Here is a 71,772-nt window from a genome sequence, read left to right as displayed (position 1 = left end):
TTGCCCTTCCTTTCCAAATACACTGCCGGCTGCATCCTGGACTTGCTGTTCCAGGGAAAGTGAAGTGGAACCTTGCCTCTGACTCAGGATTCCAAGTGTTTCCCACCTCCACAGCAGTGGGGGTGGGAGTGATGGAGTCTGCTCATGTAACAGTGCAGAGGAGCCTCTGAGAAAGGCCACTGGGAGCCTGCCCAGCTGGAGAGACTGCTGCTTTCAGGTCTCACTGGTTGAAATTGCTGGGCTCACCATCCTTTCCTGCAAGAAGCACCTTCCTGGGTCTTAAGGAGACCTCCTGAGGGCTGTTCAATTTATACATCTTTGTATCTCTTAGGGAAATCTCAAGGCATGTGGAGGGTGGTAATGTCCTCTCTAGGTTTCCTCCCACCTCGGGAGTCTGGATGGGAGCCAGAGCCCCAAGACACAGGGACCCGTGTTACCCAGGCCATCCGTCCAGGCCCTAGAAAGACGCTGGTGGCAAGTCTGAACTAAACCCAGTGAATGCTCCTGGCTGGGTTTTCACCTGTGTGGCAAAATGCAGGGAAGTGCAGGTGTGGGCAGATATTTGTGGTCTCAAGCTATGTGAGCAGGAGTCCCGGAAGGTGTGGAGAAGCCTTGGTGGCAGCAAGACAGTGTTGAGCACATGAGTTCTGGAGTCACACATCCAAATTCTAATCCCTCACTCTGCCACTTACATTACTTAGTGATCACAGGCAAGTTCCCTACTTCTCTGAGCCTCAGTTTTCACCTGGAGAAAATGGGCATAATGGTTCCCTCTCACTGGTTTTTGGTGAGGATTAGATGAGACAATATCTGCTGAGTGCTTGGCCCACTCCCATTGGGAGCTATTGTCATTGAGGAGCCCCATAAACCTTTCAATTTCTTTTTCTCTAAAACAGGGATAACAGTAGGATCTATTAAATGAGATAATAAATGAAGCGTGGTTGACCCGCTATTAACTATTAAATATTAACTATTAATACTCTTAACTCACTCCCTGTTTTGCTTGAGGTGACACTCTGATAGTTCCCTCCTCCTACTGCTTCCTCCCTCACCCTGCTCCAGTTGCCAGGACATGACTATTCTGGTCTTTTTGGACAAAAGAACAGAAGTCCCATGGAAAGAAGAATGACACCCAGAAAAGAGCAAGAGAGGAGATCAGGGGCCTCTCCCCCTCTTCAGACTGCCTCTTCTTCCCTCCTGCTGCACTCAAACCTCGGGCTTTCCTACTAGCCTCTCCCTAGCAAACCTTTTGCCCAAGGGTTCATTTTAGAGACTTCTATAATCTCCAGAGGATCAGTATTAATCTTCCCCACCTACAAGATGAGTGGCAGCTCGAAGCCAAGTGCTTCCCAGCCAAAGAAAGAAATGGAAGTTTCCTTTTTTGCTCCGTGTCTCTCTGCCCCTCCCTTCTGCGGGGGAGCTGTATGTGCTCACTCTGGAGGGACCAAAGCCGGGGCTGGCGCTAATGCGATTTTGTCTAGATGAGGCTGGCAGCTGGGAACCACTTTCCCTCGGCTTGCCCTCTGCTGGGGAAACTCCATGACGGAGACAAGGCAGCTGGCAGGGGGAAGACTCAGGTTTGAGGATGAGGACACTGCTGCTGCTGCTGCTGTGCCACGCAGGGCCACGCAGGACCCCGTGGCCACAGAGACTGATGCTGACGCCCATTTCGTTCCTGAGGACCTCCTAGAAAGGCAATGCCTTGGGTCCTGGGGGCAAGGATTTCTTTACCAGTAGCACAGTCACAAATACAAAGGAACACAGGACTTTTGTGTGGGATTGGGAGTCTGAAGACCTAGGTTCCAGTCTCAGGGCCACCACTCCACGGCCACGTAGTTTTGGTTACGTTGCTTAAGATCTCTGCCCAAATTTTAGTTTCCCTGTTTGTAAAATGTGTTCTAATACCTCCCTCAAAGGACTGTGGGAAGAATTAGTTTAAATAATATATGGGGAAACTGGAACATGGGAGATGGTTAATAAATATTGATTTATTCCCCAGAGGGACCGAGGAGGGAGGAAATCACTAGATTCTGGAGGCTTTTTAGTTTATCAGCTTATTCTACAGGTTTAAGCACCGGCCATCATACCATTTGTTGGGTGCCTGATTTTAGTGAAGATGTGTGTTTATCATTCACCATGAGTTCCTGAGTGGCTCCCTAAATATTCTGGGCCTCAGAGCTGGTTTCTCTGGGTGGCCAAGGATCAACATGTAGGACAGAAGCAATCTGTTCCTCAGAGATCCAATCAGCATCTCCCTTAAGCCCTTTGCTGCCCTCCATTTACAGTCCTTCTTTTGTGCCACCAGCACCACGTCCCCATTCTGGAAGAGGCCAGAATGACACAGCTACATGTCACCCTGTGATCTACACGGGGTGGGGGGAAGGAGCTATGTCCCTGCTAGAACTGAAAAACATCCTTGAGGGCTGCAACTTTTACAGGGAAGGTTACCATGCCAACGACAGGATGAAAGGAAACAAGGCCGTGGGTGACACATTTATTGTGTGTGTCCACAAACTTGCCTGGAACCTCTTAGGGGCTGCTAACTACAGGATGGGGCTGCCACTGAGAGGCAAGAAGGTTCAGGTTAGATTTAAGTGGAACTCCAGTACAGGCAGAACAGATGAGCGCAGGGCAGGGCCAAAGGGAGGATTGGGGAATGTTTTTCTGAGATTGATACCCATCTCTTGTTGAAATGTGTGGGTGTGGTACTGACAGCAGGTGTGGGAGGAGATGATGTCCTAGATACCAGTTTCTGGCTGTGATGGGAACTTCAACTTCCTCCAGGTTATTTTTGCCCTTGCCAGCCTGTCCAGGAGGTCAGCTAGGCTCTGGGGTACGTAGAGAAGAACAGCAGGCAAGGAGAGCAGGTCATTGGGGTAGTGGCTGAACTGAGAAAGGGGAGCATTAGGGCCACAGATAATGCCTCTGGAAGAAGCACCAAATATTGGCAACAAGTTCCCATAGATGCCAAAGAAGGGACAGTCTCCTCCAAGAGGGCAGGACTTCCAGGAAGAATGGCCAAGCTTACCTAGCCCTTCTTATCTCCTTCTCCCCAGCCTTCAGTTGGGAAAGTGCACAGAGAACTGAGGAACTGACATTAATTAAGCACCTACTCCGAGTCAAGCACTTCTCTTTCTCTCCCTCTCTCTCTCACACCACACACACATACACGCATAGACGCCCCATTTCGTTTCATTTTGATTACCACAACAACCCTGCAAATCAAGAATTATCCCCATTTTACCGATGAGGAAATTGAGATTTAGAGAAGGTAAAGTAGCTTTCCCAGCATCAGTCAGCTGGAAGGGGAGAAGCTGGGATTGGAACCCCGTCAGTCTGAATCCCACAGCTTGGAAGGGAAAACTCTAGACCTTAAGGTAGCCCTATTTTCTTCTGGAAAGATATCTTCTGGAGGCGTCAGCTCCATATAGCCCCCAGGCACCGAGGTGGCTAGGGAAAGGCTATAAGGACACAGCAGGGGACTGGGAATCCCCGCCCCCATTTCGGCCACACAAAATTTTTAGGGTGAATGCGCTGCCCCTGCGGGCCGTGCCGCTCCCGGACGTGCTTAACAGGCATCCTTCTCATTTTTATCCCCACCTCTAGGAGGAAGAGGAATCTGAGGCTCAGAGACTAAAGCTTTTTGCCCAAGGTCACAGAGCAAGTGCCTGGAGCCGGGAATCAGTCTCGGCTCGGTCAGGCGTCAAAGGCGGCCTGGACCCCGCCTCCCGTCCCCACTTCCCGTAGCTCTGGCACCGAGGGAGCCGTGCCGGGCGCTGTGCGTACCTCCAGGGACAGGAGGGGTTGGGTGCGGGGTCGTGGGCCTGGCGCGGGGTGGGGGTGGGGCGGCGCGGCGCGGCTCCGCCTTGCGGCGGCGGAAGCGGCCTCCATCTCGTGCGCGCTCCTCGGCCCGGGCGCGCTCCTCGCCCCCCGGCCCGCCCCTCGCCATATATGGCGCTTCCTCCCGGGACCCTGCCAGACGCTTCCTCCCTGCCTGAGGCCCATACAAGGCTCTTCCTTCCCGGCGTGTCTGGCAGGCGGCCCGCGGGCGGCTGTGGGCGGGAGCTCGGCCCTCCGGGTCTGCCCGCGCCCGGGAGCCGGCGGCCAGGGGACCCGCTGCCAAGGAGGGGGCGGCGGCGGGGCCGGGAACGCGCGGCCCGGCCTGGCTGAGGTAAACGCGGGACAGGCGGACTTGGGCGTCCCAAGAGGGTCTGAGGTTCCCACTGTCCCCACCGGTTTTATATTTTGTCCCACTCTTCCGCCTAATTCTCTAAGCGCAGCTGACTTTGCTGGAGTTCCTCCCTCGGCTCCCGGCCTGGGGCCTAAAGCCCCAAGCCTAAGCGTGCTGTGAGGGCCTGTCCTCGTTCGCCGCGCGCCTCCGCTAGCATTTTGCTAGTCGGTCTTCGGTATTTCCCTCGCCCTGCCTTCCTCCCTGCTTGCTGTTTCTCGCTCCTCCCTGCCTTTACTCAAGCTGTCCCTTCGGCCTGGAATGCCCTTCCCACACCATTGTGGTAGAACTGCTACTCACCCCTTACTTGTTTGAGGCCTCTGGCCATCTGGAAGTCCTTCCCACCCCACGGGTCTGGGATGCACCTAACACATCGGTTATTTATTGAGACTGCGATTCCATCTTACTCCTCTTCGCATTCCTGGTGCCTGGCTCAGTATGTGAGAGTTGTTATTATATCTGAGCGAGGGGAAAGAGGGAAAGGACCCTTTTGTCAGGATAGCCACAGTGCCTTTTCACCTTGGACAGGGGTCCCCGACTTCAGGTCCAGCCAACATTTTTACCTGCTACTCTCCCTGTGGTCTGGAGCTTCATGAGCCCCAGAACCCAACATGAATAGTTTGTGTGGAAAGTTGGAAGGTTGGGGTGGGGGAGACAGAGACGGGGCAGGTGTACACCTGCAGTGGCACTGTGGTCTGGAGTGGTGCCCACTGGGTGCCTCCACCACCCAGAATGGCTTCACTTGCTCAGCCTGACAGCTCCGGTTTATCCACTGCAGGAACCAGCAGGCCCCCACAGGCCCTCGTACAGTGCCTCCAGGGACTTAAACCTGCCGCAGCCATGTGATTACCCTGATCTTTCTGCTGGGAGATGAGCAAAGCTCGGAGAGGGACCAGATCTCAGCAGAGACCAAACCAGCAGCAGTTCCTGAACACCCACCCCCCAGTGCTTCCAGAAGTGCAACATGGACCAACCTGTGAGCATTTGCTCTTCCTCAGGTGAGGCAGGGAGATAGAAGCTCAGAGCTTGGGAGTAACAAGTAATATGCCAGGGAGGGGGCTTTTAGCACAAGAAGCCTCTGGACTTGATCCAGAATAAAATCACTCACAGACTTCCAGTCTCTGGTGGTAAGCACACACACACACTGCGAATAAGGCCAAAATAGAAGTTTTGTCAGTCTCCCTGGTCTCAGGGAGTGCCTGTGAATTGGGTGCATGGAGAAGAGATGATCTCTAAGGCCCATGACTGAAGGTTCAGGGGTTACATTTTGGAAAGAAAACTGGGTCTGGGCCTGGGCTGCACACCCAGGGACTAGGACACCTCTGGACTTGTTCCTACCTAAGGCTGCAGGCCCCCAGCGGCCTCCTCTTTCCAGTTACGATCTGGGATTGTGGGTAATGTAGTCCAGTGGCCAGCTTCTCTGGGGTGGTGGTTCTTGCCCTTCCCTCATCTAGTCTCCTTCCCCCTGCCAGCTACCACCCCCTTCTGCTCCAGGTTGAGGGCAGCACAGGGTGAGAAGGCGGTGCTTACTCGTTGCAGGGCTGGGAGATTCCCAGCTGGAAGTCAGCAAGCTATTTATAGCTGAACCTAGCAGAGGAGGAAGGCCTGAGAGAAGCTGGGGAGCTCCGGCAGCCTCCTCTCCAGCTACAGAATTTGCAGGAACCCCAGACCTCTGCTGGGCAGGCCTTGTGTTCACTTCTGGGTGAGAGGGCTTTGAGCCTGGGAAAATCCTATGGAGCAGTAGCGGTCCTGCGCTGCTCCCTGTCTTGAGAGACACAGATACTCCAGTGGCCCTGGGGCCCAGCTTTTAGGCCTCTGTATGGTGGGGATATTTGGAACCTGAGTATAGATAAGCTGAGACTTTTTGCAAAAAAAGCCAGTGTGACACCCACTATGACAGTTGCCTAGAATTTCTTTGCATTTTTCTTCTCGTTGTTTTCCTGTGCTTGCCTCTTCAACCAAATTAAATTCTCTTTAAGGACAGGAACCAAACCTTCTCTTGCCAATGGCACCAACCCTGTCTTTATGCTATAATGAGTGATCTTGCCCAAAGAAAAATCAACCCTCCCTATCAAGACTAGGGGTGTGACTTTTGTTCCCCCACCCACCTAATCCTCTGCCAGTACCCTGTGCTTTTCCCATCGGAGCACTGAATCTTTGCTTGACTGGGTCCCTCACTAGATTAGGCATTCCGTGTTGACATGGATGATGTCTGTCCTGTTGACTATCATATCCCTATTACTTGCACAATAAACAATTGTTGAATGAATGACTATGAACCTATGATAGCTAATTCCTTAGATGGAGTATTTGAAACATGCTTCATTGTCACAGCGTTTTACAAATTGGAAAACAGTTTCAGACATTTAAATGTCTTTCACCAGGACTTTCCTGGTAGCACAGTGGTTAAGAATCCACCTGCCAATGCAGGGGACACGGGTTCGATCCCTGGTCTCAGAAGATCCTACATGCCGAGGAGCAACTAAGCTCATGCGCCACAACTACTGAGCCTGTGCTCTAGAGCCCACGTGCCACAACTACTGAGCCCGCACGCCCTAGAGCCCACGCACCAGAACTACTGAGCTCATGTGCTGCAACTACTGAAGCCCATGCGCTCTAGGGCCCGAGTGCCGCAACTGCCGAGCCCACATGCTGCAACTACTGAAACCTGCGCAGTAGTTGTGGCACACAGGCTTAGTTGCTCCACAAGAAGAGAGCCCGTGCTCCGCAACAAGAGAAGCCACCGCAATGAGAAGCCTGTGCACCTCAATGAAGAGTAGCCCCCGCTCACCGCAACTAAAGAAAGCCCGCACAGCAATGAAGACCCAATGCAGCCAAAAATTAAAAAAAAAAAAATTCAAAAAAATTCAAAAAAAAATTTTTTTTAATTGAAAAGAAATATTTCACCAAGATCTTGATTAGTGGTAGAGCTGTTAGGAACTGGTGTCTGACTTCAGAGTAGCATTTAGCCGTGGTATGAGGCTGCCTGCATGCTGGCACCCAGTAGGTACCTCTGGTTCCCGAGTAGCGAAATGGGTGAGGTGGGTTAGATGAGATAGGCAGACGTGGTCAAACTGGCCTGGCCCCATGATGTATCTGGTGCAGCCAGCCAGGAGAGCTGCCAAGGAATCCTCCTAAGAAGCTTAATGAGAAAGCCCTGCTCTGATCTGCCAGAGGGGAAGTCCTGACGCAGTGGCTGTGGGCTATAGAGAGGGCAGACAGACTCTGAGCTCTGAGCAGCAGTGTTTGGGGGCTCCTTAGCTGTTATCAAGGACCTCCTGACTCTGAGTTCAGTAGATTTTTTTCAGTCTTCATCTTCCTTGAGTAATTCTCAGCAGCATTTGACTTGTAGGTGATCATCTCTTCTTGAAGGCCTCTCTTTCATTGCTTACACATTTTGATGTACAAGGCTCTATTTGGATATTAAGTGTTCCAGTACTTCAGGACTCAGCCTCATGCTCTCTTCTCAAACTGTACTGTGTCCAGAAGGATCTTTTTGAAAAACAAATCTGAATTTGTCACCCTTCTGCTTAAAACACCTCAGCGGCTTCTCCTATTCTTCAGAATAAAATTTCAAGTTCTCAGCGAGGCCTTTGAGTCTCAATCCAGTCTGCCCATGCTGGCCTCTTCTAGCTTCATCTTCCACCACATTCCCCTTTCATTCTCTGAGCTTCATCCACACTGCTCTCCACCTGCCTCAGCTGTACTCTGCCACCCCCTACATGTTCTCACTGCCTGGGATGCTCTTCCTCCTCTTTGCTTAGCTAACATCTCCTGTGCTCAGTTAAAGCACCAGTGTCTTCAGAAAAGGTGACAGCCAGGTCAAAATGCCCTGTGACAGACACTTACCTGTGGCCCTCCCTCAGGTGTTAATTGCAATTGGGGTTTCATATTCACTGGAATAATGCATTGGAAGCTCAATGGCTGTGTCTCTTTTGCTCATGATTGCATTGTAGGGTTTAGCACAATGCTTGGCTGTAGTAGGCTGTAGGTATTTTATGTAACAAATGAAATAAAAGCTTAGTTTATTTAACAAAACACCCTATTTAAACCTTGAAGAAACTGAAAAAGAAGTTAAGTATGGTCATGCAGCTAGTATATGGCAGAGTGGGACCTAGATATGCCTTCAGTGTCTGTGGTGTTAACCCCCTGCACTATGCTATCCCTCCACCTGTTAAGTACTTTCTGAAAGTAAAGAGAAATGGAAGAAGGGAGAAAGTATGTGAGAGAAAGAAAGGGACTTCCCCTCTCTCCACTCTAGAAATACAGAGTGGGAAATTAAGAATGAAATTACATTTCACCAAAAAGGACATATGAATGGCTGATGAGCACATGAAAAGATTATGAAAAGATGTTCAACAACATTAGTCATCAGGAAAATGAAAATCAAAACCAGAATGACACCAATGAACAATCTAAAAAGGAAATTAAGAAAATTCCATTTACAGTAGCATCCAAAATAATAGAATACCTAGGAATAAATTTAACCAAGGAAGTAAAAGATTTATACACAGAATACTACAAAACAAAAGAAATTAGAGACTTAAATAAATGGAAAGACATCTTGTGTTTATGGATTAGAAGACTTAATATCTTTAAGATGGCAATACTACCGAAAGCAATTTGCAGATTCAGTGTGATCTCTATCAAAGTTCCAATGGCTTTTCTTTTTTGCAGAAATGGAAAAGTTGATCCTCATATTCATATAGAATTGCAAGGATCCCTCCCAGTACCTTAGTGTGTTCACCAAACTGGAAGCTCTCTGAACTCCATAATTTAGGGATTTTTATGGAAGCACCATCATGTAGGCATTATTGATTAAATCATTGGCCATTGGTGATTTGATCTCAAGCCCCTCTCCCCTCTCGGGGTGGGGCTGAACCTTCCAACCCTGTAATCCTGGGGTTTTTTTGGCAAGCAGCCCCCCTCTTGAAACTATATGGGCATCTTGCTAGCATACAAAAGACACTCATCACTCCAGAGATTCCAGGGGTTTTAGAGAAGCTGTGTACCAAGAACAGGAGATAAAGACCATATATATATTTCTTACTGTATCACACTACTCAACAATAAAAAGCAACAAACATGCAACAACATGGATGTATGTAAAAAATCCATCTAAGTGAAGGAAGCTAAGTGAAATAAACCTGATGTAAAAGACTACATATTGCACTATTCTAGTAACATGAAGTTTCTAGGAAAGTCAAAACCATAGAGACAGAAAGCAGATCATTGTTTGCCTAGGGTTGGGAGTGAGCAAGGATTGACTAAAGGGGCACAAAAGACCTTTCTGAGAGATGGACACTGGATTGTGTAATGTTTGCACAACTGTACGAATTTATTTCAAAAAAATCACCAAGCTATACTTACAGTGGGTTAATTTTATAGTTTGTAAATTATACCTCAATAAAGCTGGTTAATAAACAATCAAGAACAAAAGTGATAGCAGGGTGAAAAAAGTGTCCTAAAATCTGAATGGTTTCCTGGCCTTTGGGTCAAGTCAGGACCAGCACATCTGCCTTTCCAAACTCACCTTTCACCTCTCCAGGCTGACCCTGGCTCACCAGGCAGCTTGGCCATCCCCAGATGAAGTAGGGGTGCCCTCCCCTCATCCTCTAATACTCCTCACTTTTATTGTCATTCTTGCTGTCTCCCCTGCTGGAGTGTAAGTGCTGAAGGGCAGGGACAGTGACTGTTTTTCACCACTGTATCCCAGCATCTTGCACAGGGCCCAGTACACAGGAAATGTCTCTAAATGCTTGCTGAATGAAAGAATGAGACCAGAGTTAACCCAAGCACAATGTAAGGAATAGAGGTGGCAATGAGCTATGTCTGTGGAAACGAGTCTGGAGGAGACTGAGTTTCTGAGGGCCTTTGCTCAGCTCCCCAGGGAGGAGCAGAACCCCTTCCTTGCCATCTCTCTCTAGAATCCAAGTTTGACAGGGGTGTGAGGGAGGGCCTCTAGCCCTGAGCACAGGAACGCAACTCCTCTTCCTCAGGTGACATCCTGTCCTATTACAAATAGAGTCCCCCTTTGCAGGCCCTCCAGTAGGAATTGTGATGTGAGGTGACTGGTCCATCTCACTCCTCAGCCTAGCCTGGGAATATATTGGGTTGGCCAAAAAGTTCATTTGGTTTTAGGCAAAAATAAAAGACACATTTTTCATTTTCACCAAGAACTGTATTGAACAATGTATTCCTTAACCAAACGAACTTTTGGGCCAACCCAATACTTGGGTCCGGACAGCCATATAACTTGGGGCAGGCATTCCAGCATCAGGCCCTGATTTCTCCTCGTTCTCAAGCCTGGCTCCCACCTCCCTTCCCCCATGTAGCAGAATATTCCTGCATCTTGCCTTTACCTCAGAAGATCCTTGCCATTCCTGTTTGCAGGGCCTCTCTCGTAAGTTTCCACCCTCTTTTCCTGATCTCCAGACCTCCTTGAAAATGGGTTTGCCCCCTAGGTTTCCTTTGGGTTAGGATGAAGAACCAAGCAGAAGAGGCTGAGCCCAGGCAGGGTATCTCACCCAAGTGGAAGAGCCGGAAGTCTGACTGTAAGGGAAACCTAGATGGGGCTAATATGGAACCTTGGGGGCTAGAGAAGCAAGTTAATCTACACACTCAAGCCAACCCTGACTCACAGGGAAGTGACTTCAAAACAACTTTCATAACTCCACCTGGATGTTGGCCACCTTTCCCCTCCCAGCTCTGTCTTTGGCTTCAGGCCACTCCCTTACTCTGTCTGATCCTCCCTTTTCTCATCTCTAACAAGGGAGAGAAGGGGCTTAGATGAAGAATAACAAGATCCTCCATGTGTTAAGAGTACTGAATTTGGAGTTGTAATATCAGCTGCTCATGTTGGCTCTTGTCATCTGCTGCATGAACATGACAGGTCATTGTGCTGCTCTGTGGGCTTCAGCTTTCCTATTCCTAATTAGGGGATTGGAATAGTAAGGTCCAGGGCCCTTGTAAGTGCTAAAATTATGATTCCTTAAGAAGTGAAAGTATGGGGCAACAGAAGGGTGTGGCTGTAGATAAACGAGTAGAGTCTGAATGCACTTGTCCTTTCTGTGAATGGGTTTTAGGCTTTGAGATACAGCTTTCCCTTCTTCCCATCACCCCCTTGGTTGCTCAGTGAGCCAGGGGTCAAGGGTCCCCCAAGAAGCCCTGTTCTTCATCCTGTCTCATCTCACCTAGCACTGGTCCAGCCCCAAAGCTGATTTCATCTCTGAGGTGTGTGACCAACAGCACTCCTCTCCTGGTACTGCCTCTGCTCACTTCCTTCCAGTCTGGGCCCAATTCCCAGGCTCAGCCCCCTCGCCCCTCTGGCTGACTCAGTAGGGATTTCTCCTCAGCTGCACACCCTGCAGCAGGATAAACTCTTCTAGATGCTGATCTCTGAGTCAAACCCAAATTCTGAGTAAAAACCAAACTTGAATGAAGAGTCAAACTAAAGTTGTGTTTTAGATACCTTGTGAATCAGTTAGAACCTAAACACTCATTATATCACGTTGTTCTATAATGGGCATTCATGATGACCCTAAAATGTTAAATGATGCTTTTACGTTTTTCTTCCGTATTTCTGAAATTTCAAAAATTCCCTTAGTGAATGTCTCATTTTAAACTCCCAATACTTCAGTGTATATTTCCTAAGAAAAAGGGTATTCTCTTACGTAACCACATATAGTTATCAAGTTCAGGAGATTTAACATTGATACAATACTTTTATCCATAGTCCACATTCCAATTTCATTAATTGCCCTACTGACAACGTGTTTTTAAGAGTAGGGGCAGATGCCGTAGTCGCTGAGAAATTCAGTTATGTGTGTACATTCTTCTTTGAAGATGCTGGATAAATTATAGGGATCCTCTAGAGTCCAAGGGAGCTCCTTTTATGCATTCTCAACGGTGGCTGTGGGCTAAGCTGGGCTGATCAGTCAAAAGGTGTGTGTCCTGGGGGAAGGACATAACTTCTAGTTGGATGCTTTCCAGTTGCACTCCAAGTTGTTGGTTGTCTCTGAAGGCACAAAGGTTGGTGAGGTGAGTCGACTTGTCTTCTTAGCAGTACCAGCACCTGTTCTCTTCTTGAGCGAGGAACGACCTGTATTTGCATTGACTTTGGAACCACATGGGCAGATATACAGCAGTATGTAGCACATTGCTTTTCTAAGGATTAAATGAGATGATGCATGTGACATGGCACCTTGCCTGGTGGATTGTAACCGTCCAACAAATGTTAGTGATTGTCGTTATTTTTCAGATGGGTAGGTTGAAGCCCAGATTGAGACTCCTGTTTCTCCTCTCTGTTCACTCATCCCTACTTCCTTTGGTAGTTTCCCTTCTCCATATAGCCAAATTTTAAAGGTCAGCAAGCTGTCCCAGTCACCTCTTAATGCTTGTCAGAAATCTCCCCACCAGAAGCAACTTTCTTCCACAACCAGTATCCTTAACTCTAGCACCACCTCGTGGTTACCAGTGCAAACTCACCCAGGTCACTTCCTGAGGACCAAGGTTAGAATCATCTCCCATCTGAGTGAGCCCTTGCTAAGTGCCAGGCATTGCACTATGTATTTTACGTGACTTACTATTGCATTTAATCCTTACCACAGTCCTTATGGAGTAGGCATTGTTACAGGTAGGGAAATTGCTACTCAGAGACATGGGCAAAGTCTTACTGGCAGGATCTCTTTTCCAGTCAGATGTCAGATCTCCTGCTCACCATTATATCCTGATAGCTTTACAGCTGGAAAGACTCTTTAGATTCAAAGTCATCCTTACACTGATAGGGAGACCGAGGGGTAGGAAGGGACTTACCTGAAATCAGAAGTCCAGCTAATGGCAGAGACAGAACCAGAGATGTTTGTCCCAAGAGCTGGCTCTTTGTCCTGGGCTCTTAACCCCAGGATGAGCTTGCCAAGCAATTTCAGACTCTACCTGAAGCAGAGTTCCCAGACACGTTTGAAGCTCACTGTCAGAGAACCCTGGAGATAAATGATTTTCACATATACTTCTAGTGCCAGTTATTCAGCCATACCCTTAATAACTTTGGCACCCATTGCTTCCACACTCCTTGGCTGGTCAGTTCCTATGTCCCTGAGAGGCACAGTCCCATCAGGGTGGGACTTGGCAGGTAGGAGTCCCAGCAGGAGCTCACTCGAATTGGCAACAAGGGAGAAGCTGGCATGAAGCTTAAATTCCACCTTGAATACACTGTGCCTGTCTGGGAGCACCATGGCATGAGAACTGGAGCCAGAGAACAAAAGATGGCAAGTGCTGCAGGCCCAGACAGGCAAGCACAACAGCCCACATAATCGGCACTACTGTGCTGCCTTCTAACTTTTGACTTCAAACAGCAGCTAGGAATGCATCAGGAGAAAAAACTATACCTCCACCATGCATGGGGCATGTCTGCCCCTTCCCATAGGGTGACTGGGTTTCATCAAGGCTATCATCTGAATCAGATGAGAAACTGGGCAAAAGTATGCTGAAAAAGCAAAGTGACACAATAGGTTCCCTTACTGGTCAACTTTGTTAAAAACATTGACTTCTTAAATTTGGAGAAATTAAATCACATACCACCTTGATACTTCAACTAGGCTTCCTAAGCTACCAAATAGAAGGAGCTCTAAGTACCTCCACTTTTGGGGAAAACAAATGAAACAAAAATCCTCTTCTGTTCTGATACAGCCTAGAAGCCCTGCTCCACTGAGCCAGCCTCTGACTTGCTCTTGAATGAGGTTATTGCTCTCCTACCCAGTGCCAGGTATGCAAGATCAAGGTGGGGAGGCTTAGTTTCTGCTCTTCATCTGGACGATTCTATTGACTCAGACGAAAGCAGATGTAGTAAGAGAATCAACTTTGGAATTAGGCCTGTGATAAAATTTGGCTTCACCACTAAAGAGCTGCTACTTAACCTCTTTTGGCCTGTTTTATTATAAAATGAGACGCACCAGCTACCTCCATTGAATGTTGAGGTAACATGGCATAACACCTTTTCTTAAAAAAGGGCAAGTTGGGCTTCCCTGGTGGCACAGTGGTTGAGAGTCCGCCTGCCGATGCAGGGGACGTGGGTTTGCGACCCGGTCTGGGAAGATCCCACATGCCGCGGAGTGGCTGGGCCCGTGAGCCGTGGCCACTGAGCCTGCACGTCCGGAGCAGGAGAGGCCACAACAGTGAGAGGGCCTGCGTACCGCAAAAAAAAAAAAGGCAAGTTTCCCTTGAGGATGCATGTAGAATAGAGTAAGATACAAATTAGTTTGGCCCTAGCAACTGGAATCTCTCCGCTGGTGTTAACACTGGGATCATGACCTCAGATACCCTTTGCATATACCCTTCTATAGGCAAATGTAGCCAAAGACAACTAAATGTAAGGCTGAAAAGTTAGTAACTATGATGAAACTGACATGTGCCTTAGAGAGCTCACTCACTGTTCTCCACGGTTCAGACCTGAGGAACAGTCCTAAAGAATCTCAAGCACACAAAGTATATTCTTAAATATGGTTTAATACTCTTCTCCATTTCTGTACATCACAACACCAAGATTTTGCTGCTTAGGATCTCTCCGTAGAGGCTATAGAGAATGCAAAGGCTACGGTTTTCACCCCCTCTTATTTATGTGTTTGTATGTGTAAGTGTAATACATATCAGTATATATTGATACACACATCAATATATAATGCAATATATATCACCAAAGAGAACACATTGATTAAAGAAATACAAAAATTTGGCATCATTTCCAAACTTAAATAGTAAAAATAAAAACTACAAAAGGAGCTGCATACCCTAAATGTATCATGTGAAACAACAAGCATATTCAAAAATGTAAATTTACATCCAATTTCTCTGGTCTTGTCATATCACATTAGACCCATTTACAATGGCAAAACCCTAAGGTACTGCTGTGAAGAGAGCATGTTTGCTCGCTCTTGGGTGTTCTGCAAACAAACAGCAGAGCCCAAAGCAAAAGCCTGCTCCGGTGAAGCCTCCCGCGTTGGTGAATACCAAAGAATTGACTCTTCTCAATGGGGGTTGAGACATCAGGTTATACATAGATAGTCATTTGGACCTCAGAGTACAGTGTGAGAACCAGAAGCTTTACATTTAAGACATACTCCCTTCATTCAAGTGAAACAGGATTATTGGAACGATAGGCAGGTCTGTAACCTGGGAACAAGGAGCTGGTTCAGACCAATAAAGCTACGAGTGACTGAGTCAAGTCAGTGAAGAACAGCAGTCAGGCACTAAAGTGTTAAAAGTACCCAATTTGAAAACCAAATGCACCCCACTACCCTAGCAGTGTGGGATGATACCAATTGACTTTTAAAACCTTTGGTCCTTCAAAGTCCATTTGGTATACTTTTTTCCATTGCTACCACTGGGCACGTCCTATACACTTTGTTCACTGTCACCACCTCAGGCACGCCATGACCTTGCATGTCAGCTGGGGTCAAGTCCGATTTACAGCCCAGCTGTGAAGCATAAGCTTCAGGTTTTCAGGCCCACTTTTGGATCCAACGTGGTTAAGTCCTTGGTGCCAGAAGCTGTGTCCCATCCCTTCCCACCCCTGCCCTTCCCACCCTCCTCCCATAATTTCTCCTATGAGAGGTGCTTGTAAGTCCCATATTTGAAACAGATGCTTCAACCCCACCAGGAGGTCAGGGGTTTACAATTACATGCACAGTCATACATGTCTTGTCTGTTCCTGTGAAAACCTTGCAGTTCATTTTTAAAATATCAAAACATTCACATAATCTCATGCCATCCAACACAAGGAAAACATGACCACCTCCCTTTTGCCAAGGACAGACCCAAGCAAAATAAAATGTTCTTTAAATTTCTTTGCTTCCATTTAAATTGCATGTTTTATTTCTCCCAATCCCAGCAATAGCACAGAAGCCCCATCATATCCATCCCAAACTGGTTTCTAGTATGCAAGATTATGCAAACCCTTGTCAAAGCAATTGATGCTAAGGGCTCCCAAACCCCGGGCACAAATGCGCCTGCAAAACAGATGGAAGGAAACAGAGCACTAGCCCAAATGCTTCATGTGTCAGTTTATCTTTGCAATGCAGTCTGCATCCTTGAAACCCACAGTCTGGAGGGGAGGGGTAGTGTGAGGGAGTGAAGTTGAAACTGCCTCCTATTAGCTCACCCTTTCAACATTAAACAGAGACCAAGAGAGAAATGGTTCCAACATTTCACCACATATATTTCTTCTTATGCAGTCTAAGCTGAGAATGCCATGTAAATGGGTCACTGCGAAATGCAGCAATTTAATTTTTCTCCAATCAAAATAAGAAACAAACCAGTATGATCTCATTTCTATTAACTTTTGAAGGTTTACAGCAGTTAAAGTATTTTGCTTCTATGTATGAAGGTTAAAAAAATCTTTTTTTTTCATAAAATACAAGAGCAACCAATTTCACCATCAAGTAAAAGTAAAAACTGGGATTCTTTTTTAAATTAGTCCAAAGTGGCATTTAGGAACTTAGTTGTAGGCTGCTGCGCTGACACCATGACAAACCAAAGTGTAGGGTTGGGTCTGGTTTTTGTTTCGGTTTTCTTTTCAATATCCAATGCTCATGGACTAAGTTCTGGAAATGTTCCAATTGTAAGGCAGGGATCTGTTTGGATTCCACCACGGGTATGCTCCTTGGGTTGGATGCTGGAGGGTGAGGCACGTTTTGCCGGACCCATGTCGACTACCTAGTAGTCATCAAGGTCAAAAAATTCATCATCTCCTCCTTGGTATTCCATTCCCTGGAAATCTACTCGGTACCGCAAGATACCTGGGGAAACAAACGAACAGTCAATAGCTGTGGTTCACAGAACTGGGGATGGGGAGCATGTTCAGTCTATTAAGGGAAGCCCAATCCCCTTGCAGAATTACAGAAAGCAAAGAGATGATAAAAAGTGGTCCCAACCAAGGAACCTGCAGCCATGTGCTGCCTCAATCCCCTGCCTCAGTGGATGATGAGCACACCTCACCTGAAGTTAACGTTATTTTGGGATAGCCAGGAAAAGGCTGTGGCCTGAGACCCTGGCTATTAGTTTTCTGATTTGCTACTCACCTCCAATTCCACCAAATCCTTTCACAAACTGGGATCCTTCTTGTGACTTATCTGTGACAATTTCCAATGTAGCTCCAAATTTTTTATAGTTGTTAGCAAACCACTCCAGCAGGGGCATGCTCTCAATCAGCTCATGTTCTTGTCCTGTCTGCAGGGGCAGCCACGAGATACAGAAACAATGGGATTAGGATATATCAAGACAGGAACGCTTGCTCCCTTGCCTGCCAACATTCTCCTTGTCCCTGTCATTATATCTATGTGTGTGAAACTGTAAGTGAATTACAGTTTCTGGTGAAATAATTGCAACAGCACAAAAATTCTGATTACTTCAAACAACATTCCAACCCAGGCTCTAGCCTCAATAATGAAATGTTAACACACACTTGGCAGTTTTTCAGCTTATGGTTCCTCCTGTTGTCTCTAGAAGTCAGGCTGTTATAAAGTGTCTCTAGGCAGCACTCATTCAACAGCCAAGAAGAGACACGCCAGAACTGCTTTTTGAAGCAGCCTTGTAAAAACCAAAGTCCTTCAACTCAGAACTTGAAGAAGCTACCAATTAAAAGGGACCTGTGCTGAGCAGGTAACACTTGAAGCTGTGGTGATGCAGTTAGGCCAAACCTGTAGAAGCTGCTTTAGTAGAAGAGCTGGTAAAGTAAATGAAGAAAGCAGCACAGATTTCGAAGTGCAGGAGAGGAACTATTTAATTAATCTTCCTCTCAAACATTTTTCAAGTATGAGAATGTTTTCTTTAAAAATAAGGAACCAGGGTAACCATGACCTGGCCTCCTTCTTTGGAATCAGATCAGTATGTGGCATACAGGAGCTGACCACCTCCCAGTACTCCCCACTGCCAGCAAGAATGAGGTTTGGTTTTCCAAGGCTGATGCTACTCTGTGCTGCCAAGGCTCTAACATGGATTTATGTTTCCTTGTGTGTATCACCAAACCAATCACATACCTCTTTGTCTGTAAAATGAGATTTATCCTTCTCTTGTTCTGGAGTTAGGTAGAGAATTTTCTCCTCTGCAGCATTGGGGAAAAAAGAATGTGTTAACCTGCTTCTCATATACTAAGAGGTTTAAGTTCCATGAGATGAATCAGGTTAGATGAAAGAGCTCCTGAACTCATTCTAGCAACCTTCTTTTCATAAGAACATTAGTCAGCATGCAATGAATGAATGTCTAACAGGTACACTGCTCCTATCATAAGGAAACACCAAAGATATTTAAGATATAGCCCTTGTCCTCAAGAAATTTAACAGCCTTAGGTAGACATTTATCAGTTCAATTGGATACAGACTGAAAGACTGGGGAACATGGTATAGATCTGCCTTTTGATTGCTCCTGATATCAGCCACCTTTCCCAAATCTCCCTCCCAGGCTTCTTGAATACACAGGTCAGTAGTAGTCATCTTATTTTCTAATTCTCATACCTTCTGTGCCTTGGCAATGAAGAACATATCTCATTATATCCAGATTTTCATAGACTATTAGAATCTCTACAGCTCCCATTTCTAAAGCCTTTAGTGTATCTTCAACTCCAAAACAGTACTTGCCCGTGTCCTGGCTGATTTCATCAAAGTATCGCCCTGTGGTTAGGGACAGGTCATTAAGAACATATATTAAGGTTTCTTTTGTAGATACAGACCTTCTTACTCAAAATCAGGAAGAGAAAAAAGTCAACTTAAAAATGAGTAAGTGCCAAATGTCAGTGAAAAATCACACTGCTAGTTGAGGCTCCAGAAAATGACTCTGAAGAGGTAACAGTTGGGACAAATACACAATCATTTGGAAATGTGTGTCAAATTAGAAACACAGCCAAACAATGGCCTCATTAATTTTTAATTTGAGCTCTCTATTCATCACTCTATTACAAAGGATAATTAATATGGGAAATCTAACTGAAGTTTGGTTCCTATTGCCAAAAACAGTAAAAACAGTAGAAAAACAAACATTTATTAGACTTAACAACTAAAGAAAGATTAATGATTCCACTGAGGAGGACTTAAATTAAAATGCTAAATCTTCCTTTTACCTTTTCAGTGTTGTTTCATACATATAATCATATACATACACATATACATACAAAAACATTTCACAGTAAGTAAGTTGCATTTCACTGATACCTATTAACTTCTTCTCTTGAATGAACTTCACGTTGGAGAGGACTTCAGTAGATAACTCAATAGCTTGGTTGAATCCATTTTCACCACCATAAGATATATCAACTAATTTTAAAACTTTTGATTGCAACCTCTGACACAATTAAAAAAAATTTAAAAAGCACATCATTAGTACTTCAAAACACCCTTACCAAGACCCATTACCTTTTAATGGCATGCAAAACTAGCAACATGATCAGTGAAGCCTCAAGAGGAGGGGAAAGAGCCCAATTTACTCATGAATAGGTCTCACTGAAGAACACTGCCAGGATAAACTTCCTTAGCCAATGATATCACACATTCTATCAGACCTATAAAAGCCTAAGTCATTAAACACAAACAAAGTATCTTGTGAAGGAAAGGAGGAACTATTGGTTCCTGCTATGTAAGGTGGTAGAGTATATAAGACAGCTTCTTCAGTGAGCCTTCTACTGTAATGCTACTACCCCACACCAGAAGAACACCTTGGGAATGTGTTGTGGCCAGCCCAAGTCATAAACCAATAGAGCTTTCTGGATTAAACGCTTTAGGCTTAATCAGCTCTGTCATATTGCTGAGAGGTTCACTGCTTTACTCACCTCCAAGAATAAGTCAGAAAAAGACAGGAAAAACCAGTCCTAGTTTCTTTGAAATCAAACTCCATTTTAAAGCCAATTATGGCAACCCACTAAAACCAGGGGCCAACATAGGGTCCAGAAAGATACTATCCAAAAAATGGCTGATTTCAAAAGAAAAAAAGTCCAGAAAGACATGGGGGAATATCTCCTAATATAATATTCCTAATAATACACATGGAATTTTGTCCACTCAGAGCTAGGTTTTTAACAGAATTTTTCACTGTAAAAGTAAAAAAGATGTGCATGTCCCGGCACTCAGAGAACTCAACTACTTTCACCTAGAAACTTACATAAAGGAGCATCTACTTCTCACTTACCTGATCAAACATATCAGATTGACTTAGTTCAGTTTTAAAGTCAGCTGATCCAGCTAAAACAAGACCAGCTACATTCACTTTGTCCCCAGAAATAAACAGCTGCACAGCAGTCTCAGCTACTTTCCGAACATAGTTATGTCGCTTTTCCATTCTTAAACGGGCAAAACGCAAGGCTGACTGACCTCCTCTACCTTTGACAAAGAAAAGTGGTGAGAGAAAAAGTCAATTATTAAAAAGTACAAGATGCCTTGCTAATTAAAAACTAACTATATAATCATGCTGTTCCCCAAGAAAAGGAGAAAGAGGAAATCACTATTCCCTTAACTTACATGTTTGGTATAAGCTATCACTACTGGCTTTCACAGAGTGACCATTAATTCTCTAGTCAAAAGACCCACAAGCACCAGTGAGTCATTGCATGATGCTTCTCCCATCATTTGGATTTACTTTCCCCTATTATACAATTTGCTTCTTTAATGTCAGACACAAAGCAAAGGTGCTCATGTTCTCTTCCTAGATTACCATGTTTCTTTGGGAGATCCACGGTGAATTTGTGCAGAACTTCTCTTGTATTTCCTTGGAGTGTGCCAAAAAGTGCACCACTGCCATCTATTACAATGAAGCCAAACTTGCTATCATCTGAAAGTAGTGCTGTAAGAGCCTGAAAAGCAAACACAGGTACCACACAATAAACCTCAAAGCTCTGCTAAAGTCAAGACAAAAATCCAAAAGGACATATGCAAGCCCTCTCCACTCACTTGTATGAGTACTACAGAAAAACCATTTCATGAAGTACTTTATAGACTTCAGCTATAAATATGTAACTCATATGGACAAATTTGAACCATATGCAGGAGAAAACCAACAATATCAATGTGAAGCCTTTTTACAAAGCTGACCTAGGCACAGGAATGCAAAACTAATACAGAGTTACAGGGCTCAAATTCTTCCTAGGTCCTTGATTTTAGACTGATGATGGTCTAGGGAACATAACGTTCAAATTCAAAGTCTAACCTCCAAAAGTTGACTCTCTGTTACCATTAATAACCCCAGCATTAATAGGCGGTATTCACTATAGCAAATAAGAGTATCTTGTAAATCAACTCTAGAGTAGTACTCACTGAGTACAAAACCCAGCAACAGTCTATAAAAAGATCTAATTTTTAAATGTTTCATTTAACTATGTCTTGAGTATCATTAATGATATCAGGACCTAAAACTCAATTTTATATTGAAGGTACTACAGGTAGTAATTCTGAATTTTTAGGGGGAAAATCCTCCTTCTGGGTTAGCATTATATCATTGTATTTCTGCCTCCTGAAAGAGAAAATATTTAAATAGTCCTCGGACCCATATAGATGGGCAAGACTTTACATGATGGAGTTTAAATTCTATAGACTTGGTGGATGACTAATTACTAGGTGGCAGTCTCTTTAGCACTAAGAAATTATTACCCATACCATTTAACTGAGGAAGAAAATAGCTCCTTCAGGAATTGACTGGAAAGCAGATTAATCACTAAGAATCACCCTTTTACCAAAGCACGCCTGATAATTAGCATTAAGACATGAATATTGGGCTTCCCTGGTGGCGCAGTGGTTAAGAATCTGCCTGCCAATGCAGGGGAACACGGATTCGAGCCCTGGTCTGGGAAGATCCCACATGCTGCGGAGCAACTAAGCCCGTGTGACACAACTACTGAGCCTGCGCACCTAGAGCCCGTGCTCCACAACAAGAGAAGCCACTGCAATGAGAAGCCTGCACACCGCAACGAAGAGGAGCCCCCGCTCGCTGCAACTAGAGAAATGAAAGCCTGCACACAGCAATGAAGATCCAACGCAGCCAAAAATAAATTTATAAAACAAAGCAATACAAAACAAAAATAAAACAAAACGAAGTGTTGGCGGATATTTAAAAAAAAAAGACATGAATATTGCCCACGTTAAAAATTTTGCCTTATCCCAATAACCTCTGATAAGCAGCTTGATTAATTTAGGTTTTTAACAAGCCTGCTCATCAGGGAATAGACTTAAATCCCTCATAAGAATGTATAAATATCCCAATTAAACACGACATAAGTTGTATTGTTCAGTATGCCACATTCGTATGTAGTTATTGACATACACGTTAAAGCCAAAATAAATAAAGCTAGCACGATGAAATGGTGTCTTGGAAGAGGAGTTAAGGTTTAGAAAAACCTTAAGGTTTTTAAACCTTAAAGTTTTCAACCTTAAAGTTAAGGTTTAGAAGCTAACTTAATAAGTAAGCTAAAACTAGGTAACATGAGTACCAGGTACTATTTAAATCAACAAGATTTAAAATCTGCTTTCATCAAACCAGGCAACAGTTAAGTGGGAGAGGGTGGCAAAGAACTTCTCCAATGAAGCTTTTGCCAGAAGGAGGCTGTGATAGCCAAGAGAAAATCAGTCTCCACCATCTATGCAACCACTCAAGATCTGACTGGAACTGAACTTCCTGTCAAGTTAGCAAAATCATCCATTGTAAACTGTGTCGACAAATGTCAGTTCTAATTCCACTGTAGAGGTTTCCCCCTAGGTTGATGAAAGGCAAGAGACTGAACTAGGAGCCAGCTGTGAATTCCTGATTGTTCTACTGTTGACTGATTTAGGTCACTCTAATGAGGTTTCCTTTCCACCCTTAATGTTCATCATATTATGGCAGCTCTGTCACTCAAAAGTTTTATGGGGGGGGGAAGCTCTTATGGACCTGCTAATAAAGATTTTACAATTTGTGAGCTGAAAACTAAGCGAGAAATGTAGGCAAGTATCATGGATACATAGGGAGACATGGAGATCAGGTAACCAATTATTCCTTTGCTTCTAATTAGTTCTTCAAACCCAGCTTAGCACTTTCCTCAAACATGCTGAATGATATCATTCAGTGCCATAATAATTAAAAAAAAAAAAAAAAAAAAGCCAGCCGTGTAAAATGGCACAATTAAAACAGACTGGCAATTCCTGAAATGGTTAAATAGTTACCATATGACCCAGAAATTCCACTCCTAGGTATATACCTGCCCCCAATGAAAACATATGGACATACAAAAACTTGTACATGTATGGTCAAAGCACTATTATTCATAACAAACAGTAGAAACAACATATTCATTAAATGATGTTAAGTAAGTAAAATGTGGCAAATATTATTTGGTAATAAAAAGGAATGAAGCGCAGTACATGCCACAACATGGATGAATCTTGAAAACGTGCTAAGTGAAAGAAGCTAGGCACAAAAGGCCACCCATTCTATCATTCCATTTATATTGAAATGCCCAGTGCAAGCAAATCCACAGAGATAGAAAATAGATTAGGGTAGGCTAGAGCTGAGAGATCTTGGGGTGTGGGGGTAGGGAGGGAGGACTGGGAATGGCTGCTAATGAGTATGGGGTTTCTTTTGGGGTAATGAAAATATTCGATGAACTTCTTACCTCTGTATGGAATTTGTTGTCACACAAATACAATGAAGTATTAATTGGTTTAAAAGGTTCAAAGTCAATGTTGACTTTCTTTTCTTTTCCTTCTTCTGTTACAATTGTACCACAGTAAACAACCAGGCCATTTGGAGGTACTGCAAAGAACACAAACAATTTCTCTACTTATATCCACACCTAATTTTCCTCAATTAATAGAAAATGTTCCCACAGCCTGTTGTTCCTGCCCCTCATAATTTAAATAAAGTGGAAATATCTGTAAATCTCTCAGGCAGATTTCTCTCCCTAATTTTGAAACTTGAGATGTTTTAAAAAGGAGAATTTATTATTTTAAGTACAGTGAATACTACTTAACTTCCAAAAAGTAACTTGGGGAAAAAAAAGACCAAAGAGACAATGCTTATGGCTGGGTGAAGAAAACACTAGTGACCGAAAGCATCATGGCAGGATCAAAGTGGAAAATACAACCAAGACAAACGAAGCAGAGGAGGTAAATGATCAAGCTCCAGATTACCTTTGTTATAAAGTTTGAGTCTTTGTTGTACAGATGTAATGGCTCCCAGGACTGAAAGGCGGTTTACTCGTGACTTAATGTTAGATGCAGTTCCAAACTCATCTGCTAACATTTTTGCCACTCGTGAAATCTGATCTTTGGGAGGAATGATCAATGATATCATGCTTGTGCCATTGCTGTCGAAGAAAGCATAGCATTAGAGGTTTAAGTACCATATAAGTAAAGAGTTATCATTAATAAAGGGAGTTAAAAGTGAGACGCCCCTAAAATAGTAGAAATAAATCACTCTCAAGGTGACCATGAAGGTAGGGGCTACGCCACTGTAATCAAAGTGTACCCAGAGCTAGGAATTGTGTTCAGAATACGGTAGGTGCTCCAAAAACAAACATATGTAGAACAATGGAACAGAATTGAGAGCCCAGAAATAAACCCACACACCTACAGTCAATCTTTGACAAAGAGGCAAGAATATACAACGGAGAAAAGACAGTCTCTTCAGCAAGCGGTGTTGGGAAAGCTGGGCAGCCGCCTGTAAATCAGTGAAGTTATAACACCCCCACACACCATACACAAAAATAAACTCAAGATGCTTAAAGACTTAAATACAAGACATGACACCATAGAGCTCCTAGAACATAAGACAAAACATTTTCAGACATAAATCATACCAGTGTTTTCTTAGGTCAGTCTCCCAAGGCAATAGAAATAAAAGCAAAAATAAACAAATGGGACCTAATCAAACTTGTAAACTTTTGCACAGCAAAGAAACCATAAACAAAACAAAAAGACAACCTACTGAATGCGAGAAAATATTTGCAAACGATGAGACTGACAAGGGCTTAATTTCCAAAGTATACAAACAGCTCATACAACTCAATAACAAAAAACAAACAACCCAATCAAAAAATGGGCAGAAGACCTAAATAGACATTTCATGAAAAGATGCTCAACATTGCTAATTATCAGAGAAACGCACATCAAAATTACAATGAGGTATCACCTCACAACAGTCAGAATGGCTGTCATCAAAAAGTTTACAAATAACAAATGGTAGAAAGGGTGTAGAGAAAAGGGAACCCTCCCTACACTGTTGGTGGGAATGTAAAATGGTGCAGCCACTATGGAAAACAGTAATGGAGGTTCCTTAAAAAACTAAAAATATAACTACCATATGATCCAGCAATCTCACTCCTGGGCATATATCCAGAGAAAACTCGAAAATTTGAAACGATAAATGCACCTCAATGTTCACAGCAGCACTATTTACAATAACCAAGACGTGGAAGCAACCTAAATGTCCATCGACAGATGAATGGATAAAGATGTGGTAAACACACACACACACACACACACACACGAATACTACTCAGCCATTAAAAAGAATGAAATAATGCTATCTGCAGCAAAATGGATGGACCTAGAGACTATCATACTAAGTGAAATCAGACAGAGACAAATACCATATGATATCATTTACATGTGGAATCTAAAAATATGACGCAAATGAACTTATTTACAAAACAGAAAGAGACTCACAGACATAGAGAACAAACTTATGGTTACCAAAGGAGAAAGCGGGTGGGGGAGGGATAAAGAGGGTGGGTGGAAGAGTTTGGGATTAGCAAATACAAACTAGTATATATAAAATAAACAACAAGGTCCCACTATATAGCACAGGCAACTATATTCAATATCCTGTAATAAAACCATAATGGAAAAGAATATGAAAATATGTATGTGTAACTGAATCTCTCTGCTGTACATCAGTTTGATTTACAATCAACTATACTTCAATTAAAAAAAAGAATATGGTAGGTGCTCAATTATTTGAATATTAGTTATGTAATATGTAAAGAAGTAATGCACTTTAAGGGGTTCTTGGGAAACACCTCATTCCCCAAGGAATGAAGAGAGAAGCTTTGATAAGGGTGTGACAACAGGCTGGAGTTTGACCTTGAGTCTACGGCAGAGGCTTGGAATCTGGTGGTTCTTCAGAGGATGATGCCATCATAGGATGGTGCAACAAATCTTTCCAAAGTCTAGATGAAATACCAATTTAATAGCCTGGTCCCTCCCTTTAAAATTCCTGGTGGTCCAGTGGTAAAGAATCCGCCTTCCAGTGCAGGGGACATGGGTTCGATCCCTGGTCGGGGAACTAAGACCCACATGCTGCAGTGCAACTAAGCTGCACACCACAACTACTGAGCTCGGGCACCTCAACAAGAGAGCTGGCGTGCTGCAAAACTACAGAGCCCACGCGGCACAACTAGAGAAAGAAAAAAAACCCCACACGCCACAACAAGAGAGAAGCCCATGAGCCACAAGGAAGAGCCCACACTGCAAAGATCCTGCATGCTGCAACTAAGACCCAACGCAGCCAAAAAAATAAATAAATATTTAAAATTAATAAATAAAATTCCAGGCTCACCACGAAAATTTATAATCACTAATTTAGCACCGTAAGTATCCTTATAATGGGAAATGAGAGCCTTGGAATCACACAATGTCACACTCACACACACACACCTCTCTCTCTCTAAATAAATGTATCTCTAAATATATTTTACATATTAATAACTTTTGAGTTTGATTAAAAAGAGCAATGCAGGCTTCCATGGTGGCTCAGTGGTTGAGAGTCCGCCTGCCGATGCAGGGGACACGGGTTCGTACCCCAGTCCGGGAAGATCCCACATGCCGCGGAGCGGCTGCGCCTGTGAGCCATGGCTGCTGGGCCTGCGTGTCCGGAGCCTGTGCTCCGCAATGGGAGAGGCCACAACAGTGAGAGGCCCGTGTACCACAAAAAAAAAAAAAAAAAAGTAATTCACTGAAAGTCTGATCAACTCTGGGTACTCAAGCAAATTCAAGTTTCTACAACTAAAAACCAGGACTAAACCCTGACCTATGGAGGACATCCCAAAGGCCTTGTCACATGGGAGGTCCCTTATGAGCAGCCACCAGCCTGGTTCTTACCTTAATACTGATGCCAGCAACATATCTTTTTTACCTGGACATTCTCAAGATACTTACTAGCACCACCAGTTAAGAAATACCTCATTTGGGCTTCCCTGGTGGCGCAGTGGTTGAGAGTCTGCCTGCCAATGCAGGGGACACGGGTTCGTGCCCCGGTCTGGGAAGATCCCACATGCCGCGGAGTGACTAGGCCCGTGAGCCATGGCCTCTGAGCCTGCGCGTCCGGAGCCTGTGCTCCACAACGGGAGAGGCCACAACACTGAGAGGCCCGCGTACCGAAAAAAAAAAAAAAAAAAAAAAAAAAGAAATACCTCATTTCAATATTCCTAGTTCTCCTTGAAGCAAACATAAAACTACATTATCGGGCTTCCCTGGTGGCGCAGTGGTTAAAAATTTGCCTGCCAATGCAGGGGACACAGGTTGAGCCCTTGTCTGGGAAGATCCCTCATGCCACGGAGCAACTAAGCCCATGTGCCACAACTACTGAGCCCACGCGCCTAGAGCCCATGCTCCACAACGAGAAGCCACCACAATGAGAAGCCGGCACACCGTAAAGGAGTGCCCGCTCGCCACAGCTACAGAAAGCCCACACGCAGCAACGAAGACCCAATGCAGCCAAAAATAAAACAATTAAAACAATCCTATGATAAACCATAATGAAAAGAGTATAAAAAAAAGAATGTATATATGTATAACTGATCACTTTGCTGTAAAGCAGAAATTAACACAACACTGTAAACTATACTTCAATAAAAAAAATAAATTGAGCCAATTTATGTTTTGAAGGCAAAAGCTGATGATATGAGCCAAAGCATGTTAAGAAATGTGATTATCATTTTACAGACTGTTTCTACATGATACTTAATGAGTCTGTAGGAAAGTTACTTCCTGAGATTCTTATAGATCATGCCCCTAAAGGTTATGACAAGTTTAATCATTACAAGTATTAGTGTCATAATGAAATGCGTGGGGGTTTTCTTTAGATAAATTGGGAGGACTGCCAGAAACACCTAAACTTTCCCCTAATCACCAAGAGTGTGTTGTGTAATCTCACATATCCAGTGTCTGGTGGAAGCTGGCAAGAAAAAGAAATTAGAAAGATGGGTACAGTGTTAAGTCAAATGGGCTTATGTGCTAAGTGGCATAAGAAAGAAGGGAAGAGACAGTGAGGGGAACAACATCAAAAAGTAGAGAAAACCCCTAACATTAGCTTTGTAACTATAGGTGTTTAAAATCTGGAAGTGTCTGGAAAGTATCTTTCTAGAGTAAAATTAACTTCACAAATGTGCACCTTGGTACCAGCATTGGAAAGGGATCTCATTTACACAAGACCCTGCCCTTTGAAAGTTTTCTCCTAGTGGTAAATTCCTCAAGTCCCTTAGTCAGACAAGTTTTCTGTAGAAGGAGACAAGCTGGCTATCAAGCTCTTCCACTATCAAAATGGTTGCTCTCAGATTGTCAGCTAATGTTCCGTCTCCGAAACCGGCACTGTTTCTGTTGGGGTATCTACTCCAAATCTAGAAGGCTGGTTCACAACCTTTGTGATACTTCCCCCAACGAACTACAAGTCAATTAATGACAGTACATGGTAAAGGATGGTGTTTGCTCTGTTGCCACCCCTTGGATAGAGGAGCAAATATTCTAGCCAAACCAGAGAATCAAACAAATTTATGATAAGCAGCTTTAGTTGTTACCACAAACACAAGGAAAATGATCATTAAAAAAAGCTGCTTCCAAGATACACTTCATGTAAGATAAAGCATATCCACACACCACATCTGATCCAAAGTTTCTTCACCTATATAAATGTGTATCTAGTTCCATTATTTAAATCACCTAAAACTTCAAATACAGTACTGACAAACCAGACTGATTCGGAACAATCCCTTGCTCATGCACACACACATTTACACTAAGTCAGATGTATCGCTCTCATACAATTCTACCTGTGGCCATGTTCCAGTTTCTGAATTAGAAAAAGAATTCTCAAATGAAACAAACTGGTATCTTCTATTACAAAAAAAGAAAAATGATCTTTACAGTCAGTGAGTATGCTCTGGGTCCTATTTTTCAGCTATCAAATGTAACAAACTGCTTTACTTCCAATATTTATCTTGCTAGGTTCCTGAAGAGGAATTTCCAAAAAACTTTTTGATAATTCCTTTTGGAGTTCTGCCAAATCTTATAGGCCAAAGAGGAGAAAAGGAGTTTGCTTTATCTAGGAGGGGCTGGAAAAATTGGGCAAGTAAATTTAACTTCAAACTTGTTCCAGGTTGTAGGTGCCACCTGTATAATATGAAAATACACAAGGTAGGGAAAAAAGAAGACAGGTTAAGTTGCAATATGGGCTTCACTGGCTTGTATTTGTTTTCAGACGAACAATTCTCAAAAGAGCATATTTCTCTACCCTGGGGCTTTTGGAATCTTTAGGGACTAAGGGAGTTAGTTACTTCTCAAAAGAAGGGCTCAGTTTTAAAAAGTTCATGTGCTCTGAGTTACAGAATAGTTTCCTAGGAGATGGAACTAGCAAAGAGGCAGTAAGGAGGAAACGTAATGAGAAGGGGCTCCAAGGATAGCAGGGGTGAAGGCTCAGAGCTCAGGAAGCTAATGCGCACCAAACCCCAAAGGATGTAAAGTTTGAGGCTAAAAATGAAGTTGGGATAAATTAACTGAGTGAACCCAAAATGCCTAAAGGAAATCCCTGAAGCAAGATAATCAGGTGGAGGACAAAGCAATGACCTTAAGATAAGCAGCTATTTACTTTCCACTGCAGATAGGTTAAGAAGATAAGCATCCATTAAGCAACTTCACTGTATAGCACCAGAGTTGGGCAACCTTGCACTCACATCCATTTAACATCCTAGAGAGGACAAAGTGGTAGAGATACCTAAGAACATAATCTTGTTATAGGATTCCACTTAAAAAAAAAATGGTTTGGAAGTATAGCTTGCCAAAAAATTTTGTTTGGTAGATTACTACCAAGTTGCTAAATCTGACACACTACTTGAAAGTTAGTCTTGGCTTCTTACTCATTTTGAATTTTGACTAATGTTTAAAAAAATTACCTTTCACTAGTTTCCCCTTGTGCCTCTCCCTACCCAGGCTGGGGGAAACCTTAAGTTTTTGAATTCATCTGACACCTGACTGGGGATGAGGAAACAAGGATTATTTAAATGGATGGCTTTTACTTTAGAAATTTAAAGGCCACATTATAATCTCTGATGTTTTGTATGTTGGGTTTGATACAGCAAATTAAAGTTTTTCCAGGAATTCCCTGGCAGTCCAGTGGGAATTCCACTGGAATTTCCACTGCAGGGACCATGGGTTCGATCCCTGGTCAGGGAACTAAGATCCTGCACACTGCACTGCGTGGCCAAAAATAAATAAATAAATAAATAAATAATTTAAAAATTAAAAAGGAGGCTTCTGGTTTTAAAAAATAAATTTAAAAAAAAGGTTTTTCCAGGAAAGCTTCCAAACAAAATAAATAATAGTCCTCCCCGCCCACCCCCACCCCCCCGCAAGCCAATCTAAGTTGCTAGACCAGTTTGTGTAAACACCAAAATAAAACCAAGGAAGCTGAGTATTTCATTTTAAAGTAGAGCCAACAGTCCTAAGGGGAGAATGAGAAATAAAGCTCTCACTAAGGAGCTGCTGGCAGTGTATGCAAACTACGCCTTTGATTTTAATAGTTTTCATCCACTCCTCTGCTTTGTCACCATGTCCCTTTCCCAAGTCAAAAGGCTCTCATTCAAGAGCCAGTGAATTATGAGGTATACAGCAATGATTCACATGCAGGTTGTAAAAACTGAGCAAAATAAGACACAACATACAATGTGCCATGTAAGGCCTCTAGGGGCCTCTGTTCTCAGATCCCTTCTTGTTTCTCATCATTTTAGGGGCACTTTCCCTTTTCAAAGAAGAGTTCAGCAGTGCTTCCACCCAGAAGACTAACTTCTGAGAAATAAAACAGCTGGGAGACAGAAGGAAGTAGCTGTAAGTAGACTAAATATGGACAGTAAATAATACTAGACAAAACTCAGGAAGGAAGGGAATTTAAAGAAATAGCTTACAGCTTTCTGTTCCCTCATTCTCAAAGGTGACCGCTGAAAGGGAAGTTTCTCTCCCTAGAGTAGTACCACCAGTTACTTACCTAATCCAAGGTTTCATGATCCCTAAACACTATAGACAGGGAAACATAAGGTTCAGATTGTCAGGACTGAAAGGTCTCTAAAGAAGAAAACACAAGGTAAGCAGAGCAAAGCCTGGGCTGTTGGGTATATGTTTATGTAACTTTACGGCTCTCAGGATTCCAGCCTTAGGATTCAAGAAGCCTGCTGATGCAGATGGTCATAAGAGTGACAAACAAAAAGAAAAATCTAGGTACTCTTTGACCTGTAAAGATCTCACCAGTGCTCATCATTAACAATGCTCAAGAACACTTTAGAAAGGTAGGTAGGAAGAAAATGTGGTACCCACAAGTTTGTCCACTGGCCAATTTCCATGAGAGCCGGCAGAACCCTTGGAGAGCTTTCTAAAAAAGCAAAACAAAAATGCTCAGGTACAAAAAGATCTCCCCTTCCTCTATATTCTGACTCAATAGCTCTTGAACAGGGAGAGTGAGGGTGATAGTGATTAGGGGTTAAGAGAGTCTCAGTTCTCAAATGGATTGATTTAAACAGAATCAGGTAGATTTTAATGCATAACTAGGGTTAAGAATCACCGTGTCTGGGTTGCTTTCTATGCCTTTAAGCAGGACCTCTTAGCCAGCTCAAGTTGTGGAGATTCCATGACCTCACCCCTACCTAAAGAGAAACTCAGAGCCCAATTGCTGCAAGTAAGCTGCTGTCATTTACCCTAGCAGTAACACAACTCCAGTGAATTGTGATGGCTCAGATGTGCCCAACATTTTCCAGCCAGAACCCTATCATCAAATCCCTGCCATCCATCTTATCACCCCTACATAATAGAACTACCTTCAGGTTAGGGCCAGGAGCATTTTAGAGACTGCCTACTACACTGTTTAGTTGGGACTTAAGAGTATATGCCCCCCAAGAAGCTTTCATCTCGATGTTTGTCTAGGATATGCCTAGGATATGGATGGCCAAGGTTTCCCCTATCCCCTTTTCAAGCTCGCAAACCTCAACTTAAATCTCAGACACAGCGTTTCTTGGATTCACTAAGCTAGCTACATTATATGGATCACCAGCTGAAAATCAATCAGTTCCTCTCCAATTACTACTCCTTTTGTCATTTTATTCACCATGGTTTTATGTGGGTTTAATATGGGAATGTAGTAGGAGGGTGGTTATGAGCACAGGTTTCCAAATCAGATTTGGGTTCATGTCCTGTCCTATCGGCACAACCTAGGGCAAATTACACATAAATCCATTTGGGACTCAGTTTCTCTTTACTTCACAAGGTCATGAGGATTCTATAAGAGAATACATGTCAACTGCCTAGCATGGAAGCAGATAGATGCTAAAATGGTAACTAGATGGAACTTGATAGCTTCTTGTGCCCTACCCCCCTGCCTTTAATAGTAAAAACCAGAATTAAGGGCACAGCACAGCTGGGCGGGGCAGGGTGAGGTGGGGAGCAACACTGTTAGGTGGTGCTGTAGTCTTCTTTGAGTCTGAGTAAGTCCCAAAGAGGGAGATAATAGTTGACTTTGTGGTAGGTGGTAATCACCTTTATTGGGTTACAGGACCTGCCAAATCTTCCAACAGAACAAAAGAACCAAACCAAAACACAGTTCAAAACAATATGGTCAGAACACTAAAGCTGTTTTGTAATTTATCACAAGGGAGAAATACAGAAATTCATTTCCCTCTAAAACTTTAAATAGCTTAAGTGGCTTCATCTTACAGCTGTGGCATGGGTTAAATATTCCGATATAATTCAGAGACAGTCACTTCTATCTGGTTATCAGTCACTTCAAAGATCTGACCTGTTTTCTCTTCCACCAAGTAACAGTGAAACAACACTTACTTACTGAAAGCAGAACTCATTTCAGGACATAGTGGATACTCAAACATTTGAGAATGAATAAATGGTTAATTGCTAACATAAAAAATAGGGTCTTCTCTATATAGTCTCTTCTAAGCGGACACCAGAGGTTTATTTTAAACTACTAAATAAAATACCAATTAAAAGTTTGACAATCTTTGGAGAGGAACTAACATGTGCTTAGAAATGACTAGTTGTCCCTGCTTTAGCTTAACTAAAATGCTCACACCATCCCATCAGTCTTTTACCACAACAAAACTAACACTTTCAGAATGCCTTCTTTTGCCACCTTTAATTGGTTCATCCTCACCTTGATGCCTGGCCCCCATATTACCTATGATGCAGGTAGGAGGTGGATGGGGCTGCTTTTTATAAAGAGCTTGTAGAATACCAAACTAAGGGAGGATTCTGTTACTGTTCAAAGAGGCTAGACAAAGTTACTAGAAATTGATTTTGTGCAACTGACCTCAGGGTTAGATGCCATTACCAGATGGGACAAGTACCAATATCTGAACATGCTGAGACATTAAAGCAGTCTCTATCCTAGAGGATACAGTAACTCAAGATGTCCCAATATTTTACAGAAAGTAAAGTTTACAGAAGGTTCATTTTATCCTCAAAGCACTAGGATTGCTGTCCTCCAAAACAAAAATGTATATATCTGGTGGAGTATTTTTTCTACAATTACAGGAATTTACTTTGTCATAAAAAGAAAACTAAAAACAAACAGATCGACCTAGTGGAATATTCCACCAGGGAGCAGCAGAAGCTGGAAAATTTCTCTAGCATTCTCACATCAGTGCAAAGCCAGGAGATATCAATCACAACCAACATTAGGGACTTACTAACAACCAGTGTTCTACACAGGACTGTATAAATGAGAAAGTCCACTTCTTATCTTTTCTGGCCACTATGCAAGTACTTTTCAAATAAAAGAAAAGCCACAGCCTTCCTGTTAATCTTCTTTCTAATACACAAATGAGCTTCTGGGGAAGGATTTAAAACTTAAGTTTTTTCCCTCACCAATGATGCTCATTAAAAACAAACATGTTCAGTACCCAAATTCTTCCTAGGGTAGATCTGCAAACAGCATGCCTCTTCCCTTTTATCTTTGCTCCTCGGTCTCCACAGATCTGCTCCCTCTAGTAAATTGAAGATCTCCTTGGACAAGAATCCTCCTTTCAGAAGAGAACAGATGTTTCTATTCAGCAAAAGAAATACTAATCAAAGAGCAAGGCAGTGTGGTACAATAGTTAGGATCAGAGGCTCTGGAATCAGGAAAGGGGGAACAGAATCTAGCACTGCCCCGTATTAGACTGTGATATTAGGCAAGCTACTTAATCTCTCTGTACTTCAAATTTCTTCATCCATGAAATAGCAGTAACAGCTTTTCTCACAGAGCTGTTGTGAGGAGCCAAAATGTATGCTATTCAACCCATCTTCAGAAAACTAGTTTCATTATCTGATTAACCCTGTCTTTCCCGAGTAGCCTTCTTGCTTAAGTAGAGTCATAAAGGCCAGAAGATGCCAGAGAATGGGATAGCCAAATAGGAAGAAAACTTTTTTTCTTCTTCAGTAAAAAGCTAAAAATATCCAGAGGTATTAAGGAATTAATGTTTGGGGATCAGTACATTTTCAGTACTTGCACACTAAAGTTTATTTAGGCTGAAAGGCAAACTGGTGTTGGGACTGTCAAAACTCTGTCAAGCCAACTTTACCAACAAGGCCCATATATGCAAATACTCCGCACTATTTCAATACCCTGACAGCTCACCAACCATCGACCAACACAAAGCTTTTGAATCTAATTTTAGGCTAACTGGCTTTTAATCAAGAATGAATTTCAGTGACCATTTCAAAGTCTCAGATCAGTTACAGCTCCACTACATCCGTGTATCAAAGGTACTGTATCAGCCAAATAATACCAATGCCCACAGTAACATTCTTTGAAACACTTGCCTTGCCTAGGAAATCTGCTCAAGTAGTTAAACAATCTGTCCATTTTTGACAGTGCCCAACGCCTCATTCAAGACCCAAATCATCTGCTTACGCTACATCTCCTTCAACATGTACCATGTTATTCTGGGGCCAGAAATGGTTCATAGTATCACTCCAAGGTTGTGTGTCAGACCATTCTCATGGTATTACACACTGCTCCCCTAAATGTATAAACGTCCAACCTACAGCAGATGTTTGATGAAGCTTGTAAGCTGACTGGTTAATAGTAAAAAATACATTTATGGTCTTTGTTTTTCATATACTTAGATGTGAGTTCGGGGGAAAATCTAATTTACAAGGCCACAGACATGGCAAGAAAAAGACAATCTTTTGTTTTGACTAGGATCATTCTTCTAAAGGAGACCTTAAAGGATAAAACAAAAATGTGAAAACAGAAGAGTACAGGACCAGTACCCCCCAAGTTATCTACATGACAAGAAGGTGTTGTCAGGCACCTGAAAATGTCAAGTCCTCTGAACTGGGTAGAAAAGATGGTGATGAGTAAAGACAAAGTATACACTGGATGAAAGCTACATGTCTCAAAATTGGTGTTAAAGATATAAAACAACTTGGAGGCTAAAAAAAAGGGCAAAGTGGACATGTAAATACTTATAAGACACCTATTACATACAAATTAAGGAGATAAAAGAGAGACGGCTGGATTAAAGCACAGAAAGCTTGATCAATCTATCAATGTAAAAGAATCAAGTGTTTTTATCTTTGTATCCACAAGAATAATAATGAAATTATGGCTCTTAATCAAACTCAGTTATGTTTAGAAGTGAGAAAAAGAGCAATCATTGTTTATCTCAAATCACTTAGATTCAAAGACAAAGATACCTGTTCAGAAAAAGAAAAAAAAAGGGAAATTTTCATTCCTGATAGGCAGTAAGCTAGGGTTCAAAGTATGTCCAGTGGCATAAGAGAAAGCTGTTATCAGAGGGAACTTCATCATGCTCTCTGAGGACAGCTGCCCCAAAGAGAAATCTCATAATTTCCAACTTGCTGGAAAGAAGAATCTTGAACCTCCTCTAAATCCTTTCTCCCCCCCACTAAAAGAGCAGGCTGCTGAAAAATTAAGAGACACCTATCAAATGTATTCTAGAAGAAGGTTCTATTTTGAGATCCCTGGAGAACAGGCTGGACTCAGAAAAAATTTCTGCTGCCCAAGTTCTCAGAGGGACAGTTCCAGCAGTAGGTCTAGGGAAAAGAGGCAGATTTCTCCTTCTGACTCTTTAAATAGGATCTAAAACCATTTAGCCCTGCTACAAAACCCATATTTTAAGTTTTCTCACAACCAAACATGTTCTGAAAGGTTTGCCACACTGAGCACACCCTCAACCCCAAGCTCGAAGAAAAAGGGCCCTCTGCTAAAGGGGTCCAACTGGTGTGTGTGTGGTTCGGGGGTGAGAAGGGGGGGAACACTGGAGACCTACATTACATTCTGTCTTAAATGGTATTCTAATTAGGTACTCTTGCTTACCTAGGAATGTGTCCAGAGCAAGCCTTCCTTTCCTGGAAGGATAAGTGTATCTGCTGTTACAATGAGAAGTCTGTCAAGAGTTGAAATTCAAAGAAAGTAATTGTTCATTAGGTTCACAGTGCACGGAACACCATGCCAGAGTACAGCGGCAGTTAGGACTAGATCCGAGTTAAGGCAGGCAGCCTATGACACTTGGAATGGACTGAGGAACACCACCACACCCTGCTTTTATCTCCTCCTCTTCCCTTTACTACCTCTTTCTTGCTCTCTTCTCATGGCTCAGACCTGTTGGTGGCATCTGTATTTTGACCCCTTAGTGAGAAGACACCAAGACCTCTGTAGTTATTTGTTCTATACTCATCTCTTCTCAGGAAATTAAAAATATTCTAATTCCTGACTTTTCTCTAGTGGGGTCTTTTACCTGTCTGTTAACAATCAAGAGACAGGAGGGGCAGGGGAAGCCAGAACACAGGATGAAAAAAGCCTTTTAAGAGCCTGTATATTCTGGTATTAGTATGAAAAACTACAAAGTATCACTCTAGTTACAGCCAGCTCTTTAAGGATATGGAGAACAAAAGTAAAAATAAAAGTACCCGAAATTTATCGCTTTGAGAACGTTCCAAGTGTCATTTAGGTGAGTGTTGTGCTAATCAACAATTTTCACTTGGGAAAGGTACCCAAACACATTTTAGATACTTTAATTTATTTGAACCATATAAACAATCTGTCTGTATTATTTGTCTTTAAAAAAACTATTCAACGATTTCATAAAATTATTAACTTCTAATTCAATATAATGTAAGGAATTTTGTGGAGATTTTGGTCTTTGTCCCCGGCCTTTAGCAAAGCTCTTAAATCCCTCAGAATTTCCTGAGATGGGAGTTTATGTTATTCATGTTATTCGTGCCAATGAAGTGACTTAGGGTGGGGCCCCTAGGCAGACTTAGGATGGAGCTCGTCACCAGAAAGATCAAGTTTTTTGAGGGCTGAACTTTCTGCTCTATCCACAGACCTATGGGAAGGGGAAGTTGCAGAGTAAGCTCTATAAAAAAAGTTCTTGAACAAGATTTAATGAACTTCTGGGTTGGTAAACCCAGGTGGCATACCCCAGTTTCACAAGGACAGAAGCTTCTGCACTCGGACCCTTCCAGACCTTGCCCCATGTACCACTTCATCTGGCGGTTCGTCTATACCGTTTATAATATCCTTTGTAATAAACAGGTTAACATAAATAGTTTCCCTGAGATCTTTGGGTCATTCTAACAAATTACTGAACCCAAGGAGGGAGTCATAGGAACCCCCAAATTATAGCCTGTCTGAGAAGTAGGGTAGGGTAGGACTTGCTTTGGCATCACAAGTGTGGGCAGTCTCATGGGAGTGACCCCGTTACCTAGTGGGATCCGACACTAACTCTGGGTAGTGTCAGAATCTAATTCAACTGTAGGAACGCTCAGCTGGTGTCCAGTGAGAATTGGAGAACTGCTTGGTGGGGAAAAAAACCACACATCTAGTATCAGAACTACTCAGAGTAGAGGAAAAAGATACTACCCCCACCAGTATATTTGGGGGCAGGAAAGAGAGTCATGTAAAGCCAGGTAATTTATTTCCTTCAAAGTCAAGATATCTACAAGTTGTTTTTAACAAAAGCTTTAAAAATGCCCAAAGACCAAAGAAGACTCAAATGAAGCTTAGAAACTGCGCTGATTTTCAAACATGGTTTATCTGACTGAGCCCTCATTATATATGAAATATATAAGATTCCCTGCCGAAGATAAGTGAAAAAATATTCTAATACTCACAGACACAATTTAGCCCAAATGAACCTTGTCTGTTCCTTGGTTACATTCACCACTGTCCTTGGTAATAACAGGCTCTGGTTATGATTTTATTACCTGAAAACTATAAAGCTTCCAACACAATTTCTGCGGCTACCTCTTGCTGGCTCAGAAAACATTAGGAAAAAGCAACCTAAATTTCCCATCTGCCTTTCTCCTACATACCTTCACCTGGTTTAGTTCCTTATTCAGAATACCCACAGCCATGGTTTCCATCCACATGGTCCTAGTTCCAGTTGACTTATGTACACATTTATCCTCATTAAGCCAACTACAGAGAATATGCCAAGAGCAATCGTAAACCGGGAAGAGCTATCATTAACTTTAAGTGGGACTTATATATAGGAAAAGAATTAGCTGGTTATTTTGCTAGCATACACAGAAACCAACATTCTACCAGGCTTATATGAAGCTAAATATGTATGTTCCACCCAACTTAAATTCAAGTTATATGTGTAACACACTTTTTTTTTTTTTTTTTTTTTTTTTTTTCCGTACGCGGGCCTCTCACTGTTGTGGCCTCTCCCGTTGCGGAGCACAGGCTCCGGACGCGCAGGCCCAGCAGCCACGGCCCACGGGCCCAGCCGCTCCGCGGCACATGGGATCCCCCCAGACCGGGGCACGAACCCGTATCCCCTGCATCGGCAGGCGGACTCTCAACCACTGCGCCACCAGGGAGGCCCTGTAACACACTTTTTAACTCAGAAAATTAAGTATGACAAAAAGACTACAAAAAGACTCCTAGCAAGTTCTCCATTTTAGTCATTTTGGCTCCTGTAAGTGGTCTTCCATAGCATAAAATAGTCTGTTATAGCTCAGATTACAATTTGAGTAAGTGTAGTCTTGCATTTTTTTTTTAATGTAAAATATATCCATTGGGCAGTACAGCACATTGGTTCAAATCCTGGGCATTGCTTTATTCCAGAAAGTAAGATATTTAACCTCACAGCCTTAGTTTGCCTTTCCCACCAAATGGTGGCAATACTTCTGTGAGGGTTAAATGAAATAATGTATTGCTTAACATAGTGTCTATAACATGCTAAGTGCACAATAAATTATTGTGCTTAGAAACTTCACTCTGTTCAGATGTCCTTCATCAGTGAGTCCATTTTACAGGTGGTTCCCCTTTAAAGCTACATTACCTTGGGGTCATATATCAAGATAATCACATAGTGACTATCTCAATTTCAAAATTACTCTTATCCCCGCATACCTTAAGAACCAGGGTTAAAAAAAACACCAATCTGTAATTCTCATGCCCAGAATTGCTGGGGTGTGTGTGTGTGTGTGTGTGTTGTGGGGGGTGGTGGAGAAGAAATCTTCATTTCCAAAGCCATTCTACTAATCTGCCACTAAGTGCTATCTAGTGCTAATAACCATGCTGGAACACAACCTGTTTTCTCCTGAAACCCACAACTTGCCCCTTAAACACCAGCACAGATAGATTTATTGTGCTATCCAGTTTGTGCTTGAAGTCCATCATGCTTCTCCTAATAGTATTTTACCATTAGGCAAAGAAGGAAAAACATTTCTCATTGTACACTATGATAATCTAATGAGTCTAACACAACTCAACCATGATAATACAATCTTGCTATTCTCAAAAAGAAATTGGTATATACCAAGAACCGTTTGAGTCAAACAGAAGAAACTTGTGACTTCCTTCCTAATACCTAGAGATGACCAAGATTTTACATTTTCATGGGATCAAGATGTAACCAAATCCTCAATAAAAACAAAGTAGGCAAAAGCAGGACATGATTATGAACCACACTGTTTAGAGGACAGCTTAATCTTGTATAAAAACTACTACTTGGAAAAAAAGTTCTGCAAAGAGAACCTCATTTTTAGTATGTTTGAAGTTTACTGGACTTTGCTAATCAAAGGACTAAAGTCTTTAAAAGCTTTAAAGAGGAGCTTAAAAGTTTCAACTGGTTAGGTAACATGGGTAGGAACAAATTTAAGAATGAGCTTCCTTCATCAAGCAGTAAAGGGAATGCTGTTATTAAGTAAGCACTGTTATCTTCAGTGTCACTTCACTTGGACAAGAAGCAAATTATAGTTTGAATTCATATTTTAGACTTCCTCAGAGTATGTAATGTATTCAAATTCTAATGTGTGAACCTGCTTTCAAGTTAAAGTAACAAGAGGGACTAACCTGGTGGTGCAGTGGTTAAGACTCCACGCTCCCAATGCAGGGGGCTGGGGCTCAATCCCTGGTCAGGGAACTAGATCCCACATGCATGCCACAACTAAGGAGCCCACGTGCTGCAACTAAGACTGAGCGCAACCAAATAAATAAATAAATATTAAAGAAAAAAATTAAAGTAATAAGAGAACAAACCCAAGGGGTACATCCAGCTTTAAACAACAGTAACAACAGCAAACTGTAAAAGCCATACTCAAGTGAAGGATTCAAGTAACATAACAGCAGGTGCTAGTGAAATAAAAGAACCCAGCTAATTCCTGGTAGTGCATCATAATGGGTCATGACCTATATTGCTCCTCCTGTACAGTATTCATTCTACCATGTAGCAGAGAATCATCTGTGTTCAAGTTCTGGTTAAGATTATTATCTAGGTCTGAATGTCGTATTAAATTCAAAGAAAAACAAACCTACGGAATGAAAAATAAGCTGCTACCTTCAATTCATATCAGAGAAAGTGAGCAAAAGCCCCAGTAACTGAAGAGGACTAAACTTTCAGAAGCTTCACCCCAAACAGAACTGTCACTAATTACTAGGAACAAAACACAATGGCAGAGACTTCCCTCGTGGCACAGTGGTTAAGAATCCGCCTGCCACTGCAGGGGACACGGGTTCGAGCCCTGGTCCGGGAAGATCCCACATGCTGCGGAGCAACAAAGCCTGTGCGCCACAGCTACTGAGCCTGCGCTCTAGAGCCCGAGAGCCACAACTACAGAGCCTGCGTGCTGCAACTACTGAAGTCCGCGCGCCTAGAGCCCGTGCTCCGCAACAAGAGAAGCCACCGCAATGAGAAGCCTGCGCACCACAATGAAGAGTAGCCCCCGCTCGCCACAACTGAAGAAAAGCCCACGTACAACAACGAAGACCCGATGCAGCCAAAGATAAATAAGTAATAAATAAATTTATAAACAAAACAACACAATGACAAAACTGTTAGCCATGGGCCTTCAATGGAACTAAGCATACTTTATTTCATAAAGCAGTAACAACTATGAATCTGATGAATCCTATCACTGCAAATCTTCCAAGCAAGGACAAACCTGGGCTGGAAACCAGAATGTCCAATTCCTGTACTGAAAACAACTTTTAACATGGCCCAGGATAAGCCACTCTGCTCTTCTAAGAATGCTGAAGACGTAAAAATACGTCATGTTCAAACACTTTTTTCCCCCCACTTCCTGTAAGTAAAGAGTTTCCATGACTGGGAAAAAGAACAAAATAAAGTAATATAGTGAGAGAACAGGTATACCTCTGATACACCTTCCCCCAAAGAACAACTTTTTTTTTTAATTAAAAAAGAGCATATAAAGTCAGTTTTAACCTAGTCTCCCCTTCCCAAAACGGACACACCCAATAGTTTCTTACCCAAATTTACAAAAAAACCCCTCAAAGCCCGCTTAATCCAGTTCTGAAATTCAACAAGCATTAATACTAATACATCAGCATCTCTACCCCAAGAGTTCCAGAGAGAAGCAAAAAGGGACCCTGTTGGTACAGTTCACATGAACGGCCCCATAACTGGGATTTCTCCTGTATATACAGATACACACCTGTCAACCAAAACCTCCCCCACTCCCCGACCCCGCACACATTTTCAGTTTAGAGGTGGGTCCTGTAACAGCCAACACCAGGAAGCTACGGAGTAATTAAAGGACTTGGAGGAAGTCATACTGGGAGAGTTGTAAGACCCAGAGAAATCAGAGGAAGTCAGAAAAAGGTTGTCCCTGACAACCCCTCCTTCCCGCCCCATCCAAACTTCACCCACCCGGGTCTCAGAAGCCCGGGAGGGGGAGGCCATTTTAATGAAGCTTGGCTGAAAAAAGTGAAGGAAGGAGAAGAGAGGAAATAGGGAAGGCGTTCGGAAAGCAAGGCTGGGCCCTTTCCCCCAGCAGTACCCGAGTTGGGTGGCAGCACCTGGAGCTCAAAACGGGAGGTTTTGGATTCAAGCGCCTGAAAGGGGTACAAAAGTAGCAGTAGCCTACCACGAGGGGGTTGAGGGGGTTTAGTGGCCCGAGCCCCGGGAGCGGGACCCCTTAGCCCAAACAGGGGAAAGGGCCCCTTCTCGGACCAACCGCGCAGACCCTCGCCCCTAGAACTAGGGCTACTACCCAGAGGTCCAGAAGGCGGGAGTTGGCTAGTGCCCGGTTCTCCTCATCCGGCCATGCGGCGCGGGGGCGGCCATCCTGAGGGGTCCGGAAACCAAGAGGGCATGGGGGGGCCCAGACGCGGCGCTCACCCGCGGGCCGCCTCCAAGCTCTTAATGAGCTTTTTTATCTTCCATATCTCCACGTTCCTGTCGGCAGCACTGGGGTCGTCCGCCATCTTCTCGCCTCCTCCTCCCTAGAGCGGCCCGGCGGGGCCCGGAGACACCAAGACCACAGAGTTAGCGCCGCCGCTGGGGCAGAGCGGCCCCCTTCCTCGCCACCCCCGAGAGTCCCTCCTCTTCCCGCCCCGCGCGGCCCGCCGCGGTGGTCGCTGGCCTTTCCCTTCCCCTGGCTTACCTAAGGGCCCAGTCCTGGGCGGCAGCGGCTGCTCCTCCCCGGCGGCGGCTCCGCGGCGGCGGCTCTGACGTAGGACACCGGCTCCCTCTTTCCAGGCAGCTGCATGTGTTGCAATCCGCTCACATGGGGCCTGTGACATCACTTCCTCCGCCAGGGGCTGAGTGGAAGTCGGCAGGCGGAAGGGAGGGGGCCGGTGAGGAAGAGAGGAAGCTCTGCGCGCGCCGCGACTTTCCATTGGCTCTCTGGGCCGTGGCCTAGAATGAGCCCGCCGATTGGCCGCAGCTGGGGCCGCGCTGCCTTGTGAGGTAGAAGCCGGGGGCGGGGGAAGTACCTCCTTCCTTCCGGTCCGGAGAGCCGATTGCAGGAAGCGGGCGGAAGCAGGTGGCTCTCGCGAGGATTTACTCGGAGCCCCACCTGGCTCAAACGGGGGTGTTTTTTAAAGGGCGAGGCGCGTGAGTCGTTGTGTTTTCTGTCCCTCCTTGAATAGAATGGACATCTGAGGGTCTGCGACGCGCCTTTACGCTCGACCCGGGACGCGCGGTTTAAATTGCGTCTGAGAAATCTCAAAGAAGCGCCTCGCACTTTGCTGCTTTATAGCTAACGAAGCGCTCGGGCCTGCGTGCGTCACGGCTGCGCGGACTAGTGTTCAGACGCTCGGCCAGGGTGTCCGGATTAGGAGACTTCTCCTGGGTAGTCCGGCACCCCGACACCCGCAGGGGCAAAAGAGGCACGTCCCTTCCCGCCCCAGGGCTGAGGGGTTCTCTTTGGACCTGGAACTTTATGGGGGGGGTGTGGAGAAAGCAGGGGCTGCCTGAGGTTGGAGCCCTGAGGTATCTGATGCCATGAATGGCTTGGTCTGAGCTGTTGAGAGTGGAGGTGGGGAGAGTGTTGAAGCAACCTGGGCGGCTGTCTTTTTGAGTTAGGAGTTGTAGTTGGCTATTTTACGTCTCCACCTCAGCTGGAGTCATTCAGATATTTGGGCCTAAACTGTGTGCCAGACCCGGTTTTCATGAGGAGAACCAAACAAATCACAGTGCCTACCTTCGTGGAGCTCTTAGTTTAGTTGGATTTATAGCCGTTTGTGAAAGAAAATAATTGCACAAATACATAAGTACTTCAAAATGGTGTGAGAGTGCAATGAATGAAGAGTGAGTGAGAACTCTAGAATGAGACCCAAAGGGTGAACAGGAGTATGTCAGGAGGGAGCGTAACACATTTGAGGAACTGCAAAAGCTGGTGTGCTGGAGCAAGGTCAGTAATTTATGTGAGAGATAATTGTAGCTTAGATTAGGGTGATGACAGTGCAGATAGAAGTGAATGATATTTGAAGGTTAGAATGGATAGGACTGGATGATGGGTTGGATGAGGAGGAAGAGCAAGAATGACGGCCAGAGTACGGAAATGGTTTCCTTTACTGAGATGGGCAAGATGAGGAGCAAGTTGAGGGGGATTATTGAAGGTTTCATCTTGTGCTTATTAAATTTGAGATTGCTTATGAGACATGCCAGTGGTGCTCTCAGGCGGTTGCATTTGTGTGAGCTTTGAATCCTTTTTGCATGTTATTTCAACTTTGTCCACACCTTGGAAATGGGGCTTTTACCCCCATTTCATACATTGGGAAACTCAGGCAAAGAAAGGTAGAAGGGAGTTTGCTCAGGGTGGGGACATGGGGGGCAAATCTTCTTTCCCCCAGCAAATGAATCCCCAGAGTGGAATCTCTTCTTTAGGTTCCATTTTGTAATTTTCAGCATATGTTAACTCATAATATTTATTGTACTTTTACTGTGTGCCATTCAGTGTGCTTAGTAATGGGCCTTCTTAAATAGTCATAAACACTGCTTACTGACTGGTTGTCTACCATGTCCTTTGATTTTCCGTACTTCACTCCCTTTGCCCCAATTCCTACTTTTTATGCTAGGTTGCCTTGATTTTCTTTTCCTGCTCATTTTTATGTTTATAGTGTTGCTTCAGGTCTGTGTGTGATGGCTTTACAGGCTTTCTAGACTAGCTCACAGGCTTTTCTTTGTGATTCATGCTGAAGTAAGCATGGTGACATCCCAGATAGAATTGCTGTTTGTTAACCTTCGAATCCTTGAAATTTGGTGATTACCAAGATATGCAATTTGTTTCTTTTTTTAAAATTTTTATTGGAGTATAGTTGACTTACAATGTTGTGTTAGTTTCTGCTGACAGCAAAGTGGATCAGTTATACATATATCTACTCTTTTGTAGATTCTGTTCCCTTATAGGTCATTATAGAGTATTGAGTAGAGTTCCCTGTGCTATACAGTAGGTTCTTATTAGTTATCTATTTTATATATAGTAGTGTGTATATGTCATTCCCAGTCTCCCAATTTATCCCTTTCCTCCCCTTTCCCCCTTGGTAACCATAAGTTTGTTTTCTATACCTGTGACTCTATTTCTGTTTTGTAAATAGGTTCATTTGTACCATTTTTTTTTTACATTCCACATATAAGTGATATCATATGATATTTGTTTTTCTCTCTCTGACTTACTTCACTAAGGATGACAATCTCTAGGTCCATCCATGTGTCTGCAAATGGTACTATTTTGTTCTTTTTTATGGCTGAGTAATATTCCTGCAATTTCTTTCTTAGAATATTCTAAATCCAGGCAGTTTAACTGTAGCCCTAAAAGCTTACTTGCCTAGTTGCTGCAAATTCACCATCTCTGCACTTAGAGTTGGAAATCAGTGTGTTAGAGATGAAAGCTGGCATGGATCTCTAGCAGAAGAGATTTGGGAGGAATAGAACAGGGATGCTATTTCCTTTGGCAAGGAGGAGGCCATGACCATTCAGTGTTCAGGAGGAACCTCCTGTAATATAACGGTGATAAAGATTTTTTTCAAAATGCAGAATATATAACCTATCTAGGCACAGGTTGTCCTCTGAAAAATGAAGGATTTGTTCTTGATGACCTCAGAACTTTTCCCCCAGCTCTAACATTAGGTAATAACTTTAAATATGGGGTATAGGTGACATTCCTAGTAAATAGGTGGGGATTCAGGGGAAAGGAAAGGGATGGATTGTTTTGATGTTGAAAACACCTGTAGCAGCTTGAGAACAAAGTGCTGTTAGGTACAGAATGAAATAATTGGTTGCTAATGTGGGGGCCAGTTTAGGAGTAGTCAAGGTGGAGAAGGCGGCAAGGGATGGCTGTGGAAAGTTTTGCTAAGGCAAACCCATGGCTCTTCTGGAAGTCAGTGGGGTTGTTAAAGAAAAGAAGTCTGGAGCTAGGAAGTCTTAGGGTTGAGCCTTCACTCTCCTCCTTACCTTGAACAAGTCACTTCTTAAATCTTGCAGAATCTCAGTTTTCTTGTCTGTAAAATGGGGATCCCATCTATTTTGTTGGGACTGTTGTTGGATTGAATAATTTGTGTGACGTTCCTAGTACCATTTACAGCAAGCATGTGTCACCAGTGAATTTTAGTTCTCTTTTTAGTTTTTCCTAATTTGTTCTGTCCTCTTCTGCTTTTTTCTATACTCTTTCTATTGAGGATCTGTGACACTACTCACTTCATCATTCTCTAGCAGAAAATAAGTTTGAGAAACTAAAGGAAGAACAGATCCAAAGTACAATTCTTAGGGATTTTTTCCTTCTGGTGGAAAGAGGGGACCAGTAAAATAGGTCTGTGGGATATTTTCTGCTGCTTCCATGGCTGGTGTGTTAATGATTGTTAGAAATTCAGAACTTTTCAGAGTTGGAGTTTAAAATATTGGGTATTTATAACCCTAACTATATTAGTAGAATGGATAACGTTTTCCTAGGTATCTTAGTAACTGCATGTGTTTTCCCTGCCCTGTCCATCCATCAAAGAGTTACATATAGTATGTTGTTCAAAAAGAAAAAAAAATGTTTCTGTGCCTAGAAAAATAAAAAATAGTTTGAAAAATCTCTGGATTAGACTATCTCTAAAGTGCTTACAGGTTCATGAAGTAGAGATCAATAAAGGAATGTGTAGTCTGCCCTCAATTCTTGGCTGTACTTAAACATAGTGAGTTTAAGGAATGCAGTTCTGTAGATTCCATCTTTAAGTAAATAAAAAAATTTTACAGTAAGTAAAAGTCTATGAAGAAGACCTACATGGTACAATATAAAACTCAAAGGATTGCAGATTTGTGTAAATTGACATAAGGCACAGTTGCTTAATTGTGGAGTGCAGATGTGTGTGAAAGTGACTTGAAATGGGCCAGTGTAAGGTATCATTTCCTCCCCTGTGGACACCTAGTGGTGAAATGTAACCTTTCAGTGGTAAAGGGGACTACAACTAAGGAATGACAGCAGTTTCCTCTCTAGATAACCAAACATCTTTACACTAATTTGTAGTCTTGTTAAATTAAGCAGATATGGACCATTATAATGCTTTACCTTATAATGATTTCCAACTTTAAGAAAATGCACATAGAAAACTTTTTTTCTCATTCTTTCAACTCTAGAAAAAATTATTTTTCTTTTTTTAGAATCCTTGTTCTAGGGAGTACTCACTAGAGCTGGAGTAGGTCTTCCCATAACATGAAAGAATAATTAGCAGAGTGAGATTGAGCCCTGCCATTGGACCACCTGGGGAGGAGGTAAGTGCTTAATGTTTCCAGTGCTGCCTGTCTTGACTCAGTAGAGATCCTTGTAGAATAGCTAGACAGATGCTAATCTTTTAGTTCAATTCCGTAAATATTTATCGTGTACTAGTTTTCTGTCTAGCAGAGTGCTGGGGTAAGTGCTGAACATTCTTTTTAGATGTAGTGCAGTCCTTAAATTTATGGTCTTTTTTTAGGGGGAAAAAGATATAAGAATGTTAAACAAATAGATAATAGTATAAAAGGAGAAGTAGCTGTTTATAGGACTGAGGCAGAAATGAACAAATTGAGCCTGAAACACTTTGCTATATCAGTAAGAAAGGAAAGGATTGAAGACTACTGGGGGTCTTTTTTTTTTTAAAGTACTTTTAATACCCTGATAGACTTTTGGTTTTTTATTGAGGTATAATTGATGTATAACATCATATTAGTTTCAGCTATACAACATGATTCGATATTTGTATATATTGTGAAGTGATCACAATAAGTCTAGTTAAAATCTATCACCATATATAGTTAAATAATTATTTTTCTTGTGGTGAGAACTTTTAAGATTTACTCTCTTAGCAACTTGCAAATATGCAATATAGTATAATTAACTACAGTCACCATATTATACATTACATCCCCAAGACTGATTTATTTTATAACTGGAAGTCTATCTTTTTGACCCTCTTCACCCATTTCACTCACCCGCATCACCCCCACCCCACCCCCAACCCCACCTCTGGCAACCACCTATCTGTTCTCTGTATACATGAGCTTGTTTTTTTTAAGACTCCATATATAAGTGAGATCATACGGTATTTGTCTTTCTTTGTCTGACTTATTTCACTTAGCATAATGCCCTCATTCCATCCATGTCATCACAAGCAGCACGAATTCATTTTTTTAATGGCTGAATAGTATTCCATTGTATATATACACCACATCTTCTTTATCCATTCATTCATCAATGGATACTTAGGTTGTTTCCATATCTTGGCTACTGCAAATAATGCTGCAGTGAACATTTTCAAATTTCTGTTTTTGTTTTCTTTGGATAAATACCCAGAAGTAGAATATCTGGATCCTGTGGTAGTTCTATTTTTAATTTTTTGAGGAACCTTCATACTCTTTTCCATAGTAGCTGTACCAGTTTACATTTTCAGTCATAGTACACAAGTGTTCCTTTTTCTCCACATCTATGCCAACACTTGTTATTTCTTGTCTTTTTGATAATAGCCATTCTACGGGTGTGAGGTGATACCTCACTGTGGTTTTGATTTACATTTCCCTGATGATTAGTGATGCTTAGCACCTTTTCATGTACGTTTTGGCCATCTGTGTGTCTTTGGGAAAATGTCTGTTCATGTCTTCTGCCCATTTTTTGATTATTTTTTTGCTATTGGGTTGTATGAGTTCTTTATATATTTTGGGAGCTAACTCCTTACCAGGTATATGATTTGCAAATATTTTCTCCCATTCAGTAAGTTGCCTTTTCATTTTGTTAATGGTTTCCTTTGCTGTGCAGAAGCTTTTTAGTTTGGTGTACCCACCCCCCCTTGTTTATTTTTGCTGTTGTTTTTGATTTTGGTGTCAAATCCCAAAAATCCAAGACTGATGTCAAAGAGCTTACTGTCTATGTTATCTTATATAAGTTCTATGGTTTCAGGTCTTACGTTCGTGTCTTTAATCCATTTTGAGTTAATTTTTGTGTATGGTATAAGATAGTGGCCCATTTTCATTCATTTGCATGTGGTTGTCCAGTTTTCCCAACACCATTTATGGAAGATACTGTCCTTTACTAATGGGGTCTTGTCAAAACTAAGCCAGTAGGAAAAGCCTACCAAGGCCAAAGTTAGAAGAATTTGAGCATTAATAAGAATAACTGCAGTGAATTGAAGCACATTAAATAAGTTAAAATCCGTGAGTTCACAAAGACACCCAAGAAATCTCACTGGTCTCACCTTTGATTAATACTACAGATCTAACTCATTCTAAAAACCAGTAAATAAAGAAGCCTTTCCCATATGAACTCTACCTCAGGGTAACTAGTTACTTGTTATGAGGGGAAGTTTCTCACTAGAGAGGTATTTCATATAAAAAAAATGAAGAAAAGATAGAAGTAGAATAGTATACCTTTAATGAAATTAGAGATCTAGGTAATGATCATCAGTGGCTGCTAACATCACAAAAGAGCCAACCAGAATTATGTACCCTCTGATGAACTTATCTTGTCAAAAAGCTTAACTTGAATCAGATCAAGTGGGGATGGAAGAACATGTTAAATGACATCATAAGAATGCAATCAGTGAAATGTAGAATGTAGGAGATTACAGGACTATAGGACAAGTGGCAGTTTCTTCAACAAATAAATTGCAAAGCAGAGGAAAAAGAGGCAAGGAAACCTATAGTTTAAAAGAGACTTAAGGGACATATCAACCAATATAGGGTGTGGCCGTTATTGGCTCCTGACTCTTTTAACAGTTGAAAAAGTTATAAGACTTCCCTGGCAGTCCAGTGGTTAAAACTCAGTGCTCCCAGTGCAGGGGGCCCGGGTTCAACCCCTAGTCATGGAACTAAGATCCTGCATGCCACGTGGCGTGGCCAAAAAAAAAAGTTTTTGAAAATATTGGGAAAATTTGAACATTCAAGTTTTTGCCGTTAAGGAGTTAATATTTTTCAATATGATCATGATATTGTTATATTTTATAGAATAACCTTTTTAGAGGTACAATCTTAGAGTAAAATTATGATTTCTGGAATTTGCTTCAAAATAATCCAAAGGAAGATGGGAGAAAATATTAAAAGCTATAATAAGTTCCTGAATTGAACATTAAAAAATTGAAAAATAAGTGTAAGAATTTGAGTGAAACAGCCAGTGTGGGCTGAATGGGGAAGGCTTCATAGAAGAGGGTAGACCAAGGATACCTAAGATATGGAAAGGCAAGACTGGGGAGATGGCTAAAGGCAAGGGGGACATGGACCAAGGTGTATGGCTTGAATTTAAGTAGTTAGACTAGTAAGGTAGATTGGTTTCCCATTTAGGAAATCCGTGGTTCTTAACCTTTTGGTCACAGATTCCTTCAACAAATCAGTAAAAGCAATGGACCGTTTCCCCAGAAAAATTAATATTTGCAGTCTTGCATTTTATAATCAGTGGTTTATAGACCCCCTGAAGTCACTCACGTGGACTCCCCACTTCCCAACCATTGCCCCAAATCTCTGTGCTCTGGGTTAGGGGCTCCAAGGACCTGTTTAAGAGCTTATGGTTTAGGTGGAACATTTCCTGTTTCCTGTGATCTCACTCAGCATTGAAAGTTTTAATTATTAAAGGTTGGTTCAGCTGCAGTATTCTCTTTAGTGTGAAGATAGATTTCCATTTCCTGACTTACTGCAGCAGAAATGGGATTGATGGTGCATTGTAATTAGGTTTAACAATATGAAATTGGTGATATTCAACTGGTTTTGACCTACTAAAATGGCTGTTTCAATGGTTCTTCCTGTAATTGCTACATTACCTCCTTCACAGGTTGAATAATGTACGTTGCCTTATAGCTCTATCTAGGGCTTTCACTCATTTCACTGTTCTTCTGATACCAGAGGAAGGAAAGGTGGAGACATAGCCCTAACAAAGCAGCCTTAGGACTGGAGAATGGAGTCACAGTGGTATCTGAAATAGTGAAGGGTCTTTGCTTGAAGCAGTTTATTTTCAAATTTTGAGTTGTCTCTTTCCTCCCGATCTTCTCATATACCATCTGTAAGAACTTGATTTTCTCTTTACTGCTCCTTCTTCCTACAGAATCCCTAGTATAAATGTTATACTTAAAATTAAGCCACTCCCACAGATTACTTATTAAAGGTGTCTTAAGAATGAAGTGTGGAGCAAAGCACAGAATTGATATCTTGTTCTCCCTGGTAATTGATGCATTGATTAAGACACAAGACTTACGTAGTATCCATACCAATAATGTGTACATGACGCTGAGCACAAGGAAATCACCAGGTGAATCTGAACAAAGGGCTCTTCTGTAAAACAAATGGCCTGTACCCTTCATGAAAAGACAAAAAGGCAATTCTTAGGAAAAGGAGATAGAACTAAATGCCATGTGCAATCTTTGATTTGACCTTAGATGAAAAAGTTGAGACAATCAGGGAAATTCTTATATGGACTATATATATGGTAGTAGTGTATCAGTGCTAAATTTCCTGATTATAATATTTGTGGGGAGAATGTTAAGAGTGCTGAAATATTTAGGCTGAAGTGTCATGATGTTCAGAAAACAAATATAGAGTGAACACACACCAAGTGTGAAAGTGCAAATGTGGCAAAATGCTAATTGAATCTAGGTGAATGGTGTTTTGTGTGTGTTCATTATACCGTTCTTTTAATTTTCTAAGAACAGGTTTGAAATAAAAAGTTGAGAAAAAACTCCACTTGGGTAAATATTTTCAAGAGAGTCAGCAACAGGATTGGACTTTTACACCTATGACGTATAAAAGAGGGTTGCGCATTTATTCTGGTCATTCCTATTCCCTCGTTGCTGGCCCAGGAATACCTCAGGCCACATTTTTAGTCCTCTAAACATTACTATTAATTTCTCCTTGAATTCTTTTCCTAATTAAGACTTATCTTTTACCAGTTAAGTTCTAATTTCTGGGTTTGGTTTGTTGCCCCTAGAACTCTTGACAGATGAGAGTATAATTTATAAACTTAAAAATTAAGGCCTTTCTCTCTCAAATGGAGAAACCAAACCACCCAAGAGTTTTTGGACAGTGGGAGAGACTGATTTGACAGAAGATTTGAGTGCTTAAGTGCCAAGCATTGTTCTAATGTTGGAAAATAGCAGTGAACAAAAGTTTCTGGCTTCTTGAAACTTAAAACAGTGGGTCTTAGTCCGTTCAGGCTGCCATAACAAAATAACACAGGCTCGGTAGCTTATAAACAAAATTTATCTTGCAGTTCTAAAGGCTGGAAAGTCTGAGATTGGGGTGCCAGCATGGTCAGGTGAGGGCCCTCTTCCAGATCATAAACTTAAATGTGTCCTCATATGGTGGAACGGGATCAGGGATTTCTAGAGCCCCTTTTACTGATCTACCACCTCCCAAAGGCCCCACCTCCTAATACCATCACCGTAGGAGTTAGGATTTCAACATAGGGATTTGGGGGACCTAAAAATTCAGACCATAGCAATGGGGGGAAAGACAAATTAGGTGGTAATAACTGCTGTGGAGAAAGAGTAGGGTAAGGATAGGAAATGACAGGGACTTGAAGGCAGCAGCATGTTTTATGACATTTCAAAACCTTATGACTAAATTTAAAACCTTATGACTTATGAAAAATTGAGGGATGAGTCAGGTAGAAATCTGTGGGAAGACTGTCCAAGCAAGGTCAAAGTATAGTAGGAGGGTAGGGGAAAAGAAAGGTATTGAGGGGTCAGATCACATGTGTTGTACTATTGTGTAGCAAGGGTGGAGTTTTAAGTGGGGAAGACAACTGGAATAATCCCAGGAAGTTTTCCTTTTGGGACCTATCAAGCACTTGTCACCACAAAAGGAAGACTGTATCGAATTTAAATTTTTGTTCAAGGCTGCTTGTGATTATTAGTTTTATTAGAAGGTAACCGAACTACTACTATATATACCACTCATGGCACAGCTTGAGACAGTATCTGTGGGTACCTGCCCAAGCAGCTCTTCTCCCCACCTCTCTTAATAGAACCCATTTTGTTCAGGGCATGCTTGGCTCCTCTCACTGATCTCAAAGATGAAATCCTGAATAATATAAACCAGTAGTTCTGAATTGGGGTGCTTTGGAAATGCTTGAGAGGCTTAGTTATCACAATGATTGGTAAACACTAGACGCATTTAGTGAGCAAGGGCCAACCAGAGATGCTTATTATCTTCCCCAGCATGACACAAAACAATCCTTCATAAAGAATTACTGCACATCCCACAAGGTTCCCACCAAGTGGTCATGTGACTGAAAATTTGAGCCTATTATTTCTCATATGCAACCTCAAGAAGCTTTTAAAAGGGTGTTAATAAACAATTTTCCAAAAACATAATTATCATGTAAATAATCTTAATTTTTAAGAAATAAACTTAAGAAGTAATTCTTAAGTGAGTTCTAAGATGCAGTCACTTTCCTGGTTCTGAAGTTGTTAGCATGTGATATTTAGAACTACATTAGAGAAATTAGGACAAGGCAACTCACTGAGGATGAAAAAGCAAAACTATAGAAAGAATCTGGGTTCCTGTTATTGAGCCACTGAAATCACCTTAGGACTTAATACTAGATGTGTTTCATTACTGTAAGCCAATTCTGGTTGGACTTATTTAGAGCAGAAAGCAGCCTGGAAATAGGCCTGATTTTCATGTTAGAGATCTAAAGACTATTTCAACATTCCAAACCTCAGATGGGGCTAGGGAGAAAAAAAAAGCCTCCTCTGAACCAGACTTGTCTTTGGTGATAATGCTTATTATTATACTGGCCTTCCCAAGTTTTCAATTTGTTAGAAATTCAAATGCCAGTGTTAGAAAATCCTGTATCGAGGTCAGAGAGTTGGGAAATGTGATTCATGTCATATTTCTGAAGCTAAATCTCAGGGCCTCACCCCTCACAGACAAGAGATCAAAATGCTTTTCCTATTTATTTTTTTAAAAATCCAGAATGGATCAAAAAGAACAGTCATCAGGGATACAGGTGCCAGACACAGGCCAAAGGGTAGCTAGGGAAGTATGCCTTCAGAAAGTTTGGGAGACTTGTGTTTTAGAAGCTGGACCTCACATAAATAGCTAGCTTAGTTTTCCATTGATTTAGCCTCCCCTGCCCTACCTCCCAACATGGCACAGCTGGCTTGCCTTGCAAGACCTCAGTTGAAGAACTCCATATACACACAGGCTGGTACAGCAATACTTAGGTAACTAGAAGGATCTCATCCCCCTATGGTCTCATTCCAGACCTGTCTTCAGTGTGTGAGATGGTTTCACCCCTTTGAAAATACAGCTACTTCAGCACAAAACAACGTTCAATCTTTAGAATGATCAATAAATCATCTTTCCCCCCATTTTACATGCAGCTGAAAAAGAATGACAGGCTAGAGACAGAATACTGTGAACTTTGTACTGTTGGGAATTATCACTTGTTAAATGATCATTAGCTAATGGTCACTAAATTTACATATTCAGGAAATTATATATAGAGTACTGCAAAAACACAGTAGAAGACTGAAGTTTTGCCCATTTCAGCTCAGGAAATCCCTTCACTCCCAAGCATCATAATATGTTGTCCTTTCGACTCCAAAGTTTACTGCTGTTACTGTTTCTCTTCCTTTTGATCTTCCTTTTGCTCTCCAGTGCCAGAACTTCCAGAGCCTTCCCGCTCAGATGCCATCTATAAGAAAACATTTGAGAGTCACTTGTTTAATGTTAAGGGTGACAGTTTGCTCTCTGATGAACTAAAAACGAAAAAGCCATATCCTGCCTGTTCCACTCTCCCAGTTTTAGTGATTTCTTCCCTTTGACCTCACCCTCCCTCCCTCCCTCCCACCCAAAGTAGTCAAGAAGGCAGGAAGAAGGATATTTCCAATTCCAATACTCCCAGTTCCATAAATGGCTATGTAGGAGCCATCAGTGACAGTAATCAAGAGCAGTTACATCAAGTTAGGAGCAAAATAATCATTGAGTAAAACAGCCTTGTACCTTTTTGTATGCCATTTCGAAGAGCTTCAGTGATGCTTGCTGAAGAGAAGATGCTGCCTGCCTTATGTTTTCTCCTGTTTCACTGTCTTTTCGAGCGAGGAGCTCCCTCATTTTGGAAATCTCTTCTTTTAGCTTGTGGCACTTAAAAACAAAACAAAACCAGACCCTCACTTTTTCTGGTTCTTATCCCGTAACACACAGCAGAATGTTTAGAAACATTTTTTAAAAATTTAGAAACATTTTTTAAAAACTAAATTCCTATCTAGACCTGCACAGAAAAATGACCTTCACTGACGTTGGTGATGATGCCTCCCAACTTCCTGAGCTATTTTAAAAGAGGGTTTACCTCATCAGCAGGCAATTGGTCCTTGAATTCTTCCATCTTGGTTTCTGTGTCATGAATGATTCCTTCAGCCATATTAACTGCTTCAACTCGTTCCTAAGAGAAATTAAAAATGTAGTATGAATGAAGACTTCCCAATCAACTAGTTGGCTGAACGTCCTCACTAAGAAGACAAAATGAAAACTGCTACATACAGTTAACAGAGTATAAACAGTTAAGAGGGAGAAATCATTGTGGTCTGAGATGTCTGTAAGATGTTTTAGCTGGATTCTGTAACATGAAAATTTTGATATGGGAAGACTGAGAATAAATAAGAAAGGCACTTCACATAGAAGTTATGAGCAAAGTAATCACCTTCTTTCGCCGGTCTTCCTCAGCATACTTCTCTGCATTTTTAACCATGTTTTCAATATCATCTTTGCTTAACCCACCGGAAGACTGGATCACAACTATAGTGAAAAGAAGGCACCTCATTATTTCCCAGGAAAACTATATGCTTCTTCCTCTACTGTATTAAGAAAAAGAATCCTCCTCTTCAAAGTAGCTGTCTTCATGTGCATTATGAAGAAGGGAAATATCCTATTGTCCTACAATAAGCAGAGGGAAACCAAGGGTCTAAAATATACAGAGAACAACTAACTGTCCTACCTACCAAAACTTCAGCAATCCAGAGGCTCAGTGCTTGCCTTTTTTAGGGGAATAAACACCATACCTGTTAATGTGACACTGATAACTGAGGAGAAAGAGGCAAAGAGGACTCATCATCCTCCCCTGAGGCTAGGGGGAAAGATAATGCCCAATCTAGAGGGTCTAGTTCCCAACAGAGAAAAGTCCCTCACCTCACTCTTACAGTCTTAATAAATAAGAGTACTTACTCTGCTGCTCGCGTCCTGTACCCTTATCTTTGGCAGAAACGTGTACAATCCCATTGGCATCAATGTCAAATGTAACTTCAATCTGAGGGACTCCACGAGGGGCTGGGGGAATCCCAATCTAGAATAAATAAATACCAGAGTAAGCTCCTCTCACAAAGGGGTCCAGTGCTCTATTTCCAAAACCTATACGGTCTTCTGGGGAAGAAATTACTTGGTTTCTGGGAGGAACAAGTGAAACTTTCACTTAAATGTACAAAAACATGAGTTTGTTGGTGAGAGTAGTAATTTCATTGCTGCTTGAAATAAACAGGACTCATACTAGTGAAGGCTGGCTATAGCAAGTAACCACAATGGCTTTATGTACCTAAGGATACACAATGCGTGAAGAGTAAACTTTTCCATCATTCATCCCAACAAGCAATAAGCGATGCTGACTAGAAGCCAGTAACCAGGGACTTCCCTGGCAGTCCAGTGGTTAAGACTCTGCACTTCCATTGCAGAGGGCACAGGTTCAATCCCTGGTCAGGGAACTAAGATCCCACATGCCACAGAGCACGGCCAAAAAAAAAAGACGACGATGACAAAGTAGCAGCCAATCAATGTCAAATGTCTTTAAAAGTAGTAAAATAGTAATCAGGAATTTCTTCTAATAAGCACTGTTTATGAACATTTCCCTGGCTCTTACAAGCTTCTTTATTTAGTTCCTAAGGCACAAGAAGCAGGGCTTTCAGGTAAAAACTGAAGCCATGGTTATCCAGTTGCAGAATTCATTTGAATACTATGCTAAGATAACACAGACTACGTCTGTCAGAAATTTATGGTAATATTAGGGGTTAGAATAGTGTAACTTCACCATAAAAAAATGAGCATAACATTCATGATTCCCAATACCTACCAAAGTAAACTGTCCAAGAAGTTTGTTGTCTCCAGCCATCTCTCTCTCACCCTGACACACTTTAATCTCCACTTGAGTCTGTCCATCAGCAGCTGTAGAAAACACCTAGGGAGAAAAAGGAAACTTGCTGGGTTGGCAGCCTGATTTTTTTTTTCCAGCCTATTCCCCCTTACAAAGTGCAACAAACCAAAGGAAGAAATTCACATCCCAACACTGGAAGAATCCTAATGTATACTACATTCAGGACAAAGGCTTATGTCTTTACAGAGAACAGGAGGAGGATTAGCACAGCAAAAGGGCATACAATAGCTATTGTTTTCAGCTAAGCAAATGCATTGTACAAAGATGCAGCATTAGCACAGAAGGCCTCAAGAGAAGGAGCTATAAAAAGCGAGATGTTGAAACATGCTCATCCAGAGAAGTGGGTCAGAGAGAGGACATTTATTTTATGCTCATAGTCACAGGAAATCACCACACACTTCAGAATGATGTGTCGGCGATACATCACTGCAAACAGCAACAGCCATAGTTCTTTCAGAAAAACACCAAAACTGAGAAAGGAAATAATTCTTAATCTAAGACCAAGCCATTGTCCAAATAACCCTGGCTTGATATCTCAGAACCCCTATCGTTCTCCAGGAAGACAAGCACGCTCCCCTAGTCTCGGCCACGGCATTCTTTTTACTGCCTTTGAGAACAGAAGAGTATAGGAATTTAGTCTCAAATGATGAGGCTCCTTCTAGCAATTATTATCCTGAGAAAGAGACTATTGATGACTTCCCTAAAATCATCACCACTGGCTGACAGGTAAAGAGAACTTTTCTAGAAACAAAAGAGAACAAAGGACAAGATTCTTACCACCCCTCCACATTCAACTAGTATGGACTGCAAAACAAAAAGGAAAGTTTTCTAGGAAAAGCTCACAGAAGTGGCTACAATCACATCCTCACAGAACCTAGTATCTCTGTGACAAAGTAGGGTGGGGTGGCTTTTACCTGGCTCTTCTTGGTTGGAATAGTGGTGTTCCTGTTAATAAGCTTGGTGAAGACACCTCCCAGAGTCTCAATACCCAGAGACAGGGGAGTGACATCCAAGAGTAGCACATCTGTGACATCACCAGCCAACACACCTCCCTGAATGGCAGCTCCAATGGCCACAGCCTCATCAGGATTGACAGCTTTACTTGGGGCTCGGCCAAAGAGATCCTGCACAGTCTGCTGAACCTGAGCACAAAGAAAAAAGAACCTTGTCACTCACTACTCAGGGCAATTGCCTGAGAAGGGGAGAATAGCACATGTGTCCTGAGACCCCACCAGGTCTCAGGACAGGGTGCTTCAGATCCAAGAACATTTACTCAAATTATTTTGTAGCTGAGTTCTTGTTAATGAGTTAAGTATATTATTTGGTTACACATATACTTTACTCTTGAGTATCTCATTCATAGCCCTTTTAAATTTGGGAACAATTTGCCTAAATTTTGTTATCTGGCTTCCCAAGCAACACATAAAATTAGAAATACAAGGCACAAGGCAAGGGGACTTAATTTGTATAGTCCAAGTCCTCTTCTACATATCAACTAAAAATCAGCTTAACAGAAGCAGTAGTAATTCAATACTGGTGCAAGTATGAGGCATGTTTTCCCCTCCTGCTTATTTTACTAATGCTAGGAAAAAGTTCTATTTGAATAACATCTGGGATAATTTGTTAACATAAAGATATCTGCCTGGTTCAAAGCCTCACCTTTTCACTTCAGATTTATTGTGTGCATGATTTTCCTAAGCACAAGTACTCCAAAGGAAAAATTATGAAAATCAAGGCCCAAGATAGTTCTATTCAAGCTATAAAGCAAGAATTACACCATCAACAGGTTCTGTGCTCAGTTATTAGTTTTCCACACACCTGTCTTTTCAGAATGATGTGTTGATAAAATGCATCATTGCACAAATCTCTGTTGAAGAGATGCCTTTAGAAACCCCAAACACTATACTGCAAAACACATGTCGAAAATTGCCCATAGAGGCTAGTTAGTACCAAGATGTTAAGCTGTCTCTGACCGCAAACTTTGTTTCATTCCTAAAAATTCTATAAAACTGAAGTTCAGGATCCTCCTTGCTACTACCCCAAAGACATTCTCCCCTTTCCTAATCCTTTTTTTTAAAATACCCTTTAAGAACTCTTTGGCAAGGGCACAAATTCATCCGCCTTTCAGGTCAGCGTGGTAGAAAGGCCACATATTCATGTCCCTACACAACATAAGCCATATGTTATGTCCTAATAAATTATGTGTTGGCCCCCTCAGCGCTCTATGTCAAGAATTCCATGGGTCCTTACCTTGGGCATCCTAGTCATGCCACCAACCAGAATCACTTCTCCTATGTCACTTTTGCTGACTTCTGCATCTTGCATGGCTTTTTGGCATGGAGCTATGGTCCTTCTGATTAGATCAGTAACAATCCCCTCAAACTGAGCCCGGGTCAGCTTCATATTCAAATGCTTGGGTCCAGAAGCATCCATTGTAAGGTATGGCAAATTGATGTCAGTCTGCAAAGGAAGCAGGGAGACCAGTAGTGAAGTCTCTTTATTACTTCAACTAAGGACTATACCCTAGGAAAGGAAGACTCTGAAAATCACAGGGAGGGTCAGACACTTTAAATGAACGGCCACCAAAGACAGTGACTCTTTAAGATTCAACCTCTTATCTTCCCAGAAGTAAACACTATAAGTCTGTTATTAACAATGAAGAAAGGAATAGAGAAGCAGGAAAAATCCCCATTCAGGAGGTGAAGAACAGTCTGTCCTGCTATTAAAAATATATTAAGAATCACACTACTGTGTTCTTTTACCAAGTTTTAAAAAATTTCCTTGCTCACTAAGAGAAATGTGAAAGGTATGCTCTGAACCAAATCATCTGCCACCAAACCAGGGCTTTGCGAGTTTCAGGAAGATGGTTAAGAAAGCTACAACAAAAATGCTAAAGAGAAGTACAAGGACTGACTACTGCGATCACATCCCCAGAGAGTAGCTAACACTGCTATAGTCACACCATGTAACGTACAGTATTTAATAAGCCTAAAATCCTGATAAGGCACGGATTAAGAATATTTAGACTAACAAAACTCATTACTAAACATGCAGAAACAGGTGTCTCGGGGTGAACCCCCAGGAATAGAGTTTGTGTATGCTGCCCCTCCAACCTCACAAAGCAAGGCTGACAGGGAATAAAGACTGAAGGGAGCAAATCCTTAACCATAACCAGCTTTCTTCAGGTAGAGTACCCTGGACAGATAACTGCTTTACAGGGAGAATCAACACATCTTTTGTAAAAACAGTGATATTGGATATAGTTTCAGGAACACCAATAACAATCTTTTCTTTGCAAAATGCTAACAAACTGCATCAGTAAATAAAATTATCTACAGTAATGCAATCCAACAGAACTTTCTGTGGCAATGGGAATGATCTCTATCTGTGCTTTTCAATCCAGCAGCCACTAGTCACATGTGGCTGAATACTTGAAATACAGCTAGTGGAACTGAGAAATGGAATTCTTAAAAATTGTATTTAATTTTAAATAGCCACATGTAGTTACTGTATTAGTGCAGTTCTATATGCTATAAATGAATGACCAGGTGAAAAACTCCAGGGTTCTCCACCCTCGAAAGCCAGTTCCACCATGAAGTTCTGTCCCTCTTCTCTCTCAATTCCAACATGTATTCTCTCACTACCACACTCTGGTCCAAGTCCTTCCTCTCTCACCACCTGGTGTGCTGCAATAGCTTCCCAACATTTTACCACACCCACTCAGGCTGCCACAAAGAGCACTCCACCTCAGAGTGCTTTCCCCAAATCTGACCATGTTACTGGCCCACCTTAAAAATTTTCAGTAGTCTGTTGTCATCTCAGGAAAGGTACCAAATCCCCAATCTATAAAGCCTCTAGCCTTATCTTCTATGCTCCTCCGCCAGTCTAGTCTGTACTTCAGCCACACTGACCCTTACTCAGGTCTTTACCGGAGAACCTCATACTTACCTGACCCTTTATCTCTTCCTGATTAACTCACCTTTCAGAAGCTCTCCTAATTATGTCAAACACCTGTCAGGTTCCTTTATTATAAATCTAACTTTGCCTTTTTAAAAAAACAAAATACATACACACATTTAGAGTACCACTTACTATTTACTACATGTTGTCCTAAGCATGTTATATATATTAATTTACTAATCTTCACTACTCTAAGGGGGAATGGAGCACTAATTATCCTCATTTTATAGACAAGAAAACAGAAATGTTAAGTAATTCATTCAAGGTCACACAGCTAATAAGTAATGAAATAAGGACTTCATCTCCACCAGTCTGCTTGCAGAGTAACTCTTAACCTCTACATTACTTCTGACATTTATTTATAATGTTCTTGGGCTTCCCTGGTGCTGCAGTGGTTGAGAGTCTGCCTGCCGATGCAGGGGACACGGGTTCGTGCCCCGGTCCGGGAAGATCCCACATGCCGCACAGCGGCTGGGCCCATGAGCCATGGCAGCTGAGCCTGTGCTCCGCGATGGGAGAGGCCACAACAATGAGAGGCCCGCGTACCGCAAATAAATAAATAAATAAATAAATAATTTAAAAATGTTCTCATTATGTTCTCAAAATGTTCTCCACCTCCCCAAACCACATTATAAACTCAAGGGTAATAAATGCTTCTATAAATTTAACCTACAGACTTACAATCACACATGCACAAACATTAATGTACAAGGATGGTCAATACACCTTGCTATAATAGCAAAATGGTGGAAAACAATCCAAATACCTATCAATAGGATAGAGCCACAGTAAAACCAACCAACGTCCCGTTTCATAAAGTGACAACCCCTTGGAAGAATTATAAACTATCCTCTGGTAATGCCACATATTTTGGCCCCAAACATTGTGGTGCAAATTCTGACAGCAGGACAAGGGAATACCATCAACTTCATGGATGACCCTGTACAGCTTTGTCACTCCTTATAGCTGCTATTAAAACAAAAAAAAGAAAAGAAAAAGAAAATCCAGATGTGACTGAAGGTCACCCACTTTACCAACACAATGACAGATGCTATAAATACCTCTTCCCTTCCCAGAGTGCTAAAGTTGCTCCAGTTCTGAAAGATGAAGCCTCCCTTTGCCTTAACCACTAAGAAGAGAATAACAGCATGTTAGGTCCGTGTCAGGGTTATAGCAAGATGGCAGGAGATCTAATTCCAGGTTCTCAGGTGGCAGCAGGAAAGCAAATCATAACCTCTGATTTGGCTGCTTCAGCTCACCCATAAAAAACATAATGCTCCTTTGCTAATGGAAAGGCTTTTTATCACCAACCAGAAAGCTGTTAAAAAAAATCTGACCGACATTATGCCAATCAGAATATGCTATTCGAGTAAACTCAGGCTGAAAAGATCCATCAAGACTGGTGGAATCTGTCCACGTCTCACCTGCACAGATGAAGAGAGTTCACACTTGGCCTTCTCAGCGGCTTCCCGAACCCTTTGAAGCGCCATGTTGTCTTTGGTCAAATCAACCCCTGTCTACAAAGTGAAGACACACAATGTTAGTGTTAAGAAAATGAATACAACTTAAATTGCAGTGGTAAGGTGTAACAAAACAAAATAGAGCCATACCTTTATAAACAAGCAGAAATTACTTATTACCTTTAAAAATCTATAGGAAAAAAGAAGACCTACTTTGAAAAATATGTGTCTGGAGTTAGAGAATGAACTGTTCTCAGTTCTTTCCAGCTGTAGAATTCTAGCTCAAAAAAAGGAGTTCCCATAATTCCTTTTCCAAAGTTTGCTTTACACCACTTCCCTTTTATATAAGATCTACTTTAGTACCTGTTTTTGCTAACCAAATAAAATCTAAAAAGGATTTTCACTTTTACAAAAAAGGCAAAAAGGACAAATAATGTTCAGCGTTTGCTTTGCAGCGAGCCATTACAGAGGCAGTGTGCACCCCAAGCTCCTTCCCCAGTAACTACACTTATCTGAGCACCAAACCACCACCATAGCTTTGAACTGTCTGTGAGCATACAACCATTTATGTTGTGCATCCTTTAGCAAAATGTGTAGCTTCACATTTCAGCTTATCAAAAGTTTCGCAGGCTTGGGCTTCCCTGGTGGCGCAGTGGTTAAGAGTCCGCCTGCTGATGCAGGGGACATGGGTTCGTGCCCCGGTCCGGGAGGATCCCACATGCCATGGAGCAGCTAGGCCCATGAGCCATGGCCACTGAGCCTGCGCGTCCAGAGGCTGTGCTCCGCAACAGGAGAGGCCACAACAGTGAGAGGCACGCGTACCAAAAAAAAAAAAAAAAAAAAAAAGTTTCGCAGGCTCAATTTTCAGATAGTGGGGGAAACCTACACAGTCATCCCTTGGTATCTGTGAGGAATTGGTTCCAGCAACCCCTGTCAAATGCAGATACCCCAAATCCAACGATATTCAAGTCCCTTATATAAAATGCCATAGTACTATTGCACACCAGGTGCTATAGCCTTTTTTTTTTTGCGGCACGCGGGCCTCTCACTGTTGTGGCCTCTCCTGCTGCGGAGCACGAGCTCCAGACACGCAGGCTCAGTGGCCACGGCTCAAGGGCCCAGCCGCTTCGCGGCATGTGGGATCCTCCCAGACCGGAGCACGAACCCGTGTCCCCCATATCGGCAGGCGGACTCTCAACCACTGTGCCACCAGGGAAGCCCGCTATAGCCTTTTAATTGTTGTTTGTTCCCAATTTGAAGCTATGATAACCAGAATAGTTCAGAGCACCCATGGAACTGAAATGCAATTTCAGTGGCCTATTCAACACTCTCTTAAGGGGAAAAAAAAATCGTAAAACAAAGCAAATAGCAGTCCGAACAAAGAAATTCTCAGTATTCCAATGTGTACATATTAACCACACTGGTAACTAACCTCTCTTTTGAACTCCTTCACAATGTGACGCAGCAAGGCCTGGTCAAAGTCTTCACCACCTAAAAAAGTGTCTCCATTGGTGGATTTCACCTCAAATACTCCTTTCTGAATTTCCAGTATGGAAATATCAAAAGTTCCACCACCTAAATCATATACGGCAATGCTAGAAAGAAAAAAGGCTGTCAGGAACAAAACTCATCACAGCGTATGGATTTCAGTAACCAAACCAACATAAATTTAGCTATTCCCCCCCCCAAGTATAATTATGAAAGTTGATGACTGCATAAGTATGTCTTAACAGGTGGCCCTAATAGCAACATGTAAAACACATACAGTTAAAATGAAATGTTAAAAAGCAAAAACCACTCTTTTGGATGAATACTTGCCAACAGGCATACCAAGGGGAAAAAAATGACCACAGCCAGTACTTTAAAAAGAAAAAGTAATCAAGGGACAATCTTGAAATGAATGAAAAACACAGAGCATAAAAGCCTTGGGAAAAGGTCAAGGCAGTACATTTCCAGTCTAAGTATAAGGCTCAATCACCATGAAATCAAGATGATGATTTAGGATAAGTTTCAAGGTTCCATGCACTTAAGTCTCACAAATCTAGGTGGAATTTACTGCACAAACTTACATTTTGTCTTCTGATTTGTCTAGACCATAGGCCAGAGCAGCCGCTGTGGGTTCATTAATTACCCGAAGCACATTTAGTCCAGATATCTGGCCAGCATCCTTAGTAGCCTATAAAAAAAGAAAAAAGCATTTTCCACCGTGTCCCAGGTACCATTAATTTCCTGAATAAAAATGCTAACTGGGGGGCTTCACTGGTGGCAGCAGTGGTTAAGAATCCTCTTGCCAATGCAGGGGACACGGGTTCGAGCCCTGGTCCAGGAAGATCCCACATGCCGCAGAGCAACTAAGCCCGTGCTCCACAACAAGAGAAGCCACCGCAATGAGAAGGCCACACACTGCAATGAAGAGTAGCCCCCAGTCGCTGCAACTAGAGGAAGCCCATGTGCAGCAACCAAGACCCAATGCAGCCAAAAATAAATAAATAAATAATAAATAAATAAATGTATTAAAATGATAATTAAACTCACCTGTCTCTGAGAGTCATTGAAATACGCTGGGACGGTGATCACAGCATTTTTTGCTGTATGCCCCAAGTAATTTTCTGGAAAAGCAATCAATGAAAATCATTCATGAGACCCTATCAGATGAAACAGGCTACAATTACTAATGTAGCCTAACAACCTGTGTCACTCTCGAGGTCACAAACAGCACCCAATAGTTTTTTAGCATATGACCTAACATGAAGAGACCTTGTAGGAAAACACTCCCATTTTAAAAACCCAAGATCTCACCTTTAACATGTTAGTGAAGGCTCACCAGCTACCATGACCTACGTTTAGATTTAAAAGAGCCACTCGTTTCTTCAATGGGAAGTTTTACCTAACAGGCACAGAAGCTTAACGTGTAGTCTTTTGACTTCCCTTGTGGAAAAAAGAAACAAGCAAGCCACCGTTAGGAAAACTTGGAAGAGAAATTCAATTTGTAGGGGAAGAGTAATAAAGTTTTGCCATTCCTAGGTATTCTGTATAAAAGCCACTGCAGACTCATCCAAAGGACCCTGAGGTATGGAAGCCAGTGATCTCAGAGGAATCATGCAGTTCTCTGAATTTTCCCAGATATGAACTAAGCTATCTCACCTGCAGTCTCTTTCATCTTCATCAACACAAATGCTCCAATCTGACTTGGGGAATACAGTTTTCCATGAGCTTCAACCCAGGCATCGCCATTAGAGGCACGGACAATTTTAAAAGGAACATTTTTACTGAAAGACACAAAAATTATACTTGAGAAAACATGCCAGCACAACCTACCATGAGGTTACCATACACCATGAAAGTCCATCTTCCACCCCAAGAGATCCATGGCCAACAAATGAGAACTTCAGGAATTTAATGAAAACCTTTAGAAAGCAATCATTAACATGTAAAAACATCCTGATAAATTGAAACATGAACATTCGTCTCACCAAAAATTTATGCAGCTGCTTTGGAAAGCGGTAACAGAGATACCATATGACGTAGCCATTCCATTACTAGATGTCTACCCAAGAGAAATGAGAATACATGTCCACACAAAAACCTATACAGAAATGTTTATGGTAGCATTATTCCTAATAGCCAAAAAGTGGAAACAACCCAAATGCCCATTAACAGATAAACAAAATGCAGCATTGTATGCATACAATGGGATATTATTTGACCATAAAAAGGAATGAAATACCGATACATGCCACAACAAGGATGAACCTTGAAAACATCTGATCAGTATCAAGATGGCGCCTATGCCATTATCTACCTTATGTGTTTAAGGCCAATTTATGTGGTCCAGGAATGACTAGCCAGATCTTCATATATCATGTCACACATAGCAAAGACCCAATCTGTGAAGGCAGAATTGAATTTTTTGAAGGAGATACCCTTTTGGCAGGAGCAGGGCCTGTCCCCAGAGATCCTGCTGGTAAGATTCATCCGTATAGCCTTTGCATATAAATACATTTTTGCTATTACTCACATGTCTTTTTGAACTTCTGGGTCATCATATCGCCGGCCAATGAGACGCTTGGTAGCATAGAATGTGTTGTTTGGGTTGGTGACAGCCTGTCGCTTGGCCGGCATGCCAACAAGTCGCTCACCATCTGCTGTAAAGGCTACAACTGAAGGGGTGGTTCTGGCACCTTCAGCATTCTCTAGCACCTAAAACTCCCAAAATAGGAGAGAGAATGAGGTTCCAGTCACCACTAGTGTCTTTGTACCAATCATTTAAGACACAAAACAAACACTAAAGAACAGTACTAATGGGCATACTTTTCTGCTCTGTGAATGCTGATATAGTAAGCAACTACTATTGCAGATTCAAACAACCTACAACTAAGAACATCCAAAAAACAGGAATAAATATAAATCACATCTTTCATACTCAATGTTTGGACAACGTAATCTTTCCTTCCATACGGAGAGTTAAATCTACTTCTGATTTTTTGGTGATGCCTACAAGTTTCAGGCATTAAAAAAACTGCCAACAAGGAATTCAAAAATCCAGGTGCTACAAACATTCTTGAGGAGAACCAGGTGGGAATAAAGATTTCACAAACAAAGGAGGAATAGCCTCTACTTCCTCTAGAAGGAAGTAAAGAACATGCCTTACTTAGCATGCAGCCCATGCATTATTTGGAGCTCCACTTGTTTCTAGACTGTTCCTGCACCTTTAGCCTTTGTTTAGCTGACTTACAAAAAAGCAGAACGTTAATTACAGAAGTAATCAACAGTACAAGTCATCCCAATGGGTCCTAATGGTAACTTAGTAGTCTTACATCTATACTAGGACACACTTAAATCCTGGGAAGTCAAATCCATTCATTTATTACCAGCATACAATTAAGCACAAAGATTCACCTCACAAGAGTCTTAAAAATTTTAAAGCAGCTTTGAAAATGTCCCTTATCTAAGCCAAAGGACACAGAATTCTGAATTGTGTACTGGTTACCACTACATGATCCAGAGCTTCCAATCATGCTCACCTTTGCTTGTTTACCTTCCATAACTGCCACACAGGAGTTGGTAGTACCCAAATCAATACCAACAACTGCTCCCTTGATTGCTTCTGATCTGTAAGACATTTGAAACAATGCTATGATTAGTTACCTTAACAGTGATCTCCAAAACGGTTGTAGAAAAACATAAGAAAACATTTGCTACTGTGGCAAATGCATACTCTATAAATAAACTTAGCTGTATTTTTTTCTGAGTGAAGTAATTAATCACAAATCTAGAGACCATTGCTCTGGGGCTTAGTATTTATTATCTTAACGCTAAAGGAAACGAAATTATACTTACGCATAGTCCCGCCTTGAAACAATTCTAAAAGCTTCATGACTAAAGCCATTCCAGCCATCCTTAAAAAAAAAAAAAAAAAAGGATCAGCCATGAACTACACATGAAAACTTGCACTTGTTTTAATTATTCTTCTGAAGAATACACAAAAGGTTGAGATTTTCGTTTTGTTCACTGAGTGATTACCATGTATAAAATATACTGAAATAAAATATTTCATGTCTAAGAGACATTATGGTACTGAAACAAACATGCCTAATAAAGTACAAATTTTCCCAATGAAATCAGAGAAATAAATAGATATAAAATTATCTTGAATTACATTACCAAAGGGTCTCTTGACCTCGGCACTATTGATTTTAAACAAAATCTTTGTTGGGAGCTGGGCCGTTCTATGCACTGTAGAATATTTAGCAGCAACTTGGGCCTTTACAACTAGAACCTAGTAGTAGTATGGCTACCCAGGTTGTGACAACCAAAATTATTTCCAGGCTCTGCCAAATATCCCGTGGAGAAGCAAAAATACGTTAAAATACTACTCAATTTCATCATCAGGGGCGGTGTCTACCTAAGACCCACATGTTACGTGTTGCAGGTGCAGATTTAACTTAATCAGAGACATTTCCCCGACCCTGCCAAGCTACTTTAAGAGAACTAGAATTAGTAATTTTGTGAAGGCAGTTTACGAGGAAAAAAAAAAAAATGTCAGGAGTGGCTTCCCATCAGTGTCAAAGACCTTTGTTACAATCTCACCTCAGGCTACTTCCAAGTCTTCTTTTACCCACCTGAGTGCAAAGAAATACAATTCCTATTTCCCCAAAAGGTATGTTTTTAGTCTTACACGATAATGAACAACCATTCCATGGCCTTTTCCTGATTTGCTTATTTTTTCTGAAATAACGCAGAACAAAATTCTGGGGAGCTAACTAGTCAAATGTTCGTAAGCAAAAAAATCAGAGCTTGATTTTTAATTTACTACTCAGATGCTCTTTCTTCCTTCGTTGTATCATAGCAATGGGGTCCTCGCACACTCTGTATTTCACAGCGAACAATCGTCCTTCTACTCAAGACCAAAACTGTCTAATCGTCTCAAAAGGACTAATCAGGACCACTGCCCGCTACTCGATGAGATAAAACTCTAGGCTCCCAAGGAGTGTGACTCAGCAGGGCCTGAAACAGGAACGCAAAACCCTGAATGAGGCCTTGAACCGGCAGCACTGAATACTGAACGTGCGTTATTTTCCGTCTCTCCCCGTCTGTCCCCGAGAATTCTGACCCCGAAGGCCGTGGCCTGCCGCACTGAGTCCCAAGGCCGTGAGCCCCTCGGGGAAGGCCCGGCAGTCCCTCACCTGGTGGCGGGCGGCTGGGGGGGCCCGGGAGGCTGCGGCGCCGACAAGACGCGCTACTGCGGCTCGGCTGGCGCTTATCATGGCTGCTAAATGGTGGAAATACGAGGCGGCAAACACGCGCTCGGACCGCCGAGAATTGCACGGCGCAGTGATGCTAGCGCTTCTGGAAACCTCCAACTACGTGAGGTGGGGGGCGGGGTTTGATCGCTGCGGCCTGGAAGCCCGCTCTTCCGCTGAGGCGCCGCCCGCGCTGCCGGATAAGAAAATACCTGAACGCTGCTTCCGGAGTCAGGGCCTATGGCTAACACGCTTCGGGTCATGATGGTAGGGAAAAGCGTGTCCTCCCGTGCCAGCTGCGGCAGGTCTGGGCTCCGTGACAGACCAGGAGGCTAAAAGCGGTATAAGGCAGAACCGTGGACAACCCCGGTCCTCGGAGGCAGAAAAGACTCAAGGTCACACGGGATAAATTGCGAACAGTCTCTTTGCGTCAGTCGCCTGAGAGGAGGGGCCTCTTGCGCCTGCGCAACTGGCATCCTACTGAGGACCTGGAGCGCATGTGCGCAGGGAGTGGCGGAAACCGGGGAGGAGTCTAACTAGAGCTGTCATAGGACGCTCCAGCTCACGTGAGTTTGGTCCCAGCGTGGCCCTGGGAGAACCCCGGGCGGATACACGCTCTGTGCGAGTTGACGTTTCCTTCTCGCGGAGGGCGCCATTTTGTACTGCGCCTTTGTTCTGTGTGAACCTGGGGTTCAAAATCTTTGTAGCTTGGTCTCGTCATTTCTTCGTCTTCTGACCGCTTGTTCCTATTGCAGTAACTTAAAATGAACCTACATGTGCAGACTTAAGACAAATTCTTTCAGAGTTTTACCATGGAGGCCTTGGGTTTTGAACTACTAAAGCAGCCCTTCATTCAGACAGAGCATTGGGTTGCCTTAGGCTAATTATCTTGCAGACCATCCCGAGAAAAAATACCTGAGCTCAGGATCTTACCTGCCCAGGTTTGGCTGGGCCGCACTGAGGCTCTGAAGCAGAGCAGGACCCTGTGGGCCCACTTGGGCACAAAAGCCTTTCTGTGCCCCCCATTTATTGTTTGTAGGAAATAGGCTTCATTCAGCCTCTTTGACCGTCCCTTACTTCCAAAAGGCAGATTCAAGCAGTTGCTAATCTGGGAAGGGAAACAAGGGAAGCGCAGTTAGGAAGCAATAGCGCAACGCTGGCTCAGGGTCCTAGTTTGCAGTCAAGGACTATACAGAATACTATCTGTGAGTTCTGTGGAAACTATCCCCTGCCCAGATGGAGGATGGTAACTTCAGGCTGAGGGCAAGATTCCTGGAGGGGGCCCCTGTTACCTCACCACCAACCAGTCAGAAGAAAGTCACACGCCCTGCAGCTCTCACCCCAAATTTTGCATGTAAAATCTTCCCCCCAAACCATCAGGGAGTTCGGGGATTTTTTTAGAGCATGAGCCACCCATTCTCCCTGTTTGGCCCTGCAATAAACCTTTCTCTGCTCGAAACTCTGATGTTTTGGTTTGTTTGGCCTCACTGTAAGTCAGGCACATGAACTTGTGTTCAGTAACAGCTCCTCAGGCCCATCTCAAAACCTTGTTGCTTGGGACAGATGGCGTCGGTTCTGTAACAAGATGCCACTGACCTCTCTGCTGTGACCACTTTCAGATTTGTAAGAAAAAGAATTAATTCATTGATTCAACAAATATGTCCTGGAATGCCTTGATTTTAGAAATGAAGCAATTTGTCCTTAAAATCTCAAAGTCCAATTTCAAAAGAGAAAGATGCTCCACTGTTAAGTGACCACCACTATGTGAAGAA

General features: G+C 42.4%; 2 protein-coding genes and 1 long non-coding RNA gene across 3 annotated transcripts; 1 reads left to right on the top strand and 2 right to left on the bottom strand.

Annotated features, from left to right (window-relative positions):
* The first annotated feature begins 4,057 nt into the window (after positions 1-4,057).
* LOC309805780 lies at positions 4,058-7,094 on the top strand. Its single transcript, XR_014294303.1, has 3 exons — positions 4,058-4,171; positions 5,007-5,226; positions 6,613-7,094. It is a non-coding gene; the product is annotated as an uncharacterized lncRNA (long non-coding RNA).
* A 7,619-nt stretch (positions 7,095-14,713) lies between these two features.
* ETF1 (eukaryotic translation termination factor 1) lies at positions 14,714-43,512 on the bottom strand. The gene is made up of 11 exons (XM_082623992.1): positions 43,363-43,512; positions 43,098-43,201; positions 24,361-24,536; positions 23,844-23,983; positions 20,918-21,056; positions 20,396-20,586; positions 19,426-19,555; positions 18,733-18,888; positions 18,259-18,323; positions 17,302-17,449; positions 14,714-17,019 (listed from the first exon to the last, which is right to left on the bottom strand). Exons 2-11 carry the CDS (start codon positions 43,181-43,183, stop codon positions 16,937-16,939), a joined length of 1,314 nt encoding a protein of 437 aa, XP_082480118.1. The 5' UTR covers positions 43,184-43,201; positions 43,363-43,512; the 3' UTR covers positions 14,714-16,936.
* An 11,067-nt stretch (positions 43,513-54,579) lies between these two features.
* HSPA9 (heat shock protein family A (Hsp70) member 9) lies at positions 54,580-70,133 on the bottom strand. Its single transcript, XM_082621610.1, has 17 exons — positions 69,944-70,133; positions 68,598-68,656; positions 68,282-68,369; positions 67,276-67,457; positions 66,402-66,526; positions 65,793-65,866; positions 65,327-65,433; positions 64,690-64,852; positions 63,222-63,314; positions 60,088-60,297; positions 58,752-58,979; positions 57,757-57,861; positions 56,862-56,979; positions 56,341-56,435; positions 55,990-56,082; positions 55,644-55,784; positions 54,580-55,335 (listed from the first exon to the last, which is right to left on the bottom strand). Exons 1-17 carry the CDS (start codon positions 70,022-70,024, stop codon positions 55,258-55,260), a joined length of 2,040 nt encoding a protein of 679 aa, XP_082477736.1. The 5' UTR covers positions 70,025-70,133; the 3' UTR covers positions 54,580-55,257.
* Between the last annotated feature and the right edge of the window lie 1,639 nt (positions 70,134-71,772).

Source organism: Mesoplodon mirus, assembly GCF_964341445.2.
Source record: "Mesoplodon mirus genome assembly, chromosome: 5".
NCBI lineage: Eukaryota > Metazoa > Chordata > Mammalia > Artiodactyla > Ziphiidae > Mesoplodon > Mesoplodon mirus.
Note: the sequence above shows the minus strand (reverse complement) of the source record. Positions and strands in the feature narration are given on the sequence as shown.

Coding starts and splice junctions, on each gene's coding strand:
- ETF1 (XM_082623992.1), bottom strand. CDS start 43,183: ATGGCGGACGACCCCAGTGCTGCCGACAGGAACGTGGAGATATGGAAG. Junction 21,057..23,843: donor ACAACAAATTCCATACAGAG/GTAAGAAGTTCA, acceptor TTTGCTTTTCAG/GCTCTTACAGCACTACTTTC. Junction 20,587..20,917: donor GGATCTCCCAAAGAAACATG/GTAATCTAGGAA, acceptor TCTTTGTCAAAG/GTAGAGGAGGTCAGTCAGCC.
- HSPA9 (XM_082621610.1), bottom strand. CDS start 70,024: ATGATAAGCGCCAGCCGAGCCGCAGTAGCGCGTCTTGTCGGCGCCGCA. Junction 65,867..66,401: donor GAAGATGAAAGAGACTGCAG/GTGAGATAGCTT, acceptor TTGCTTTTCCAG/AAAATTACTTGGGGCATACA. Junction 60,298..63,221: donor AACTCTCTTCATCTGTGCAG/GTGAGACGTGGA, acceptor CTTCCTTTGCAG/ACTGACATCAATTTGCCATA.